This window comes from Echeneis naucrates, chromosome 22 (genome assembly GCF_900963305.1).
Source record: "Echeneis naucrates chromosome 22, fEcheNa1.1, whole genome shotgun sequence".
NCBI lineage: Eukaryota > Metazoa > Chordata > Actinopteri > Carangiformes > Echeneidae > Echeneis > Echeneis naucrates.
Genome location: NC_042532.1, coordinates 16,798,128 through 16,870,216, shown reverse-complemented (window position 1 = coordinate 16,870,216; position 72,089 = coordinate 16,798,128). Strand labels below are relative to the sequence as shown.

At 41.5% G+C, this 72,089-nt stretch overlaps 2 protein-coding genes across 3 annotated transcripts; both read right to left on the bottom strand.

The window, feature by feature from the left end:
- Window positions 1-21,089: 21,089 nt before the first annotated feature.
- Window positions 21,090-21,686, bottom strand: tmem229b (transmembrane protein 229B). Its single transcript, XM_029494427.1, has one exon. It carries the CDS (start codon window positions 21,684-21,686, stop codon window positions 21,090-21,092), a length of 597 nt encoding a protein of 198 aa, XP_029350287.1.
- Window positions 21,687-31,707: 10,021 nt separating this feature from the next.
- On the bottom strand, window positions 31,708-67,456 carry mta1 (metastasis associated 1). Of its 2 annotated transcripts, none has more exons than XM_029493332.1 (18): window positions 67,138-67,456; window positions 58,595-58,662; window positions 55,649-55,742; window positions 44,667-44,793; window positions 43,765-43,828; window positions 43,338-43,455; window positions 41,589-41,691; window positions 40,759-40,858; window positions 40,137-40,325; window positions 38,587-38,661; window positions 38,094-38,152; window positions 37,610-37,746; window positions 36,159-36,310; window positions 35,392-35,581; window positions 35,165-35,254; window positions 34,475-34,630; window positions 32,513-32,662; window positions 31,708-32,393 (listed from the first exon to the last, which is right to left on the bottom strand). In XM_029493332.1, the coding sequence occupies exons 1-17, from the start codon at window positions 67,163-67,165 to the stop codon at window positions 32,553-32,555; spliced, it is 1,860 nt and encodes a 619-aa protein (XP_029349192.1). In that variant the 5' UTR covers window positions 67,166-67,456; the 3' UTR covers window positions 31,708-32,393; window positions 32,513-32,552. The 2 variants fall into 2 exon arrangements, with proteins under 2 accessions (XP_029349192.1, XP_029349191.1); XM_029493331.1 differs by having other exon boundaries at window positions 31,708-32,396; window positions 67,138-67,455.
- Window positions 67,457-72,089: the final 4,633 nt, after the last annotated feature.

Below are 72,089 nucleotides of genomic sequence, written 5' to 3'. Positions count from 1 at the left end.
CATTTACCATCACACACACACAAAGACCCACTAACACTCACACCCCTCTGTTCACAAATGACCACAGCTGAGCAGAGATAAATTCCTCCCCATCACACTTTTCAGCTTCCCTTAAAACCACAGCAGCTTTCATGGAAGAAAGACAAGCTCTGGCCAGACATTTGTTCTGGCTGCTCACTTCAGCATGTGATCTTGTGTTTCAAAGTCAACACCATATGAAGACCACCGCGACCACCTACACCCCACGCTCACTCCCACCCATGTGCAGCATATCCTTTCTGGTGCATCCTTCGCTCTCGTCTTTCTGGGTTTTCCCTCCCACACACCGGACTGAACTCACTTCTTCCACCCTGCCTCCGAAACACCTCGACCTCTCACCTCTCCCGAGTGGGCCCTCGGCCTGTGCAGTAACTCGGAGGTGTTTGTAATGAAAATAACTCGACTGCGCGAGCTGGCCGTGTGCGCTCGCTTTGAAACTGAAAATCTTGGAAAGCAAGGAGTGGAGGGTGAGTGGGATTAAAGAAAACAAGGTGAGAGGAGGAAAAGCAAAGATAGACAGAAAAATAGGTGGAGGAAGCTGGGGGGGGGGGAGCATAGCTGCATCCTGTCAGTGCTCAGGATGCACTGACAGCTCCCCACTTCCTGTGGGAACTATTCTACTGCCCCCTGGTGGTCTATAATACACTGACCCCCATCTACAGCACACACAAACACACACTCACACACACACAAACACACACACACACATCTTTCCCACAGTACAGTAACACCGTCCTCCCTCCCGCACAGTTCATTCACTCTCTCTGTGATGACTCAAATTATACACCGCACTCATTCTGTAATTACATAGACCCTAATGTGTATACTTCACATTACTCGCCCACGCTCAGGTTGGAGTCGGAAGAACTCCGGTGCTCCTGTGTGACGACGGATTTCCACACCCTGCCACTCTATACTCTTCACATGTCCTCGCCTGCAGTGAGGCAGATTATTTTATAAAAGCACCAAGTGGGCTATGACCTGATTATAGATGCAATGAATGTGAAAGCAAAGAAAAAAAAAAAAAAAAAAAGACACCCAATCTACCTGAGACTGCTCCCCCACCCTGCGGCCTGCCATTGTGGGACAGTGTGTGATGTGTGTGTATTGCATAGTTATTCCAGTGCTTGCGTTGGGTGTAAATATGTGAATAACCTAAAAAATGCTTTCTCTTTTCTAAAACTAATTCGTATTAAGATTTTACATTGTTTCACTTTTGGTACTTTATCTGAAATCTATCAAATCCCACAAACCCGGGCCTGAACCACACTACACTCACTGGTGCAATAGTATTATGCAAATCTCGTAAATTTCTTATCAAACTTTAAGCAATTGTGCAACTGTTCCCAACTGGTGTGGCTCTAGTGAACACAACACAGGCTAGACAGATGGTCAGGTCAAGTCAAGTTTATTTATGCACTCCCAAATAGCACGTCTGGAATTTACAATCAATGAAGAATCCTTAAGAGGAAGAAACATCTAGAAGAGCAAGAGAGAGCACAGAGATCTCTCCTCCAGGGTTTTTGATAGCAACTACTATTTTGGATTCAGCTCTGAGTCAGTAAAATATCTGGATTTGTGAAGCTTGACAGCAACGATCCTGTATTAAATCTTTCATTTATGTTATACGCTAAACCTCTGGCTCCACGTCTCTCAGACATTATAGAAAATGGCAGAAAAAGCGAAAACACAGATTGCATACAAGCATAAATGCACAATGTCTCACAGCTGTTTTTGACAGAAACGTTCCAAAGTCAACACAACAACTATAAAGTGCAATAGCTGTGGGAGAGTGCTTTAGTTGAGGGGGAAATTGAAATATCTGCCCTCAAACTCGAGGTAAGAACATTTTTTTTGGAGGGGTGGGGTAACTTCAGAAGGACAAGTGCTCGGCCTCGGCCCACAGAATTCAGATCCAATAACCAAATCTAGAACTAGATTCAGTTTCAATAGATTGTTATCGAGGCCTCACCTATTCCTAGACAGATTGTAAACGTATATATAAAAACAAATAGGGACTGCAGAGGGGGTGAAAGATGCTCCCAGACTCCACGCAGCTTCCCGAGTCCACCTCGGTCCAGACTAACCAAAGCCGGGGGGCAAAGCATGACCAACCTGGCTTCTCATCTGAGAACCACCACGAGACCCCGCAGTGCATTTGTTGTCATTAAGAGTGTTAAGCATCCAACTTGGAATTGGAAGTTCTCTCACTATCCACCAGCCAATCCAGCGTGTTTTTATGGTCTGTAATAACCACTGTGGTTTTACAGGGCGGCCAGCATGGCTATATACTTTTTAACATAACCACCAAAACCCTGAAACTTTTGTGAGTGTTTCTGTCCCTGCTCATTTGTGCCTCAAAGTCCGACCTATATATATATATATATATATATATCTCATCTACGTGTGTGTGTGTGTCTCGACTGTTTCTCCTATGGGCCCATAAGCACTGTGGGCTCTTTCCCCCAGCCTGCAGTTGAGCAGGTTATGGGCTCTGGCTGCAGTGGGGGGAACATAATGGTCTCATTGACTCAATCATAAGCTCTGAACCGCCAGCCTGCCAGCTTTGTGAGCAAGCTGCGGAGTGGGCATTATTGTAAAAAGCCTTTTAAAACCACTATTAAGCCACATTAGGTGTGTGTGAGAGAGGTGGTGGTGGATTCGTTCGAGAGGGGAGGTTGTTTTTACACCCATATAAAACAAAATTCTCCAATATTGGTTAGTAAGGAGTCACTTAGCAGACAGGCTTCGTGGAAAAAGAAATCACAGTTTTCATACCTCTGTTCCCCGTGAAAAGGTCAGCGGAAAACAAGAAAAGGTCAGCGGAAAAGACCTCCAAAATGCAGATGTTTCAATCCTGTTGTGCACACCAGCGTGCTGGGTGTGTTTTTATAGGTATCCATCTGCATTAAACAATTAAAGCAAATACATCTAATACTTGTTTGTGCTGTTTAATCATCCCATTGATAGGTGTGGTTTAGATAATTAAAGTAGAAAAGCAGATCAATTAAGTGTCCTTAATTATGATTCAGTATCCCCGCCTAAATTACCATGCAGGTGCACCACACCCACCTCGTACACACTGTACACATGAAAGAGAACTGAGTTTTATTAAAGGCTGTGTCCGAAACCTCCCCCTAATCACTATATCGTGAGCTCATGGTTTCGGAGTGGTAGTGCGCTGAATGTATCCCACAATGCACTGTGAAAAGTCGTGAATAGCCGATGGTCACTAACGCGTCGCCAACCAAGCAAGATATCCCATGATGCACTGCGAGGCAAGTCTATTCCATAGTTTATTTTATAGCACATTTCAAAAACAAGAAAAGTAAACGTACTGTTCACGTGAATGTAAAGCGCATTAGCATCGTGCAAAACACAGAATAACCAGATATTCCTGTAACGTTATCGCTATAAAGTCCACTACATTCATCTCCCTATTTAGGGAGTAGGGATTGAGGGGGTGAAGGAAGTCTGGACTTTATGGTCAGCTGCCATAACTCCATCATTTTATCGTTACAGACATTTGCCTTGAAGTAAAAAGCAAATGAATCACCGTGTGAATTGTTAGTTATGGCCTGTAGTGTGTTTGTATACGAGTGTGCGGGCATTTGTGTGTGCACCTGTGAGACTGTTAAGATGACCTGAACCTCTCTGCCAGACAACACACATTATGACTCACACAGTCACAACAAAAGAATAGCGACAGACATAAAGCTCAGAGTGTCACAGAGCCGTCCGTGTAAATAATATCTAACTCATATCTTTACACTCAAACTGAGTGTGTCGAGACGTTCATGTGGGTGTGATGATACAGTCACTGTCTCTTCCTCGAACTTAGACTCATGTGTTTGCAAAGAGGGTTTGTCAAATATTAATCAATGAACAAAGGGCAAAAGCAAAAGAGAATACATCTGGGCTGAAGTCACAAGTTGGATTTTGATTGCACATCACATATGTAATGAAATGAGTATCATGAAGACAAAGACATTTAGATTTCCATGAAGAAAAAAAACCAAAACAAAACGTATGCACACATCAAACTAAGCTTTCAACTTTAGACCTGTGAACATGTTGCAATGACTATTGAGTCACCACCATATTATCACTGCATCATTATATAATTAGTACTAATGGATCAGGCCACACATCTTCAGACTCTCACACACCTACACAAACCTGGATAGTTTCATCAGCATTTTTGTCACAGCAATAGCGTCGCAACTGTCAAGTTGCGACACTATTGCTGTCCATAGACGTGGGCCGCTGCCAAAGTGCTCATCACCTCTGTGACAGTTCGTGCTTCATCAACTATAATAACACTAACACACACATGCACACAAAAACCCAATCTGGCACGGTGAAACCAAAGTCATTCATGCTGCGAGATGCTTCAGATAGTTAAGCTGTGAGAACATGTTCGTATGGCAGTGAAACACAGTGCGACAAGCAGGTCACCCATCACATAGTGCACACAGTTTATGTGATGTAATCTGATGTTATACAAGTCAATCAGTCATTCATTGAATCACAGAGACTAAAGATTATACAACACAACACATCACATCACGATGACTGACTCTGACTTTCAGGTAAAGCGTTGGGATATTTCTCTCAATTTTCCAAAGTTGACCTACAACTTGACCTACACCTGTAAGTATTACTAAATCAGCAACCTTTAAAAAAAATGTAATCAAGTCCAACTGGTAAGTTGTGAGGTGAAATTGGAGATATGGTACACTTCACACTGACAAGATAAACACCTGCAGTGTGTTAATTATTGAGATGTGGCTGCTTCATCTGAGGCCGTCACCTTTGGTTGGGGGGGACTCGCATTTTTTCACAGTGTGCTTCTCAAATTATTTCATTGAGTTGCTACAAAACAAGGTACGGCGCTAACAGCCAACTGAAATAGATACATTCTACCGGGCCTGTCTGTTTTCACACCATTTCCTCTACGATACAATTTAAAACAGCACATTAGTTCATTATGTCCTTGCAGCCTTCCTTTTGATTCTGCATTCACATTTTACGGAGAGATGAACAGATTGCAGCATGAATGGTTTGTAGTTGATCCTCAATGATGCAGACTAAAGCCTTACTTCCTGTCACCAACCTCACATAGCACCCCAGCACAGGAATGTAGCAAACACACATACACACATACACACACACACACACACACTAACAAACACGCTGACACAGACAGGTGCAGCTTAAGTTTCAAGACCCAAACAGTCAGATTAGTTGTATCAAACAACCGTCTTCCCTCCCTCTCTCCTACCTTATCTTCTCCAACAGGCGCTTTGCCTTTTATCTGTGGCTTTAACTGCCCTTAACATTTCACATCTGCTCCAACAGGTCCAATAAACATTAAATCTTTTCCATATCAAAGCTTGCCATTTGCCGTTGGTCTGAATAAACAACAGAGGATGAAGACTTTGGCCTAAATGAGTAATGATGAAGTGGGGTTAAAGTTCTCCAAAGTAAGTACCAGGAAAAGGCAGACGAAAGTGCCTCTGAGGGGAATCTACGGCGGGAGTGTGTGCCAAATGTGAAATGAGAGGAAGAAATCCTTGACCTTATCATTAAAGTGAGCAGGTATCTTAAGTTGCATGAATTCTTTGTCATTCTGGTCAAATGTAAACTGATCCCTGAAGCATTTATCGACATCGTACAGCTCAGCGCAAGTGAGCACATGTGAATTTCTTCAGATGATGATACTGAGACTTTGGAATTAACTTACTGAGGCCCTAAATTGTTCCCAATGTGGAGGCCACACACTCAGAGCGTGCCATGTGCTGAATAGAGATACTGACCGAGGGTTCCCCTGGTTCAGAGGGGTCCAGATGGGCTGGGAGATGCTCAGATGGGCTGCATTCTTGAGAAAAGTTAAATCTGGCGCGGACATTTTTTCAGATATGGGTGGTCTGCCAGCGCAATGTGGGACAGGCGAGAGTAGAGGGACGCACCAACTGTCGGCGAGCCACAATGAGCAGAGATCAAAGGCGTCGGCCGTCCAGGGGAAAGTGACCCGCGGTTCCAGTCTGGCTCAGTCTGTCACAGATCCGCCTCACATCGACGCTCATACACTCACATTCCCACTCACGGTCGGTTTGTGGCACCTGCTGGACGTGACTGGGAGGCCGGAATGATTGTGAACCCCTCACACAGTAGCCCCCTGACCTTGGGAGCTCCAATCTGGCCATTTTGCCCAACAGGTGCAGAGGACCAACCATGCTTTAAAGAAATGACTCACATAAAAGGAAAGGCAGTGAAAGACTCAGATAAGAAGATCTATTGAACTCCCATATGCTGAGATGTCAACATTAAATTCATATTTAAATGCAAGATAAAAGCGCATTGACATTGGAATTTTTTTTATTTTTTTTCTGCGATATGTAAAAATACAGTAAATACATTCATCTTATCTGCACATGAAACAATCCCATACAACTGACAATGCTGGGTTTGGTTTTGTTTTCAATCCTTCCCTCAGTTTCTCTCCTGTCCTTTGCTCATTTTCAGGCTGTGGGCAGCAACTGGCAGGAGCTGCGCCTGCCTTGGCTTTTATGATAAACTCAATCAAGGATCGACGTGCAAACAGGCAACAAGTTATGTCAACCAGGCTGAAATCAGGCCGACGAGGAGTTTACCTTGTGTAAGTTGGAACTTGACATGTCTGACTTCATTTGACTTTCCTGCAGTTATCTATAGTGCATGAACACATCGCAGCGATGATGCTGAAACAATACATTGAGCAGCTCCAGTTGTTGTTACATAAGAAGACGAGACCTAAGTGAGCAACAAAACTTTGTGCAACAAAAAAAAAAAAACAACAAAAAACAAAAAAAACAACCTTATTTAGAGATATTTTTGTCGGTCGATATGGGATCTTAGTCACTGGAAGTCTCTTTTCCACAAATTTTTTTAGGCCTCGGAATTTGTGGTTGATACCAAAGACAGGACTCCCTGCAATCAGCATTCCCGCTGGGCCCTGCTGGTCTCACAGTCATTGTCTAGACCTGGTAATCTTGGCACCGTATAGCCCTGACCAAGTTGTTTTCCAGAAATTAAAGAATGAGGTCAGTGATGAACTCACAGACAATGAGACAGACCTGGTTACTCATCCAGCCCTTGAACACCCATTCAAATAACTCACTGGCCCTGCTGAAAGCCCATATCCTGCAATTCCAGTTTGTGCAACCTATTTTCCATTTTGTCTACATCTATGTGTGTGTGTGTGTGTGTGGGTGGATGTGTGTATTTGCGTGGGTGTGTGCATGCACTGCATGTCTTTGTGTTTGTGCCTTCCCACTTGTGTGATTGATATGTCGGAACAGCCCGAGCAAACATTAAAAGAGCCCTGTGAGCACTAATGAAAGGTTGAAGGGTGTGTGTTTGTGTGTTTACAGACGATATCAATCACTAACGTAAAGCAGGCTGACTCACAGAGGTCAAAAGCAGCTCGAGGGAGACAAAGGGGGGGGGGGCCTCAGGTAGAGTTCCCACTGTTACATCACAATGGCTGTGAACTCGGTGTACTGTCTGGCCACTGGCTCTCAGCCAATCAGCGAGATGAATGGAGGGAAGGGCCTGCTAAGATGATGGATGAGGATTAAAGACTATTAAGGGCCAGCATTCAATGAAAAAAAACTAAACAAAACATCACATGTTCACCTGACAGGTCGTGTCTTGCCTCTGCTATTTCTGTCTCCTGTTAGTTTGAGAGAAAGAGATTTTGTGGCATTTCCTGGCGGTATTTTTCCGCAGTAAGTGAGGATGTGTCAGCTAAATCAGAAGAACCCAAAACTGACCAAATATTACTAAGTAAATCACCACCATCTAAAAATAAACACGTCTGTGTGTGTTGTATGCTCACAGTACCAGGAAAATGCATCGGTGGTGCTTTCCTTGGTAGTGCTAGTATCACGTGTAAAGTACTTTTTGTCAGAGCAGTGTTGTGCAATGTGAGCACCATGAGCATTGATTGTGGTGCTACAGAAGCACCGCAGTGTAGAATCATATATTCTGCAGACAATTTCAGTATCTGCAAATTAGCTTAGCTTTTTTGGAAGGGAGGGGGGGTTTGTTTTGTTGGCCAACTGTCCAAAACTCAGAAATCCAGCTGAGAAATAAAATGTTGTCATGTTGTTTATCCTGGCTCTGGGCTAATCAATGAATTCATCTCTGCAGCGTAGAGTCAAGCATAGAGGGGGGATTCAAAACACTGCTCTGGATTATTCGTGTATATATGTATAAAGAAACCAACTCACCTCTCACCTCTGTATATTCAGACAATCACATCATATTCGGGTACGATTTTGGGGTTTCTTCGAATGAAAGAAAAAGAAATCACAGTTTCTGCCGTGCTTTTTCACACTTACATTACAGCTGCTGCCTGCTGATTCCTACTTAAAATACATTACCGGGAAGATTTTGCGTTAATATAAATAGTCATTCAGGGCTCCTGCGAGGACACCTGAGCAGTGACCTCCACCATTTGTCTTAATTACACCTGACATTGGAAACCTTTCCTGTCACACTCAGACCGGCACCTATCGAGCAACTCACGCTGCAGTCACCTGCAAGCAATCACTCATCTCCCCTTCTCTGATTCCATGAAACACACACACACACACACACACACTTCTGAGCACGCCATTCACAAGCTTGTGTCCACAGAGGGGCTATTCTATCACAGGACGCTGGCGTGCAACGCTGCAGCAGAGCACTATTTTTATAATGACAAGAGAGATTTGCAGGGAGGGGAGGGGGAGGTTTGCTGTGTTGAGCAGACATGATGTAAAATAACTTAACTGCTTCGTAAAGGGTTGCGGCAGGAGGCAGGAGGCCGGGGAGGTCGGGGGTGAGAGGAAGGAGAAGCCCCCCCCCCCCACATGGGGATGGAGGAGCCGAGGGCCACAGCTGGACTACACAAACCACACAGAGCTCTGCGCCAAAGTCAACATGAGTGAACCAAACAGATGCTATTTATGTTGCTGCCAAATTACTCCCTTTTTTTTTTGTTTGTTTTCGGTGACCACTAAACGTGTCTGACCGCACATTTCTCACCCCCAAACTGTTGCTGTTAATATTTTACTTTAACCAATCTGTGCATGCTCCATGTGCTACGTAAAACACTTAGTAATAACCGCTTTGTTAAACAGATATATCATACTGTTAGATTTATGAATAAACACACACTGAAGATAGGAAATAATGACGATATATTATATTACACAGCGTCTGGCCAATAAAAACTGCTGTTATTTTAAGGTGAGAAAGTGGAACCAATGCATTTTATTTATTTGCTGTGTTTATTGATGTGTTTCTCTGTGTTCCCATCTGTTCTTTGTGCATCCACATCTAAAATTCAATGAAATAAAGATGCTGTTCTCCGTGATGGACACTTTGGACGGACAGCTCATAACTGGCCTGGTGCCATGTACATCTCCATCACTGTGAGAGGAAGAAGGCGGCCCATGGCAGGATAACCTGGAATCTCTGAAGTGAACGCTGCACGGCACAAATATCAGCTGTCAGTCCACATGTAAATAAACGCTGAAGGAGCTGCACCAGCCTGAGAGGGTGCTGAGAGTCGGGGAGGTGGGGGTGGGCTACACCGCAGAAATGACCCAGGCCGGAAATCACAATGTTTTCCTTGCTTCTCAAATTGAGGTGTGTGGGTGGGGGTGGGGGGGTTTCCCTTTTTTTTTTTTTTTGGAACAGGGTAAATGGTTGAAAAAGCAAAGAGTATGAATGTCCTGCATGTTTCATAATCGGACGTCATACTGCAGCACACCTGCACAAACAGCAGCCTCCCAAAGAGCGTCTCACATGTGCGCTGCAACAAGCCCCTCGACGGCTCATATACCAGGCCGCCGCTCCGGGGCTGACCTAAGGCAGGTTTACATCTAAAACTGAAGTTTCCACACTGAGCGACGTCGGCCCAGCTGAGAGCAGCAGCGCTCGCCCACCTCCATACAGAAATCAGCTTCAGCAGCGGTTCAAGATGTTGATGTAAAGTCTCAGGATTGAAACACACGTGCACGTTTTGGTAGAAGTACTAAAATAGACAAACCAAAGAAGTATCTAAGTAACTATCAGAAGTGTTATTAGCTCGCACTTTCAATAGAAAAAAAGCTAAAGTACTGATGTAACTCTTATTTTAAAGATCACTGTTACAGCTACAGCTTAGCAAATCTGCCAAAACCTAAAATGAACATGCGACAAATAAATCTTTCTTCTCCTCCTTCATACTTACACTACTCCTTCCACCCTCAGATAAAAAATGCTGCACTTTTCACGCCACTTTTTTCCAAAGTATTTGTAAGCAAGCTGATTATAATTGAAAAACTCTAAGGTTTCCACGACTCACTTACAGTCTTGCCAGTTAAACATCCCATCGCATCTGAAACCAGTTAAAGCTAGTTTCACATTAACTAACTGCAACAAAGGCTGCTGACACATGAATGCGACAGTGATATTAACTGTTTAAAATAACCATTCAGTATAATGGACAGCCTGTGTAGGATTTGTCCATACCACTTGGGAAATGTACTGAAATTAATAGTGTACAGTAATGTGTACAGATGATGTAACACAGCTGTTGGTTTCAACCCCACCAGGTTTTTTCCCAAAAAAAAAAAAAAAAAAAAAGCCATGGCTAATACAGCAGCTGATACACACATGGACACACACACACACAGCCAGTCACTCAACCTAATGGCATCCTGGAGTTCCTCAGGAGGCCTGTGTCAAACTCAGCCACTGCTGCCACTGCCGGCGGCTTGGAAGCTCCTCACGGAAAACACAAACACTTCCCTCTACAGGCAAGTCATTCTCCCAGAGCTGGAAAAGATGACGGGCAGATGATGACCAAGAAGGTTTATGCAACAAGAAGGGGAGTGGGGGGGGGGGGGGGGGGGGGGGGGCTGAGCAACAGTGTTAAGATTCTTATCTTGGTTTATTTGACATATTAAATATTGTGCACACACACACGTTAGTGTGTACACACACGCAGTTGTCGTTTGTCTAAATAGTAAAGAGATGTGACAGTAATACCGTTAAATACGGTTAAGTCGTTAGTCAGATGGCAGTTTGGTTGTACCTGAAGCTTATTTGTTTCCAGTCATCCTGCAGCACCTCGGCTGCACACAGAGAAGCAGGAATATTATGCAAACTGCTCAGCTCTTCTGTATTTCTGGGCTCCTGCTGTGTCTGAAATTCAGAGTAAATATTGATTCTAATCAGCATTTAAAAGCGCCACGTGAAACAGGAAAAATACTGAAAACAGGATGAAGAAACTATTGTGTCACACGTGTCTGCCTTTCGTCAGTTGTGTCAGTCGTTTCTGCTGTATGCCGTTCTCCCATAATGAAGGAGCCGCTCGCAGCTGGATGGAGGGATTTGTCCTTTAAAAGATGTTTGTTGTTCCTGAGACGGACGACAACCGCCTCGCCAACACAATACCCGATGTACAAAACGAAGTTTAAAAATGAATTATACATTTCTTTCTCTGTACAAAAGAGGAATATGACAGGCCGCCATGAATGATGTGCTATTATTGTAAATAAGCATTTAGGAGACAACCTCGCATTCATCTTCTACTGCTTATCGATTTCCTGGTCATGAGGACGCTGGAGCCAATCCCAGCTCACACCAAGTTCCTTTAGTCCAATAATTTTATCTGTACACGAGCTAAAATTGCTAGTTCCACAGCCCCAGACTGGCTGGGCCCTGGACTTTAAACTGTTAAAGGTTTACTTCCTTCCCCAGCCAGCAGAGGATGAAATGGCACGAACTGCTCACTTCATAAATATTTACAGGCACAAAGAAACATTGGTAGGTCGCATCACCCGCCAGCTCCTGCTCCTGCAACCTTGGTGGCCAAAATGAGTGTCTAAGGTCATGTTTATGGGGAGAAACGGTGGGAATGAAATGTGTAGTTCAGAAGGAGCCAACATAACTGAGCCAACCTCTGCGTTTGGATCCCATCAAAACCAAACTATGATGATGTTAGAATGCGCTAAGTGCAAGGATTCCCACTTCAAAGTAGGGAACCAGGACGAGCCCGGACTCCAGTACAGTGTGGCGTCCGTTTGAAGCTTAGCGGACCGTGTTGAGACACAAAGCAGACTGAGGCCCTTGGGCCCTCTGGAGCGAGGGAAGCTGGCATAGGCTACCTTGGACAAATAAGACACTCTGATCGGTGCCCAAAACCTTGCATCTGAAAGGGCCAAATGGAAAGGAAGCTGGATTTGAGATTAAGCAAGGATGACACATGCAAATTAAAGACATATACAGGCTGAAGTCTTCTAAAGCAGAGGAAGGATAGACGGTCAAGCTCCTTCTGCAGCCTTTAGCCACGGACCGCAGGAGGAGTGGCAGCACATTCATTTTAATAACTCCTCTCATTTTCTCTCCCGCCGGCAGCTATTGGTGTCATTCATGCTCTGCCACGTACCTGGACAGCAGAGCTGCTGTTAACGGACCGGACACCTTCATTTCTCATGTCAGATGTTAATGCAGGAGGTTGAGCTGGAGCTATTTCATGTGCAGATTTTTATTTCAGCTGTTATCAGCCGTCCGCTGGTGAAGGAGGTATTAAGATCCCTTACCCACGTATTATCCGTAAACCTGGAGCACAAATAGGAAAAAATTCTCCGCTTACAGAAAGACTCCTTTCAAAGAATGCTGTTATTGAGATATCATGGCAGCAGAGTAATTCGTCCATTTATAGCACAGACCTGATATATTCGTCTGTCTCCAGTTGTGGTGCTGACTTCACACACTTCATGTATTTAAGTTCCTTTTCCGTGATATTGTCGTCATCAAAACAACAAGTTTTAACATCTTATTTAAGCCTAAAACTATTTTTAGCACTCGCCCGCTGTCTGACTGAGACAAGTAGAGAAACTGGACATGTGACAGAAGCTGCAAAGGGAGCAACTGTTTGACCCTTTCAACTGGCCGCATGGTGAATTTTAAAAGTCATTAGATTCAAAAGGCAGTCAGATAAATCTATTTGAATTAAAACTACAACTATTTCCTGCCAGCGGGAAGTAAGGAAAATACTCAGGAATATTTAATCACTGTGGAGGCACAACGAGTCAACGTTTGCTCATTATCTTGCAGAAGACCCGGATGTTTTAAATTGGTTATTGACAGTGCAAACAATGTGAGTTTGAATAAAGAATACAGTAAAAACAAAAAAAACAAAAACAGAAAAAAAAAAGAAAAAAAAAGGGCAGGGCAGTGGAACTTTTCTTCTCCTTGGCAGATTCTACAAAGACCTCAGGCCTGAATACGTCTTGCCTGATTGCTGCCCACTTATGAAAGCACATTTCGCCACCGACAGATTGCGTAAACGGGACAGCTTGCAGGAGGCTTTGTATTGCTGAAGTTATGCTGCACATGCCTGCACTATCCCACACAACTCGCATTAACTCAGAGATTCTCTTCATTTCCAGTAATACTGCAGGGAGGCGGCTCTGGCTTCATCCTCAGGGGTTACATCTGCAGATTTGTGTTACAGCCAAGGTGGCAGTGATAGCTGCTCGTCAACAGACTCGCATTTCAAACAATTACTCCTGAAATGAAATACATGTAAAGCAGCCTGGGAAAGTGCCATTTCCTCCCGTTATGCAAAGCCTCACAGGGCGATAAGACCGTGACCGTTAACAAAACAGCAGGTTTCTCGAGCACTGCAGATGGCCACAGGTTCAAACTGTCAACATCAAATATGCACAAACCCGCCGCCTGCCTGTTGTAGCTTTACACAGAAGTGCTGCCAGATAGAGAGCATCATTTTATTAACTGGCGGGTCGCGAGATGAGATTGAGCTGGATCTGTTTGGGCTGATAGCACATCTCTGGAGCCTCAGAGTGTCCCACGTTTTAAAAGTAATGTCGAGGAATACGCCAAACAAAGGAAAGCTTCAAAAACAACAGCAACAACAACAAAATTTACTGCAGTTCAAGCAAAGCACGAGTTCAAAGAGGCTGCTTATATTTCAGACTTTGACTTTTGGAAAATGAACGAGCTGGATCTGTAGGTACGATATTATTTCTTGCATGTATCAAAGCTGCAATGACAAAACGAAGCGTGTCACTTAGAGGAGTCACAACATGTGACGCACCCGGCAGTAGCGTCGCACTCCCAGTACTGCTGTACCTGTACTTTCACAACATAAAACGACGATCCTAAAATGATATGAAACCACCTCAACGCGTTAGCCCTTGTTGATATATCCACATAAGATAAATAAACAATCATTTATTTGAACTTCTGCCAGCAGCATGTCTCCTATTTGAGTGAAAACGGTTTTCTCAGCGCTCAGTGACAGTGGTCATAATACAGTGAACAAACGATACAGTAGGCCATAATACTGTACTGAAATCACAAAAAGCAACTTCACATACAGCACAGTAGGCTGTAGTTGTATGTATTACAGTGGTTTGGCACTGCTTAGTTTGTGTATATGATCAGGCCGGAGGAACAGACCGAGGCCAATGAACCATTTCAGTTGTTTGGCCTGAGCAGAGGCGTGCAAAGACATTTAGTACAGTAGACTGAAAAGGAAGAAGAGAGCGTTTTCCCTCCTGCTGCTTGTCCAACCCTGACGGCCTGCACGGAGGGAAAAAGTGAGTTTGAGTTTTCCAGCAGGATCTAAGCGAAAGACCAAGCCTGTGTCCGTAGCTGCGGAGGCATGAATGTGTTTCGGTCAAAAAAAAAAAAAAAAGAGAGAGAGAAAGAAAAAAAAAAAAAAAAAAAAAGCTGACGCATTCGCTCATTCACACGTCAAACAAGTTTCCCTTCAATGGGAGGCTCTTTCTTTCGTCGGCACAGATTCAGTGGAAATGCAAATGTTAACTGCTCGCTCTGATTTCATGGGCCTCCAACACAGTGTCACACTCAGCATGAATATCGCGATATAAATGTGCTAATTAACTCCACGTCATCCGGTCTCAGCACCAACTTCAAACCCATTACAATCCGTGTTGTCTGAATGTCGCTTTGCTGTTCAGGACCCCAACCTCCCGATGGATTCACCGCATGAAATCAGCAGCTCAACTGGCTTTTCCATAAAGAAAGCTCCGGAGTTGAGTATAAATTTTGGCCACAAGATGGCCTCCTCAGCGGCGGAGCTTGTTGGGGTCTGCACTGAAACGTCCCTAAATTGCATGTGCTCAAAATGATTGCAGTTCAGTGTGAACATAAATGCGACCGTGTCTGACCACACCTCTGCATTTTGAACAAAATCGCACAAACGAGCACATGAAAGTTTATTGTATCGCCTCCTGATGTTGTTGTGACATTGAATTCTGTTACTTGTCACATGAGAAGTCTTTTGGTGTTTTGGCTTTGAACGCACAACCCTTGTGATTGTTTCAGTAACACGCTCTGATTTTATTTTATAAAGTTCCTGTACACTGGTATAGTATATGTTGTTTTTGTTTGTTGTTTTTTTTTTTTTGGTGAAGTGCCATTAGATGTGCATTTCTAGAATTTATTTCAAGCTTGCTGGTATGATGGTAGCGCTTTTGCTGATACGATTACGCTAACCTTGGTTTTACAACTAGTGAGTGCAGTAACTAAAGCTGCACGGAAAATATAAAAACATTTTCAGCTTCATTCATCAATAACAAAGAGCACAAGTTGCACCAAGAATATTCATAAAGGATTGGCAAATCTGGTGGTGATTTTTGTGAGCAGGTGAGCTGATAATCAGTTAAAGCCTGTTAAACAATGTACCAATAAATAAACGGTGATTATTGTTTTCTTGCTCTTCAGCAAAAATTTGGCCACCGATCTTACACTATTACCTTTTTACAACCTGTCATCAGTCGGCTCTAATGTTCCCGGATTCCTCATGATGCAATTTTGTGTTGGGAATATTAATACTTGCTATCAATCATATTTTCTGTCAAGCATACAGGAAACCCAACACTGAAGAAGTCATGCAAGAAAAGACAAATAAAACTTGAGCTTCACGCCCAAAGACAGTGTGCACACATGTGAATGGAAAACAAACTCACACAACAGGCCCTAAAACTTGGCCCGGGGAAGACACTTGTTATCCACAGCGCACTGATTACAGGCTGTGAGTCTCCATATTTGGAGAACGAGTGACTGATTGGCAGAGACGTGACGAACCAACAAGTTGACAGTCTCAAGTCAGGGACAGCTGCAGAGTTTCTCAAGTGGACACACCCTCGAACGAGACAGGCAGGCATTGCTTTAGCCGAGGGCGCCACCGGCCGCAGGGGGACTCCCAGCCAATTAAAACATTTGCCAAGACACGTTAATGACCCAGATTCTCAATAACTGGCCTAAGGTGTGCCGACAACAGAGGGAGGAGATGAAACATTTGGCCGGAGGCCTCTACAGAAATCAGAAAGAAATCTGTCAGCACAGCAGTTTTAAAACAAAGAAGTAATAGTTTTATTATGCATCCACAGTCCAACATGTCTTAAACCCACGAGGGCTTAAAATGAAAGCGTGAACTCAAAAGAAGAAAACGGAGTGGGGGGGTATGTTGGTGTCTATGAAACCTTACAGAACACCAAGTTATATTTTAAGCCAATCTTTGTCCAGCTCTTTGAAAATTTCTGCCATAAAAACCGTCTCGTACAAAAAAAAAAAACAAAAAACAAAACAAACAAACAAACTAATCTTTCAATGCAGACTGAGGATTCAGAATCAACCTGTGACCTCAACCTGTGTGAACAACAATCTGCTGTGCTCTGTTTTTTGGTGAAAAAGAGCCATCCTGTGGCCAAAGGAGTGACCTGCAGCTTTGGACATGAACACACAAGATATCAGCATCTGATCACAATATCACTAAATGCTTCTATGATACAACTCCAGTTACACGTTCACAGCCTGCAGGTCAACAACACACAATATGAGAAGAATCTGACCCCGAGAAGAAAACTGTTGTGTCTTTATGGATGGATATGCTGCTTAGTCCAAAAGTCTGGTGGAAATATGATGTATATATAATATACAGGATTACATTTGAGCAGATCTTTGAAAGGATCAACTCTCCACTGAGACTTCAACTGGCTTTCCTCCCTCTGCAGTGTTGACTGAATTGTGTTTAGACTGTGTACAAGTATTGAAAATATAAATATTGGGGGCGCCAACACAATGTAAAAGATTCCATTTGCATATGTTAGATTAATAAGACTTGTGTGCGGTTTCATTGTTTGGACGACAACAACAACAGAGAAGCTGTTTTAATTTACTTACCGCTGCTCTAAAGTCACTGTCCATCGTCCATCAGCTCCTCCAACCGTCTGGAGGAAACACATTTAATCCACCGGAAGATAAATAAATAAATAGATGAACATAAATAAATGCGAATTAATCGCTTCCACAAACTGTCGGATCTGAGAGCGTCGGCCATCTTTGTTTTTGACTCGTTAACCTGACTCGGTCACCTGAGGCCTCAAACCAGGTTCAGCAGATCCAGGTTCAGATTTAGTTATCTGGCTTGATAAAGATGGTCCTGATTACCTGCTATCAACAAGTTCAGTTAAGTGTGCTTTACCTTAGCCAGTGGATTGTTTGTTTGTTTTAACATATTATACATCTGAGAACCAGGAATAAAAGATGTGAACCTGATGTGAGAACAAACTGTGACACACAAAAAGAACAAAACCAATGAGAAATCAAACTGGTAAGAACACAGAAATAGATTATTATTATTATTATTATTAAACGTTCACCAGATTCTTGTTGTTTTCGGGTTGTTTTTTGTTGCTGTTGTTGTTCTTCTTCTTCTTTTTATCATAGCGTGTTATTCTGAGCTGCAGTGATGAAGACAGTAAAAGCATCCTCGCAGTCAGGAGTCCAGTCAGATTAGAGAAAGTTACTGTCCAATGAAGCCATAATAGTTATAATTTCAGTGGCCATTTATGAACTGTGATAAACTCTCTTGATCCACCATTAGAGATAAAATAGATTTTAGTTAAACCTGAATTTAGAAGATAAAAATACTGGAACCACTTATTTTAGTCAGTAAAAATCTTCATGCTACATTATCTTGCTCCACAGTAAACAGAGTAAGCTGCTCAAAAATGTATAACCAATAAGGAAGAAATAAAAAACTCCTGTCTCTTGAAGGCTTAATCTAAGAAATATGAGGAAAATCCAACGTGTTCTGTAATTTATACAGTGACTTGTTCCCGTCACTATTCAGCATGTGTTCCTCACATATCGTCTAGTTTTGGTCCCGTCTTTAGTCTGCACTTTATTTGTTTATGGTTATTTCATTATTGTCTGTACACATAACTGAGAAAGATTCCCAAAACACACAAATTTCATGATCAAATAAATACATTTATTCCCAAAGTTCATTAAAACATACATTAACATAATCAAAATGAGTGATATATAGTACAGTCATCTCACTAAAAACCTGTACATTTTTTATTTTTAAAAAAAGAAGCAACCATTACAGTACATGGGAGTAGGAACTACTTGGTTCAAGTCAAGAGTTTGGAGGAGAGATCGAAAAGGTTTCGGACATGCCGGAGAGTCAGTTCAGTTTTAGCATACTGTACATGCACATCATACATAATAGAGACTGCGTCTCCGTTCAATGCACTAAACACACTCCTCACATATGGCAGAGAACAAATGCACTTCATCTTTCCATGTTCTTGTGATTTGTTTCCTCAAAGCAGTAGGATTGGATGAAGATATTAGCTGCGTATCCGTTCTCACAATATAGTTCAGTAGATTTTTCAGAAAAAAGGTGACGGCCTTCAGCTAAATTGTCATTGTTGGGTCAGAAGCTTCTATTGCTCTTCAGCATGTTTGTCCATGTCTGAAAAATGTGTGTTTTTATTTATTTATTTATTTTAAGTGATAAACAACACAAAACAACCATCTTTTTGTTGATCCTGATAAGGAGTCTTGATCTTCACGTGTTTGTGGTGACATCTTTATTCTTTCAAAAGCAAAGCATGTTCGGTTTGCAGGTTCAGTGTGCGTTTTGTCCACTGGGGGGCAGCACATCATCTGCAAAGTCAAACACTGCATGATATTTCAGCACCTCTAATTGTTTGCTAGTTTTTTGCGTTCTTCCTCCTGACAGTTAAAAAGGTGAAAAGCTGACGTCATCTGCTGTCATCATTGGGTGTGTAAGCAAAACTTTTTTTTTTTTTTTTTTATGTCATCTCATGCATGCTGCTAATTGTGCGACACTTGTGACTCTGCAACAAGTTCAACCTGTCTTATAGCAGCGAGATCAGATCCAACAACTGAGGCTAAACACATTACAGCTCCACGATCCTTCTCGGGGTCTGTGTGGAGAGTAAAGACACCAGAGGAGGTTTTATTCTGTGTATTTTCACCTCCTTAAAGTACTGAACATTGTTGTGTTCAGTACTTCAAGTGTGTTATTACATTGTTAAACAATTGCTGTATGAGTTCTGGAATCCAACAACTTTACTTCTGCAGCAGCCAGACTTCAGTTTATACTTTAAAAGGTGCTCATTCACCGAGGAACCAAAATTTATTGCTGCTTCGCAAATCATGCATGTAGGAGGTGATATGTGAGGGCCTCGTTAAATCTTCACTGCATATTTCAGCGCTGTTTCATTTATGTTTATGTTTATGTTTCATTATTGTTAAGAATAATCCGATCCATTTAAATGGAAAAGGGTTGTGATCAAATGTGCCATCAGGATGTGAAACTTGGTGTTGATGTGTATTTCTCAGTTCCCAAACCCAGATCTGACCTTCCACCACACGTCATCCAGGTGTTTCTTAAATGGAACTATTGCTGTCACAAGATGACCGACAGTAAAAAACAGCATTTTGATAAATGCCAATGATTTAAAAAAAAAAAAAAAAAAAAAAGTTCACATGAAAATGTGTGTGAATCGACAGGAATGACTATCGGCTTTCAAGCTAAAATAATCACAGACTGAGTCAAGAAAAAAAAAACTGTTAGAAAAGGAAATCAGCAGGATGTTTCTGCTGATGGTCATGACTCATATTTATGACCATCAACACAAAGTGGTCCTGCTGCTATGCTGAATGCCTGATGTTGGTCTGTGGATACTGAGCCGTGTGTGGCGATGATCTGCTCACCAGGAGCAGTTTTGGGGACGCCGTCTTGCTCAAGGACACTTTGCATCGGCACCAGGAGCCAACCGGCTCCACCTCCTAATCGCCTGTCGCCCCCCCCCCACACACACACACACACACAACGCAAGCAGCAGACTTATTCAAGAGAGACAAACAGTAAGACTGCTGAATGAGCTCCGGAAAGATGTACATTATATTGGAAGACAACTTTTTTTTTTTCCATGCATTATTTTTTTTCAGGCATTGTAGGTATTCACTGACTGCAGAGAACATTCATCGTGACGTAAGCTGACATATTGTTTCAGGACGGCCATGTTGTTCTTCAACAGCCCTCCGCAGCTACATTACTACAGTACTTTGATTAATACTAAAGGACAGTATTTACATTTTAAAAAGAACGTGTTACAAACGCAGCTACCTTTTGTTATGCATTCTATGCAGCAAGCTCTCTGCTCTTCGATGCACTCGTGTGCCCTTCAAACACAAACGTGCAGTTCTTCTTCCGCCTGATGACGCCAACACTAATCTTTGCAACAGTGGATTGTTTATTTGTTTTTGTTTTTTTGTCGTTTTTGTTGGTTTTTGCAGTTCTTTGCAGTCTGTGGGAAAGTAAAGACTCAGGTCATCTACAGTAAGATCCTGATCTCTTTGAGGTCAACGTCACGTGGAAATGGGTGGACGGGTTACGTGATGCAGCAAACACAGCAGCATGGAGATATGGTGCCTCTGCCGACGGCAGAGGACACAGTGAGTGATATAGGCTTTTGTTTTCTGGCTGTACACCTCTGCACACCAACCCAGTCAGTGTGGCTGTCTGCTGGACTGAACCCCCCAGAGTTAACGGGGGGGAGGACAGCTTATGAATGGCTGAGGGAGGCAGAAGAGGTGTAGCAGGGCCATCGGGCTGGTTTCAGACAGTGTCCTTCCTTCTGTAACTTGGTTCATTCGCCTTTGACGTAGCCATTAGCGTTATTCCCCGTCCCTCTGCTCCTCTCTCTCCTCCTCGCACCCCCCGAGGTTCCCCCTGCGCCTCCCCCGCCCCCAGTGTCCGACTGATGCTTTGACCACCCGTCCTCGGGCCCCTCGTGGAAGCGCAGCCGCAGCGTTTTGCGGATGACCAGGCGCTCCACGATGAAGGAGGCGCAGAACCAGGGCACGGCGTACTCGGCCGTGATCAGCCCCATGAAGTTGTAGCGGAACTCGGAGTAGTCCCAGGGGCAGGCGTTGAACTGGCGCAGCAGCAGCCCCGTGCCGAGCTCCCACAGGTACGTCCACAGCGTGTAGATGATGCAGCGCAGCAGCACGGGGCAGCGGCCGCGCAGCTTCAGGTACATCCGCTCCACGATGAGGATGCAGGTGCCGTAGATGAAGAGCGCCCACACGCTGGTCACGCCGGGGAATTTCCAGTTGCAGTTGACCACAAACTCCCAGGCGGCGGTGAACATGACCTCACAGAAGTAGCCGTGTATGGCGTAGAGGTACCAACGTGACAGCGCCGTCAGGGGCACAGGAGCTTCTGGGGTTTCCAAGGTAACCATCTTTCCTCCTCTCTCTCTCAGCCAAAAGTTACGTCTGCGTTAATGAGATGCAGGTCTAAGAGGAAGGAAGAGAAAGAAAGGTGTGAGGAAGTAACGTACAATAAAACACAAACCACAAAATATCAATTCCACGTTCGTGCTGCGATGTCCATCCAACCTATTCAGGTTCACGTAATCCAGCTTTCACACATAAGAGACTCGCTCCAGTGCTGCAGTGACATTACAGCTCCATCTCTTCAGTAACCAACTCCTTACTGTTGTCTGGAGGATGTCGTGGAAGTTCGTACCTAAAAGCACTCTGGACCACAATTTAGTAAACACACAACGATTATATTACGCACAGCAGTCATATACGGTGGGGCTTTTGTTCTGGATCATTTTAGCCACATCCCACCATGGGGGGGGGTCAGAAGGCATCTTCACCAGGCTCAAGTTCAAGTGGTGTTGACCAGCAGGAACCTTTTTCTACATATAGACACAGACGTTTCAGATTACTTACAGCTATATAAGTTACAGCTGGCTTTCACAGTCGCAGTTGTTGTTTTGAATGATGGACCGCCTACTTTTCCTTGTCAAGGACTTAATGTTTGAACTCGGCAAGGTTAGGCCTACTCACGACTGGACTGTAAAACCTCACCTGTTATCTCCGGTAGCTAATCTTTTCCAGGACTGAAATCTTAAAGATTACGACCTCAATGAAGCGCTCTGTCAGTGTCATATGAAATGCAACAGAGCACTCAAACTCTTCCCCCAGCTGATGCTATTTCCTGACCGACTGAGGGGGCTTTTTATGTAAGATATAGCTTTTATCATCTGACTGCCTACATCATGTGCTGTTTTTTTTTTCCTAATCCCGCACTTTGACGCATCAGGTGTCAGGAGGCCCACGCGGGTTTGGATCCTTCCTCTACTCTATTTATCGCAGCGCATGTCCAATAAAAAAAAAAACAAAAAACAAACAAAAAAAAAAAACACAACATTGAAGGCGAAGCGGCATCACACCGAGGAGTTCAACAAGCACAGAGTGTATATCATCCACTGTTCAGTGCCTCCAGAGGAAACTGTGTCAGCCGTTACACAATGGATCATAACCGCTCTGTGAAATACAAGCTCAGAGAGGTTAGGAGCACAAAAGCCTGTGTGAAGAACTAAAGCCTTTTTTTTTTTTTTTTGGGCTCTTTTTTGTCTTCAAAGCCTGGCTGGGACCCCGAGTGGGCCCAGGGGGATTAGCACATTTCCAAACAAGGAAGAAGGGTTTCATGTGAGGAACTGGGCCACGGGGATAGGCCAGCTGACCTCACTAAGCTGCTTCACCATCTCTTTCTCGCCCCCCTGCCTGGCTAACTCTCCCGCTCTCGTCTCATTCATCCAAGCAAGCCGAGCAGGATTTTATCAAACGTCTCCAGCCATATTGTTGTTTTTACCCCGTTCAGGAGAACTACAGGCAACAAGTGAGTTTGAAATAGAAGCTGGCTGACGTTTTCATGTGATATTGATCATGTAAGCATCGAGACAAAATAAATAAATAAAAAATTATTCTGGTAGTCGCAGAACATTTTGGGAAATACAATTATTGACTCTTTTTGGTTCGGAGTTAATGCATTCGGGCAACATATTGACCGCTCAACGTTTCCATCCTGAGCTTGGTCGGCTCATTTCAGAGTCACGCCGATTTTCTGCCCGACTGGCCGTCATCTGACAAGAAGTTTGAGGAGGTCAACAAGTCAGAATGGTTGCCTGAACGATGGTTGAGCTGGTTAATTAGCTGGAGGTTTTAAAAAGATTAGAAATAATCTTAATCTTATAACTGCAGTGATCTCGTTTTAATAAGATTATCACAACGCACATGACACAAACTGTAGTACTGAATTAATCTGCGTAGTGGGGAAAAAAAAAAAAAAAATCTCTCCATTATTTCTTGGGTCGTGCATTGTCGGGTTAAAAAGAAGTGAAGTGAGCTCATCTTTTTCTTTCTTTCACAGACCTCAGTATTATTGTTCTACTGATTTTTCAGCCGTGCCAGTTAAAAACAATGGTTATGGTTATTATGGGGTTAGCATAGCTGCTCACTGCTGGTGACACGATACTGACGATGACAAACACTCACAGCGACAGTTAGCTCTGTTTACGATTGCTCCATCTTCAGCATAGCTGAGAGAAAACACGACAACATCTGTAACCAAGTTTGTAGCGGAGAGGGGTCATTTTAAGAGCCCAAAATGAGCAATTTTCTGACTTTCTGTAGCTTTTTTTCATTTCGCACGCACATTACTGGTTGGAATAATTATCAGAAACATCTTGCCGCTAGTTTCTTCTGTAGTTTGTTTTTTACTGAGTACGTGATCACAAAGAAAAAGCACATTTTAGCACTTGATTGACTAGAAGTCATTATGTTGAGCCTTAAAAATGTTCACTTCAGGTAAATGATTAACTTTTCTGCTGTTTAGCTGCTTTTAAGCTAATTGGGCCTTTCTGTCAACAGTTAAAGCTGGCAGACAATCAGAGGAGTCAGGTTGGGGATGGCATATTTAAAAAAAGGCCCAGATTCAAACTGCAGCTGCTGTGATTATATAGTGAGCGTCTTAAACCCCCCCCAGGCATGTGGGACACCCTCGCTTCCCCTTTCTGTGTGTATTGAGGCCAGTCTATTGACTTGTTGCCTCAGCAGGACACAGTTCAAATACTGGGTGAATTTGATTCCACCGCTGTTGTTGTTGTTGTTGTTGTTGTTGTTGCAGCTGTTGTGGGATATCGGACCCCCCGCCCCCCACCCCCCCTACAGGACATCACAGTGTGATGGTGATCAGAACGGCAGATGTGATGGAGCTGCCTGCTTTGTAAAACCTCATGACAACAGCGGGAGACCACACAGCGCCGGGGGTTTGTCTGAGGACACAGAGGGAAGAGGCCGACTGAGTGTGCGTGCTTTTTAAGTGATACAAAACGGAGGAGAGCAAATTAGACAAAAGGGAGTGTCAGTGAACGAGTTCTCAATAAAATGCACCGGCTAAAAACAAGACTGACAGGTCGTTCAGTAAGACGCTCCTTCGTAAACAGACAAACACAGACACGGGGGTAGTTATCATTGAATATTGAAAAAACAAACAAACAAGCACACAAAACCGGAGGGCACCGTGACAGCTGCGAACTGTGACACTGAAATTTAATCAGAAACCCAGCACATCGCTGACCTCGCATCACAATATAATCCCCGTTCATGTGCTGTAGCTGTCTGGCTTTGCCGGCGGCACAGATCCCCAAGCCTATGCAGACTTAGGCAAGGTCACTTTGGGAGGCTGCAGTGTAGCGTATAGAAACCAGCAGGCTCCAACGCAGTTCAGTGCCAGTGATCGAGGTGACCTCGCCGCCGCCTCCATTGTCATTGATGGAACAAGGCAGCGATGAGAAACGTGCTGATACAATAATAAAATACAGCAGATTTAAAGCGATCAAGAAAATAATGCTAAATATCTGCATAATCCAACGTCATTATACGTTTGAAATTTAAAACTCATATGATACATCATTATCTTGAGTGTTCGGACGTAAAAAGTAAAATTGTAACACCTGTTTTTGTGAGCGTTGGAACGCGGGTTGAATAAAAACTCAAGAGTTGACATTTGGCTGGAACAAAAATATTCAGATCTGTTCCCTGTGGCCACAGTTGAAGGTGGGATTCAGAAACCACAATAAACATGTAAATATGGAGGTAAGGCTTCACTTTTTCAGACAGGACAGAAGTGGAGGCGGTTCAGAGCCGTCCTCCTCTCTCACCTCTGCACCTTCTCTCTTCCAGCTGAGCTTGTTGAACTTGCATGTCAATCGCTGATAAACTGTCATTCACATTCTCATTTTAATGTAGCTACAGTATTTCCTCACTTCTAATGGCCCAGAATGACATCACTGTTATTAGCACTGTGCATTTATAAGCATTTATGGAGCAACACAACCTCATGTTTCCTTCTTGGGAGTCGCTGGTCTCAGTCTGTGCTCTGCCAAGCAGTCCACTCTACATGTCATAAGGGTAATAAATAAAAATAAAATTAAAAAGACTGAAGAGACATACATTATACATCATTGATTTTCCTTTAGAAAAGTGCTTCAACTGTGCTGCTCACTCTCATGGATCTGTTTTGTGCAATCATAAAAATATTTAATACATTATGACATGAAACTAATCTTTAAAATACTGAAATGTTGTTTTTCCCCTTCTTATTCTTCTTTTCCCTAACCCTTCTTTTTTGGCCTACTTGTTTTTGATGTATTTCAGAAGATGCTCACAGGTCAACTGGTCTGATGAGGATATTCAGACGCGTCTTTTGGTTGCCGACATCCAAGACTCAACCAGAAAAATCTCAAAGGGGTTGTCAATAGATCGAGAGCCATTAAAAATAGCACTTATGGAAAAAACAAACAAACAAAAAACTTAAACCTGAGGACGTGAGACGACACAAGACTTCATAGCTGTACCTAATTTTCCGGAGGGTATTCCTGGCCAAGCCTGTGCAGGGCTGTGCAGCCTCTGCCCTTCCACATGTCAGAGATTCCTCCGGAGACATGTAAAGTATCTGAGTATCACAAACAAGACCGGCTTCTAACAGAGCAGGAGAGACGCCATGCAGGCTGAGACTAAAAGCCGAGACACAGCACAGCCAGTGCAGGCTCAAATAACTTTATAGCAGGAATCCTTCCTGCATCTGCAAGGTGAAAGCCTGGTGGTGGGGGTGGGGGGTGATGGGTACAGTAGGTGCTGCACTCGAGGCTCTAACAGCCAGGAAGAAATGAAATAACTCTCATAACTCTTCATAACTCTCTGTCCCTGATCGTGGAGAAGACGGCATCAAATCCAAAGATTGGATCAACATGGGGACACTGACTTTACTAAACAAATCAGGTGTCACCTTCACACTTAGCACTCAGTCACTGATATTAGAAAAATCAATCAATGTCATGTTGATGGGCTGATCAGGAAAAACTATAAACTTAAATATACCATGATAGAAGATTTTGGATGGGACCTTTGACAACAAGGTTTCATTGTCATTTAAAACAGAAGAATATTGCTGGATTTTAATTTTTTTTTTTTCTGCTGATACCAAGTTTTAAAAACCAGCAAACACAAAAGAAACTGGAGACAAAAGAGTTCCACGCTTTGTGCACCATTAAAAGCGGCATTTGGCCAAACAGAATGGAGATGGAAAAGTGGAATTTGTGCATCTTAAACTCTTTTGTACAAGGAAGTTACTTTCTGCTGGTCACTTCAGGCGTCACAGCGCAGTCTGACGGGACCAATTTCAACCTCCTCTAACTCTGGTTTATTTTTTTCACGTTCTCAGAGTTGTGCGTCCCAACAAATAGCTGCAAATTTCTATTCAAACACGCTCGCTGTCTGCGGCCTGTCGCCCCTTCAACACCACATACTCATTACAGCACTTGAGCTCTTTGCAGTTTAATGCGAGACCCGAAGACACGGCAGCTAAGCCCTCTGTCCTGAATAGCATGTGGGTCATTCTCAGTAGATTAGAAATCTTGGAGCAGCTACAGAGAAAGCCGGAGATTTATTGGCCATCGTGTGTGCTGAGGAGAGCAATGCCTCTAATGGAGGGACGCATGTTAATCTATCCAGGAAAAGAAGCCTCAGAATCAATCACTGACGATGCACAACTGATTCCGAGCGAAGAGCTGTGGGCCGAAGGTCTCTGCTTTTAAAAAACACTTCTCATGTCACTTAGTTTTTCTGAGCAGAACCCGAAGTTAGATGGGTTCATGTGGGCTTAAGGGACTAAAATACTGTTAGACACTCCCGTTTATAATGATAATAATCATAATCAAACGCATTCAGCAGCACTGACACATTATATCTATCAGCTTATATTGTCCGAGCTTCACTGCTTTCTGCCTTCTTCAACATTTCCGCATCTTGTAGTTTTCCCAGTGAATGTTTTTGTGTGTTGTTGTTGGATTAATTGTGTAGCATTTTACACATACAGAGGAACATCGCTGCACAGAAGCTCTTACTGGGAACTGCATGTGCAAACAATAAAAGTAAGTTTTGGCTGAGGAAGGACGTGCCTCAACCTTTTCCAAACGTCCAGGAGAATACAACCTTACAACTGTCATTTTGTCAATCAGGTGTCCCCCCCCCCCCAAAAAAAAAGGTGATATTTCACACTTTAAGTGCTGCAGGAGTGAAAGTTGAGGAGGTTTATGTCCCACAATGATCAGTCCGAACAGCAGAAGTGTCCTGAAATGTATTTATTTATTTATTTTTTTACCAGAGTTTCTGTGATGGCTGGTGTGTGTGTGTGATAAATAGGGCCAGTTTGTCAATACAGTCAGTGTAGGGCTGATTGGGGGGGGGGGGGGGTCCCTGTATGGAATAAATCAGTCATTTATTTCTTTATTTATTCTTTTGGAAACCTCCCCAGCATTCCCCAGTCTGTCTGCAGAAAGTGAAATCATGATTTGTTTCCCTTGCTCCTTTCTATGGGATGTAATTCCACTCCACGGCCAAAGTCATCGTGCAGGCCCGGCTGCAGCATCACGCCTCCCTCACGCTGAGCAGTGCGGTACGTTCAATAAAATAAACCCTGTATTTAACCTGGGGGGGGGTTAGAAATTCCCCATAAAGCATCAGTGAAATCCACACAGCCCACTGGGACACTCGGGATACTGTGCCCTGCCAACTTGCAGGAAAACAGAAAACATTCACCGCTTCTGAAGACACAAATGAAATAAATGAGCTCCAAATTCAGATATGATGGGCTTCTGCAGCCGAACATGTTGAATGCATGTCTCTGTGGTGTCCTGCAGGCGGACATAAATCAGCCTCAGTGCGGTGTTTGGGTTTGTGTTTGTTTCTGTATTTACCTCCAGACCTCCGGGGCTCCGCCGGCTCGGCTTCGTCCAGGATCGGTCGGGTGTTCCTCCCGCTCGGTGTCTCTGCCGTCGGATGGAGATTTGACCATTTTACTTCACTGCAGCAGCGGCAGCAGCAGCAGCAGCAGCACATGCTCAGACCGAGCACAGCAGATCACAGGCTGTTAACTCCTTCATCCCCGGAGCTCAGAGTCCTGGGACCGGGACCAGGGTCAGAATCAGGACTGGGACCTGGGTCAGAATCAGGACCGGGACCAGGGTCAGAATCAGGACTATGACCAGTACCAGGGTCAGAATCAGGACCGTGAACTGGGACCGAGACCAGGATCAGGATCAGGACCGGGACTGGGACCGGGACCTGGGTCAGAATCAGGACCGGGACTGGGACCGGGACCGGGACCAGGGTCAGAATCAGGACCGGGACCAGGGTCAGAATCAGGACCGGGACTGGGACCGGGACCGGGACCAGGGTCAGAATCAGGACTGGGACCAGGGTCAGAAACAGGACCGGGAGCAGGGTCAGAATCAGGACCGTGAACTGGGTCAGAATCAGGACCGGGAGCAGGGTCAGAATCAGGACCGGGAGCAGGGTCAGAATCAGGACCAGGACCAGGGTCAGAATCAGGACTGGGACCTGGCTCAGAATCAGGACTGGGAGCAGGGTCAGAATCAGGACCGGGACCAGGGTCAGAATCAGGACCGTGAACTGGGTCAGAATCAGGACCAGGACTGGGACTGGGACCTGGGTCAGAATCAGGACCGGGACCAGGGTCAGAATCAGGACCAGGACCAGGGTCAGAATCAGGACTGGGACCTGGGTCAGAATCAGGACCAGGAGCAGGGTCAGAATCAGGACCGGGACCAGGGTCAGAATCAGGACCGTGAACTGGGTCAGAATCAGGACCAGGAGCAGGGTCAGAATCAGGACCGGGACCAGGGTCAGAATCAGAACCGGGAGCAGGGTCAGAAACAGGACCAGGAGCAGGGTCAGAATCAGGACCGGGACCTGGGTCAGAAACAGGACCAGGACTGGGACCGGGACTGGGACCGGTACCAGGATCAGAAACAGGACCGGGACCAGGGTCAGAATCAGGACCGGGACCTGGGTCAGAATCAGGACCAGGACTGGGACTGGGACTGGGACCGGTACCAGGGTCAGAAACAGGACCGGGACTGGGACCGGGACCTGGGTCAGAATCAGGACCAGGACCGGGACCGAGACCAGGATCAGGACCAGGGTCAGAATCAGGACTGGGTGGAGGACCAGGACCAGGACCAAGACCAGGAACCAGGATCAGGACCAGGCTGAACACAAAGTGGCCTCAACCAGCTGCAGGATGCAAGACAGAGTCGTTAGCAGCCATTTATTTTAAATGAGTTCATCCCAAAACATAAATAAACCGGAGAGAGGCACACCGTGTCACATGACTCTGACCTCACGCTTCAGTTTTGGCATTTTTGGCAAAATACCACAGTATGTCTTTCAGTTTTTGTCCAATCCACTTTTCAAACATTTCTTAGACGTGATTCTTGTTTTGTTTCCATTTCTGAAAAGTCCTCATTTAACTGATTATCATGCTGATGAGTATACTATAAGGAAAAAAAAAACTACTTTCTCATTCAACTTTTTGTGCCACATAATTTCTACTTTTCATCAAATCTAAACTAAAAATCTTCATCCACTTCCAACGTTCGCCTGAAAAAAAAAAAAAAACCAAACACTGTCCGGTTAGCTGGACGTGATTTCACCAAAACAACGAAAATCACCACACTGAAGTTTGATAAGAGCAGAAAGAGACACCCGACTGCTGCAGAGTTAGTAGCTTCATGGTGCATTTCCAGTAACAGCAGCTCTGCCCTTTCTAATGACGGGTGCAGTAAAAGCTCTGTTGTTGAAAAATCATTAAACAGAGTGATCCATGATAATGTAAGAGTGGGTGTTGCTAAAATAGACTCTAATAACTGCATCCACTCTTAATGGTCCTGTAAAGGGAAAAGTCCACAGCATGAAAGGTCACTCATTGATTTGCAGAGCACTATAATAATGTTATCTGTCGGCTCGGGCCATACCACAAGCCAGATATGAGCTCAATTGGCCTTGATGTCAGATACTACAAAAAAAAATACAAGCCAACAGACAGCAGCGAGGAGGACGCTCACTCAAGAAGTTGAAGGTACAGATTTCCTTCCACAATAAACAGGGGTGGATACTGCAGATCAATACTGAGATTTTTCCGCTGCACAAAAATAACCACAGACAGGAGTGAAGAGCAGAGCGACCCCTGAGCTCCCTGGAAGGAAACACCAGCGGCTCCAAAAAGGATGCAGCTGTAATTGAAGCCTGGACGGAGCCATTCAGGTACAACCTTCACGTTTACGGGTTCGTAGGATGAACATTCATTTAGTCCAACTAGCTCATTTCTCTTTTGTCCCTTTTCCATGCATTTCTTCTCCACAGTGTATCAATATGTGTGGACTCAAATACAATTATAAATAATTTTTTTTTATCTTAATGTCTCAGAAAATCTCAGTGGTGTTTCACTATCTTCATATAGTTTCTAAATGTTTTTTTTTTTTGTTGTCTCTTTTGTATGTGACTTTTTTTTTGTATATAAAGTGTATTGAATTTATTGTGAATTGATTCACCCTGATTTCCTCCAACTGTACAAGTGTATAATACCATATATATAATAATGATTATTATTATTAAAAAAAAAAAAAGCCAAACTCAACTTTTAATAAATTGATACAACACGAATAACTGTCGGCAGCAAATGTGTTGGATTTGTATATTTTTTCTTATAAAAACTGACTTTGATGACAGTTAACTGAAAATTTGTTGGAGCTTAAAAAACAAACAAACAAAAAAAACCACATTGAAAAAATAACCAGACATGAAAGCAGAGTACATTCCTGCTTTTCAGCTGCGTCTGTAGACGATCTGTACAAAACATCTTTCTCTTTCAGCTGCAGATATTTTCCAGGCACAAATGATAGAAAATAAAGTCTCCAATTGTTTTGCATATGCCTCGTTTTTATGCCTGTCTGACTCAGAAAAATGTATCAATACCAGCTTGAAAAGAGACACGGAGTGCAAGTTTTGACGCCGCTGAGATCTGTACACAGACACCGAAAGAAGAGGGAAAATCAATTGTCTTTTTTAATTACATTATCGAAGTATAGATGCATTACTTGTGAAAAAGGTAGAAAAAACAGCAAGTCTTTCGCAATAAGTTAAACCTCTCTGGCCAAAGAGCAGGGCCGGCTCACAAAACAGAAGATTTCCCATAAAGCATTCAAATTCATTGAAACAAAAGACAAGGACTTAACCTGTGTTGCTGAAATAAAAGTGCGTCTCCTCATTAAATTTAACTTGTTAAAAAAAAAAACAAACAAACAAACAAAAACAAAAAAAAAAAAACAGAAACAAAACAAAATGTAGAAGATGCAAGTGGCTTATGTTATAGTCCTTCCACCCTTTCCCACAGGGTTTTGCAAGCATTTTTTATGAAACTTCACAAGTTCCATCGTTTGATCGACAAACAATAAGCTGAGTTATAGTTGGTAAAAAAAAAATTATAATAACAATAACAATAATTACAATGACAGTAATAACAAGAAATGTAAGTAATAAACACAGTCCTGTACAGTCAGTCAGTCTTCTGATTGACCACAGCCAAACTGATCGATTATCGATTGGTCTTCAGCAGTTTGACAGTCCCCGCGCTGACTGAAGAAAGGTGGCCAATCGTGGCCAATGTTGTCGTCTCCTTTCAGCTGCCCTTGGCTGTGGTTTGTTGGAAAACGCCTTTCCCATTTCATCCCCCTCTGCTGTGAACGAGACACAAAGGACGTTGACTGCGAGCAGGGTGAACAGAAAACACTAAGTGTTGCCAAGTGAATCTAAAGATGTTGTTCACGCAGCCCAGCGGTGGTACGCGTCTCACCTCACTGAGGTTTGCAGTAGAGGTTGTTCCCACAGAGCGCTCAGTCCAGTTCATGTACCTCGTCCTGCAGCGAGGCCGAGGGCCGCCCCACCTCACTCATCCGCTTGGCCATGATATCCCACTGTGGAGCCAGGGCTTTGGATTTAGAGCCTAAAGGAGAGGAAGAGCACAAGATATGCTTGTTTGAAAAAAATAAAAACAGTCTCAGTTCACTGCGTCTACCAAATACATTAAGGTTAAAATATTCTGCCCTCTAGTGGTTCCATAACCTGCCTCGTTATACTCTCAAGTCTTACACTATTTTATTTGAGACAAATGGACCAAAAAACAAAACAAAACAAAGCACACATTAACTACTCTCACACTTACACTTCCACACAGTACAACAGCCACCTGGTTTCCCCATTTAGGTTGTGTTGAAGTAAATTTGAGTGAGAAATTAGTTCTCTGCTCAGCGGCACATTATCACATTGCAGATACCACTTTTCCAAAAAAAAAAAATCAATGCATTTTATTCATCATCATGATGAATAGAGAATTTGACTGAGACAAGGTCTGAATTCTTATGATTTGTTGATGCGGCAAGACGTCTGTTTGATAAAGTCTAATTCATTTACCATAATATTTGTTCTGTAAACAAGACATCAGACCTCTGGTTTACAGAACAGAAAAAAATCTTCAATAAAAAAAAAAAAAAAAAAAAAAAAAAAATCAACACAAAATTCAACTGAAAACAAAAAACGGGATTACTACAAAATCTCTTCTCTAATCTCTAATTACTTTAGAAATGATAACTTTTGACCAGCACAGATGGTGTCACTAGATCAATTTAACTCACAGCAACCTTTTCATTCACTTAAATTACCATATTATGATTGAATGAGTCTATAAATTTGAGATAAAAAAAAAAAAAAGGACTTAATCCCTAATCCTGGGGGCTGACTCATTTCCAAACCAAATCTCCTCCTGGTGCGTTATCCAAGCCTGGGCCTGAGGTGGGCTCACAGACCAGTGGAGATGCTCCCCCTCAGGATACACTTACCAAGCCCTCCTCATCCTCCTCACTGTTACCATGACAACATTGACTGTAGCCTCCAGCTAAAGCAGCGAGGCCGATCCGCTCTCTCTCCTTCTCTGGCTTTCTCTGGCATACTCTCGCTGTCTTGATCTCTCGGTCTGTCTCTTCCCCACATTCACAGGGGAGAGGGTAAGTGGGACATAACCCGAAACGCAAAATAAGAGTGCCACACAAACTCTTAACCCCTCTGCAGAGGCTCTAACTTTGTTAAAGCCACGGAGCAGAGGCGTACCTTTACAGTCTCCTTAAATGTTCAAATTGTCAGGGTTTAGCAGAGCAGCATTTACATGTGATCTTATTTTGAATCTACCAAGTAATTGGTAAATTTGATGAGGATATAATTGTTGATTGTTGGATTTCAGCAGAAAACAAAATTATGTTTTGTCACCTTAATTTTCAACTACAGAACATATTTAATCATGTTTAATGTTTGAAAGTGTGCTAGTATCTGCACTGATTTAACTTATAAGTGACGGCATTTTAAAAAGATGTCTTCACGGTTTCGATAAAGATTGGTGAGTCCTGGGGTTGATCAATAGGTCAAAACACTGCCTCCTCTATTTCCAATACACCTTTCAGAAACCTTTTCTCTCAAACACTCACTTCTTTCCAGCCACGGACATCCAAGTTTTTCATAAATTTTCTATTCCCAAGGTTAGTCCGAAGGCAACAAAAACCACAAAAGGCAGCTTTGGAAAGCTTCCTACAAAGCCTCAGAGGGCATTCTTTGACTGGTTTTACAGACTGTGTAGTTCTTCTCATGAACTGTACACCATGTGTATATCTGGTGGAGGGGCCCTTACATACAAGGAGTTTGACTTGGAAGCTGAAAAAGCAATTTTAAATGCTGACAAAGTTGGATGCTGTTCTGTTTGTGCACTCACCGTCCAGTCCGTTGTGCTGTTCATAGGTGCGTTTTCCCAGGATGGTGGGGGAGCCGTTGTTCAGGATTGGAGAGGCTTTTATGGGCGTCAGGCTGCCTGTAGAGATGGACCCTCCACGAGCTGGGGGGTCGGGCTTGACTGGACAGGGATGTGCTTCTGTAATATGAACAGAAATGGAAGGAAGAGAAGGCGTGAGAACCAAGCAGGTTATTAAGAAGACAGGACTAAAGGAGGGGATACATTATTTTCAAATACTGGGAGAGGTAAGACTCGTGTTTCTGTTGAATGAGGCCTGTTTCAGCAAATTTGTAACATGTGAGATATTTATGACATGAAATCATTTCCTCTGATGTGTTTTAATTATTATTTGCAGACACGCACGAACATCTTAAAGCCCTGCAAAATTTGCAAATCCTTCTGCAATGCAGGAGTGACAGATATTTAGAAAACACATTTGCGATTACTGTAAATTGTTTCTTTTCGTCCTCAGATCGTGGCGAAACATGTTCAAGATACAGAAAATGATCTAACCTATAGATGCTAACAAGATTTAAACATTTGAATGCATGTTTCTAAAAGTGAAAGTAACCACAGATGAATTTTAATTTCCCAGTGTCACAAAATAGAAGCAACCGTAATGATCTATTTATTGAAATGTGACCTCAGTTCCAGATGCAGGCTTCTTCTTACCTAAATACCGAACCACCGACTCAAGGGGTTTACGCTCCACAGGTTTCAGTGGTAACGGCTTTTTTGGCCTTTCTGGCAACCGCAGGGCACCTGTAGAAATTCAGCGAAAGAAAAGAAAGCTTAATGGATGACACAGTCCAGCTGTCAGGCTAAAGGACAAACAATAACACAATACAAGGTGACTGGTATTTGTGACATTGTTGCTTAAAATGGGGTCAGCCCTTTACATTCTGCTTTGATGGCTGCTGTGTTGACAGGGAGGTAGGGGTGCCGGGCCAGATATCGTGGCCTGATGATGTCCTGGCAGAGGCGGCGAGTCATCCGTGTCAGGGCGGTGGTCTGCAGATAAAAAGCTTGTCGCGTCTTCACTGCAAACTTAGGGCTGCCACTGTGCCGAAGGGGCAGGCCATGGGGGCTCTGGAGAAGCAAGCAGAACCACGACAGATGCCTTAAACATAAAGCAACTTCATTTAACACACTCACCCCAGCCAATGCAGACAATCTGTCATTTAACAGCTAATAATTAATACACCCTTTATTTTCCTGTATATGTGATATAAAATTCAATTCACTGATAAAACATAGACATACACAGTATGTGTGTGCGCATTGTCTTTGTGTCTGCATTTCCTGATTTCCTGTGTTTTTGTATTAAGGCATAAAACTGTCAAAAAAAAAAAAAAAAAAAAACTTTTGAGAAATTGTTATTGACATTTTTTCTGACAATTCAGAACCAATTCCATTCAGAATGGCAGATCAACGGATGATGAAAATAACCACGAGATGCTGCCATAATAAACAATGGCTGAATGAAATGGTAGTTGCATGACGAGAGTGATTAGATGGGGATTTTCAGTGCTGATGAGCTATTCCTTTAAATGCAGGACACAGCTTTAAGGAAAACAATAAGGCTGCTGTTTGTGATTTGCAGAGTAACTAAACTCATTGTCCAGTGACGCATTCAGTGTGTGTGCTTTTGTGCCTTAATGTGTACCATATTGTTGCGGTTAGGTCCAGGCCTCTCTCCATCCAGTCTCGTGGGCATTTTCAGTCCCCCGTACTTCTTCCAGTATGTCCAGCATGAGGCGCACAGGCGACACTGCATGTTGGGAGGTCCCCATGAGTACCACTGGTAGGAGCTGCTGGCTACACACACACACACACACACACACACACACAAAGTGAGTGCAAACACACACTATTGATGATTCATAATCCACATATAATCATGAATATTCTCATGTGCACTCAAGCGAGAGAAAAATCTTTAATCATTCATTAGTGAATTAACCACAACCACTAAAATAACTTGAACAATACACTTCTGCAGGGCATGTAGTGCTACTCTCCCCCCTCCATTTTGTAAATCCAATATCAAATGTGTGCCTCCTTCACACAGCACAGAGTTAATGTTAGTTTTTAAATAAGTTAGTGGTCTTTCACAGAGATATGTAAGATTTACTGAGGGACCTTAGTTGGATGTACGGGGTAGTGTTTAATCTATTGCTGCTAGCTGAGCTCTTAAAATCTCAGCACAAAAGGATTCTCTAATATGGTCTACTTAATCACAAATACACACCAACGGTTTTCATTTACTTGTTTTTCCAATTAAAGACGGAAATTAGCCTTTAACAGCAGCAGATCTTCACATTAGTCATTGACAATTTGAGTACATTCATAGCTCTCTCCGTTTCAGCCCTTCATATGGAATAAACTGGTGATATTCTCATCCAGATACCACCATTTCCCAAAGGTATTGAATGTATTCAAAAGGTCTTCCCTTACTGTGTATTCAAACAAAGAGGCTGAACAACTGTGTACGAAGTCAAGAGGAAGATGCATTTCAAAGTGAATTCATCTGGTGTGTTGCAAAGTGATGCAGCTCCACTTAAGGTGAAAGTGTTTCAACATTATCAAATACATTCACAGCGATCTTTGGGTTTCATCAATACATTTCATAAGCATAAAGAGGCCAGAGGGAAAAAAGAGAGACTTGAAGGAAATAATACAATAAGACATAGTCTTACAGCTGTACAGATCCCGGATGTGTGGGGCAAATAAACACAAACTGCAGAATATGCACAAATGACGTGGGACTAAAATTCCCCTTTTCTGAATTTCACACAGTTGACAGTCTTTGGAAGATCCCCTGCCTGGGAGGTCAACTGCAGACATAGTAGTTATCTAATGCATCAAAAGTTCCTCTGTTTTGTCTCAGAGTCAAGAAGTGGCTTGAATGAATAAACTCAGAAATAAGCTTTTAACAAGTACAATTTTGATTTGGTCTTTCACTCAAGCCAAAAGAAAGCTGAAATAGTTATTCTATGTTCATCACTTGCAGCATAACAACACTTACTGGACTAAATCAGACCCTTACTAGACAACTCCTAGTTTCAAGAAGCAAAGGAGCTGCAGCTATTGTTGTTACATGTGCGAATGACTTACTGTAGCAGCTTTCACAGGCTCTACCCAAGATGGGTGTCTGCCCTGAGCCTGGAGGTCCTGGGACCCCTGCACCCGCTGCTCCATTCATCAGAGCTGGCTTTACATTGTTACTCAGCTGGTTGGGGTTTGGCTTGTTACTGTTGGTGCAGAGAAAAGAGACACAGGGTCAGAGCAGCAAAGGTCAGGAAAGACTACTCAGTGTACAGTCGCAAAGAGAATTGATAACATTCATCAGGCTGCGGCCACAGACACTGATACTTTAGTGAGAGCTGTGATACTTGAATACTAATAGAAAGAAAGAAGGGTCTGTGCACTGACAATAGCAGAACATGTCCATTGTTAAAAACACCAGAAACATGGCTACTAAGGTCAGTGGTTCTTTGTATCGAAGTGTAGTCAGATGAAGGGGTCCTGTATAAATGGTGACCTCTGAAATCTAATTTAATCCAATATTCAACACAGAAATTTGCATCAAAGTACTCACTAGTTAGGGATGTAGACCTGCTTCAGCTTACTTTCTGCCTCAGCTGCTTTTAACCGTTTCTGGAGCACAGAAAGAACAGGGGAGAAGGGAGAAATTATCAAACTGGGAATTTGGACGCCATTAAACTACTTAATTTGAAAAATGTTCATGGAACCAAACTGATATATTGATACTTGACCCACTTTTAATATGAATAAAGATGATTATTTTTATTCAGATTTTTTTATTCCTAAACAAGTCGTATTTTCAAAAAAAGTTTTGAAGCTAAATTTATGTTAAAAGATATAAATATACTTTAAACCAAATAGATGACCCATCCTCAATAATATTTTTTCTTATATTTTTCTTTGAACTCACTAAAATAAAGTAAATCAGATCCAGCTTTCATAAAAACAGCTATTTGTAACTTATTTGGCAATGAGTAATAATCATAATAATCCAGAAAAAATACAGCCAGTTAGTTTTTCCCAAATCCCTGGTGTATAATTTTTACCTGCTGTACGTATCTGTCTGTGGTCTTCCACATGTAGTAATACTCAATAATACTGGTCAGGGATTTCCAGGGCAGCTACAGGAGGAGACAAAGGACAAAATAATGAATACGGCAGAGGCAAGACATCACAGTGAGGTGGCTAGATTAAAAAATAAATAAATAATAATCAGGCAAGGAAGTGAGCATGATATATGTTCTACATGGGCTCACCACAAAACAGTGATCATCTTCAAAACTTTCTGTGGTTAAGGAGAAATTATATAAATGTAACATTTGAGTCAACAGCACTGAACCATTTCAGGAAATGATGTGAAAAACTAGAAGACATACATTTGAGATAAATAACTAAATATATCTGCAAAAGTAATGGATATAAGAAAGTTTGGCAAATATTTCACGTCTGGTTTTGCATACAAAAAAAAAAGCAAACTGGCAACTGAATCTCTTGAAACTGAAATGGTTCTGTTAACTTTCCTCTAGGAAGTTTGAAAGAAAAATGAGCTGTCAAGTTGTGGCCCCACCCATAATGGTGGTGTAATCCCTGCTGAGAGGAGGCCTGGGTGGAAACGAGGATGAGCAGCACCAGCAGCAGCCGGCCACCAGGTGGTGGAGTGATGCACACGGTGAGGGCTGAGCACAATGTGGAGTAGAAAGGGCCGCCAAAGGCAGCACCACTCTCCTCAAGCTGAAAGCAGAGGATGGCGCCGGGCAACAGCAAGAAAGGCAGCTCTCTGCTGGCTATAAACGGACACTTGCTAAGAGCTTTTAGAGATGACCCGTCATCGCTCTCATCTTTAGCGTTTCATTCTATAGTACAAACTGGCTGCCGCATTAGCTTCCTACTATTGTGCTTCATCGCTGTCTGCTGCAGAAGTTCGGCTCTAATTCTGTGGTTTCTAATTTTGTGCACTCATAAGCTGCAATTATGGATGCACTGAATACTTACAGTAAAGATTTCTAAATTAGATTTTGGCATCCCAAATTCAAGACAGCTAACGATTAGCTGCATAACTCAAGATTTCAGTATGTCTTCCATGCATATGTGACACAGTATTATTGAAGTATAAATACTTTTAAAGTCTTTAAAAAGACCCCCAACACACAGAGATATGAGACATAAACAATAGCTGCGACACATCTACACAATTATGTATCACTGGACATATTTGAAAATTTCCTCTTTCACTTTGTTCAAATATACACGACTCCTATGTCTGATACCGCTGCTTTTTTTTTTTGCATTTTATTAAAAATAGTAATACACTAAAATAAAACTTGTTTTGAAGCCAAACTTTTACATAATATAAAGCTCACTAATTCACACCAGAGTGTACAAATGACACATTGTGTGTCTCTGTACTCTCATTGTCACCATGAGGTAGCCAGGAGAAGTGTAGGCACTTCAGAAGGGCCAAGTTTTGTGCGTTTCTGTGACTAGTCTTTATACTAACCTAATATGCACACGAGTAGCATCCATTTTCTCATCTAAATCACAATAAAGAAACCAAATACACATATCCCCTTTTATGAAAATAAGGTTTGTTACTCACAAAATCCTGCTGGATATCGGTGAAATCTTTGCCGTATTTCTCCAGTGCCTCCTCGAAAAGGTTGGCCTCCGAGGCACTCCACTCCTCCATTTCATCCCTGCAGAGGACGGGTCCCCCCTGAGGGACCAGCGCTGCGATGGCTCGGGTCATGTCGTAGCCTGTGGCGTGGAGGGTATCCATCGCATGAAACTATAGACAGAATAGAAAAGCACATTGGTCTCAAAACTCAGTCATTATTTTTGGAACATTTATGAAGAGAAATTCTGTAATATTTTTCTGACTTTTTGGCATGATATATTTTTATTTGCTCAATCCACAGTGTTTATGTGCAGCCCCTTGCTCGAGGCTTTGGTCTCTGTGTAGCTACAAGGCCTTTCATCTATGTTTTTTACATGAGGATAAGATCTAAGGCAGAATAGACCAACACCAGGCTTCAGGCCCAAGTGCTTGTTATGGATAACCAGACTCAGGCCTCAGCAATCACGAACAGACACACAAATACACACACACACACACACACACACAAGTATACATGTACAATATAAGGATTTCCTTTGATGAACTGCCCTGTCTTTCTCCTATACTTTTTACCTATGGTGTGAAGATTTTGTGCGTATCTTACCAAGGTGATGTCTCTGGAGGCTGCAGCTGCACTCATGTGAAGGCTGGGTTGCCGAACAGAACTACTGCAGTCCAACGCTCTGGCAAATGTACCTACTGATCTATGGAAGACGAACATGTTGTAAAAGATGAAGACTTGGGAAACATTCTTTGGGTTTCACTTTCACCATCACATCTTTTTCTGAACTAATAATGTGCAAAAATGGTTAAAGAGAAATTGGCAAAAGTTTTAAATCTGCTGATTCCTGATAAAATGATCTTGTTAGTTCTCACACAGAACTGCTAGGGCAACAGAATTTTGTTTAACTTGGGTGACTGTCCATTAAATATGAAGCAAGAGCTCAGGGGCAGTAGGCTTAGAATTAAGACTGGAAACAAGCGGAAAGAGCTAGCCTGGCTCTAAACAAACATGAACAATTTTTTATCCTTATGTATCTTTTGTTTTTTGTTTTTTTAATCTTGTATTCTCTTGGACAAGTTCGTGTTTACTTTAGATTCATGTAGCTCTGGGTACATGAGCAAAACCTCCTGGATACCACTGCTGCTGGACCATATGCATCAAGTCCAAAATGTTTATGTTCAAATTGTTTACTGCTGCTGTTTGGCAGATTTAGTTACCTCTGCAGAGCCAGATCAGATATTTCCCTCCGTTTCTAGCCTTGGCGCGAAACTAAGCTAACAACCTGTAATGGGTGAACTATGTATTTACAAAACAGACATGACAGTGGTTTTGTTTCTCAAGGGCAAACTCTTGACATAAAAGCAAACAATCTAAATGGTCCCCTGATACTATGAAATAATTACTACTAGTTTTTTTCTATCTTGACTTACCGAGCTACTACTAAGAACTGGTCGATCTGTTTCTCTGTCAGTGAACTGTTTGGGTCCCAGACCTTCTCCTCTAGTTTCTCCAGGTCTCTACCATCCTCCTCACCTACATGAACCCAGAAGACAAACAGATACAGAAAGTTAAGACTGTCCAAATTTGGTTTCCAAATTTGTAAACTGCATAATAAAATCTGCCCCCCCACCCCAAAACACACTTTTTTTTTCTCCCATGTTTAAAGCATTAATGAATCCCACAGTTGAAAAAGTGCACTCTGCCCGCCTGCAGCCAACCAGCCTGAGCTTTTAACACATGTAAAAAAATTTCACTAACATGAGTTTAATTAGAGAACTTGGTGTCCCATGGTGGCCTAATTGGAATTTCAGAGGTTTACCCACCTGCTAAGAATAAAATTCTGGCAAAACACTGAACCAGGAGTCTGGCAGAAAAGTAGTCACCATTTTGTACAGAAATTTGGCACAAAATGTCTTGAATTAAATAATTATGGATTTTTACAGTATTGATGAGTCAATAATATTTAAGGTGGCTAAGGTGGTGTTCAAGGACAAGTCTTGTGATATTAAATATACCAAAACCAATAATCACTTGATTTGTTAAGCATAATATAAAATAATACTCACGCCAAAGGCTCCAGTGATGTCCAAAAACAATTAAGCAAGTTAATGAGCCACCTGGTTTTATTGAGTGGCTTGTTCTTTGTAAATGCATAACTGAAAAATATTCCCAACTATTTTCCCTTACTTTAGGGAAGTTGTACAACTATAGAGCCCAGCTGTATTAAGAAATTATTGCTTAAAAAAGGAAACTGTATATTTGTGACCCATTTTTTAAAATTCATCTCCTCACTGGGAAAAAGCTGGCTCTGTGCTGAGTGCCATCGACACAGTAGGGAAGTCTGATTGAGGTTTGCGGAAAGAAGCAAAAAATTTAAATGACAGTACTGGATTTGGTTGTTATTGGATTTGAAGAATGACAAAAAATAAAACAGTGACGCCTTATCCTTCACAGTAAGGTCTCCACAGTATACATGTAGTATTTTCCACTTCAGGCGGTGAATGACTATCTGGAACACGTGTTATGTTCCAGATAGTCATTCACACACATGCTAACAATGCATAGGTTTCATCACATCCAGCTGCACAAAATCACTGACTGTGTCTGTTTACAATTTGAGATTTGTTTTCATCTTTAAAAGTAGGTTTTGTTGCCATCACATTTTGTTGGCATGGTTGTTGCAGTTGTGCAGTAGTTAAACCATTTCTTTTTGAAGTAACATGGACGCCATCCTTTTAAATTCTGTGACGGTAGAATTATCACTTGTACAGGACAAAGACAGCGATTTGTTAATTTAAATGGTTTGATTATGTATAATTACGCTGCCACACTGTGACTGCCGTGGAAACTTAAGTTAGTCATTTTTAGTTTGCTGGGATTTTTTTCCCCCCTGCTACAACTTTACCTATGAGAAAACAAAGTAATTACTGGTTTGGGTCGGCTTAAAGTTCACAAAGTGTTCTTGAGAATTGAGACGATACACAGCCATGAAAAGTTGAATAATTTAGTATGACTGTCTCTACCCTGTTAATGCTGAAAAACAGATTTAAAGAAAAAGTACATCTAAGTACACAGCAGGGTAAAATGTCCCCTGCAGGAAAACTTATAATGGGCAGCTCCGATATCAAACTTTTCCCTGACAACTGCGTCAATTAAAACAAGATTTAAGAACAATTTACCCTCATTCAGGAGGTCGGTGATGTCGGCCTGGTACTTGTTTCCAACGCGAATCTCGCCTTTATCTGCCAGCAGAGTCTTTTGCTGAGGGTCATACACCAGCGAGTAAAAGAAAGCATCCTGGGAAATACAAATGACAGGAAGGCGTGAGGATGCAATGAAAGGAACAGGAAGTGAAACTTGCAAACAGAGAGGGGTAGGGGTGTGTGTGTGTGTGTTTGTGTCTATTTCCTCTCTGTTAGTCTCTTGTCTCCTCATTACTGTATGTGAAAAGAACATTCTGGGTCAACATGCTGAATAATTTATCTGGAAACAAGAATCTCTACACTCTCTTACACATTGTCTTAGAGACGTGTGACGTCTAATGCACCTAATTGCACTTTAGTAGACAACATTATGCTGTTGTAGATCAAGAGCTTGCCCACTTACCTCTCTGTCCAAGTAAGACTTCAGGGCTTCTGTCTCGTTGAGCAGTGTCACACAGCACTTCCCCCTGGAGTTCAGGCAAAAATATATATAAATAAAAAGTGGGGAAAAGGGCAAAGAGTGAAGCGGCAAGAAAGGAGAGAAGGAGAGATGGTTAGTAAGTAGAAGATAGGGAAGGAAAAACAATTTGGAAAAGACTCAGAGGAGGAAAGAGAGATCAATTATTTTACATGAAACACAGACTCAAGTCCATGGGACACTAGTTACATAAGTGCAAAATATAAGCGGTAAGCCTTGACCAAGCTCCCCTCTGCTTCAGTGTAAGAGGATACCTTGATGTGATTGCATCTCAAAATCTGCCACGATGATACTGATTTAGTTCTAGTTGGCCCAGCCTGATATTTGACAAATCAGGGTCCAGCCGTCCTCCGAGCCCCTTAACTTAATTAAAATTATTTATGAGCTAATTACTCACACATCTCTGGTATGAAACAAATGCAGCTTGGCAATGTGAGAAACACCTTGTGTAACCTCACTGCATGCCAGTGTAAAGTTGTAAAACTTCATCCAGTTTGAATTTGCACTCAACAAATGGCTTGTCAATATTTGTATTGGAGCACATGCCAGTTTCTGCTTCCTATGCATCTTCATAATATAATTATTAGGTGGGTTTGCCTGTAGCTTACTAATGACTACTAAATGTAAAAGCACATTTCTGTTGGCATTCACTGTTCAAACTGTACATCAAATAAAGATGGATTATTGTGTTTGTATTTTTAGAAACAGCAAAAGGCTAATGAAGATGGCTTCTTTAAAATACTGGTTTGGCTCATAAATGCTCTCACTGTCATTAATTAATTAAAAAAAAAAAAGTGGTTGAATACCAGTGATGTGTGGCAGTGTACCTGATGTGTGTGGCAGGTAAAGACTCCAGTTGGCGGGACAAAAAGAGCTCTCTGTGCCTCAGCTGGTGTTTCTGTTTCTCGGGGAGATCCGCCATCTCTGGATTCTCCATCTCCTCCTCCAGCTCCCCTGGGAGTAGAAAAAAAAGAGCAAAGGTCAAACCTGTGCACCTCAGATGAGGCGGAACAATTGCGTCCATGGGGTAAACTACCCAACACATTAACTACACACACACACAATTTTTATCAGGTGCACAAAGAGGCCATAAAACACAGGGATTGACACTTGATGAGCTGGAACAATGAAGTCCCTGGGGAAAAGGGTTAGAGTCGTTTGTATAAATACACCAATATTTCAATAAAATCTCCCTAATATTATGTCTCCATAGTGATTTACTTCCAATACTGTGTTTCAACCCTTATTACATAAGTATCCCAACAGGTCACACTGCTCTCTGTCCCCTTTAAGATTCTGCATCAATTCAATGCTACTTGAGTCATCTATTTTTTTTAGGCAGGAAACCTGTTATAAAAGAAGCAGAATGCAATGTAAAAGGACAACAATATAGTTTAGATCTGAAACAATTAGTCAGTAGCCAAAAACCTTGATAGATTAATCATTTTAGTTTTATCTGCTGATTACATTTTCTAAAATGAACAAATGGTATGCTTTTCTTTATTGTTTGACTTGGTGATGATGACTTTTTAGCCAAAGTCCCAAAGTGGCAAATAAGGAAAATCGACAGATACCTATAAGCTTGGTATCTTGTCTTGGATTTGAGGGGAAACATTGGAGAATCCCTTTGCAATAGACACACATCCAGAGAAAAGGAGAATTGAAAACACTATATGAAAAGGGTGGAAAAATGAATGGACAGAGCAACAGTTGAAAGCCTGAGGCTTATTTTAGTAGGTCATGTGCCTGAGTCATTCTATAGGAATAGATTTAGCTGCTGCTGGTAGACAACCTCTCTACTTCATACTCTTCCTCATCTGTGAGGGGGAAAAAAAACTGAGATGGGAAAGAGGGTGAGACTGACAGGAGAACAGATAAACAGAGAGACAGATAAAATAGGCAAAAAGAACGTGGAGACAGGAAAGTGTGACAAAAGTGATAAAGAGCAAGGGAGCATGAGATGAAGACAGAGACTTAAAAACAGCAAAAAGGAGAAAGGGAGAGGAAGAAAGGGGGTGATAGAGAAATCAGCAGGGAGAGCAGGAGAAAGACAGACAAAGAGAGAGAGAGAGAAATTGGTAGAGAGAGTAACGAAGACAATGAGGGAACAGAAGTTAAACGGACAGAGAGAGAGAGCAGTCAGTACGTGCTCCAATTCATTTGGAGTTTCATTAGAGGAAGCGAGACAGAAAGAGGGAGACGGGGAGCAGAACAAAAGCAATCAAGGGATTTTCAGGAGAAGAGATGTGTGGCCAAAATCAATAAGTACTCCTTCACTCCCTCACTCTGCCCAGCACTCAGCACCCAGAAGACACACTATCAGTGCTCAGGCAGTGCACACACATACACACATACACACACACACACACAGAGCATGGGCCTTGCTCCATCATTTGCCATGTAAAAGTAACAATATATAGGCTGAGTTTATTAATAAAAGAAATAAAAAGGGTTTAAGAGAATAAAAAAAACGTGGGATGCTGTAGGAGGGTGAGTGAGGAGACAAAATTTGTGTGTGTGTGAGAGAGAATTGGAGAAGCATCAAGCATGCCATCCACACGTAACATATCAAAAATATTTATTTAATTGATGGTTCATTCTGACTTAATTTGCATGTGCATATGCTTTACATTTACTTTACATGTGAAGGCATTTACTCATGTTCCAGTAGTTAACCAGTCAGGCAGCTCATTAGCTCAAAACTGGTAGTGCTTCTGCCACCAGGAACTGAATTACAATAAAAAGGTTTGATAAAGCAAGACAGAATAAAGTTGAAATTACAGAGTTACTGACAAAACTTGCTTGTGCCAAATACACGAGTCACTGTAAAACAAAAAAAAAACAAAAACCTGTTGTTGTTTCCCCCAAAGCTGCTAAGTTGAAATGAAAGGAAAAAATGTAAATTAAAAAAAGAAAGAAAGACAGTAATATCCAATTCATGCAGAAGACATTTTTAACCTGAAGGAGGCTTGATTTTGGGGATGGACTTTGGCACGTACCCAACTTTAACATTTAAAATATGGTAAATTTGACTTGCAAGTACTCTCTACTGAACAAACTGCAACTCTGACATGGTTTGTAAATGTAACCTAAAACCTACATTGCCATTTTGGTAAGTAAGGACAACTTACAGGCTAACATGTGTCCATATACTGATAAATATGCACTGAGCTAGTCACTTGTCCACACAGGTTAAACATTTCAACAATGTCAGACAATAGCAAAGCCGTTGGGGGTTTCTAACAGCTAGTTAGTGGAGAGTTTAAGTGCACTTGATTGGACCTGATTAGGCCATTCGTTTCTATGTGTCCCTACTTGTACAAATTTAGGCAGTTCTTTACCTCCCATCATTGCAACAAGCTGCTCTGATTAATCAGTAAATGTACAATGTCTCCTCGGTCCTCAGCTAATCAACTGTTATTTTTCTGACTGATTAATCTGACAATTATCTCACTCAAGTTTAGTTTCAGTCTTTTAATCGGTTTAGTCTTTCATTCAGTCTATGAAACGTCAACAAGTAGTCCAACGGCCAAAAGGTGATTGACTCCATCTATTCACCCAAGACTCAAACATATTGCATTGACCATCACAACAAGAGTAGCTGCTGATTTATTTCCTTTCCATCCACTGCAGCATGCAAACTTGATCCACTGCTCATCTGCTGAGCTATATCAGATACTGACACAAACCATCTCATTATTTGTTGTGCATTTGCATATTTAGGAGGCTTTGTTTTGCCTTTATTGGACAGCCAAGAGTAAATATTTGACAGGAAATGACAAAAAAGACCAAATCAAACTTTAAATAAGTGGCTCACTAATTAAATATGCGACCTTTTATGTGTGATGCAGCATCTCATTGTAGCTGGTGTTTATTATTAGCTTTCATAAAAAAAAAAAAAAAAAGTAATAGGGAACTTTTTCAGGAAACACTGGGTGCCTAAACTTTGTAACACTGCAGGAAACCTGCATCGGCAAAAAAGTCTGAGTACATACATATTAGGGGTGCACCCCCCACCCCCCACCAAAAAAAAAAAATTATACAAGAATCGTAATTCTCATTCACTACGATTCAGAATCAATTTAAAATGTCCCAAAATCGCTTATACATACATATGTATATAAAAAACACACACAGACACACACCCCCACAGGCTGTCTGCCTCCATTTTGTATGTGGGATGTCGTGACACCACAGAGCTGGTTCTGGAACTTACGCATGCGCGGTAAGCACCAAAACAAGGAGGAAACTACAATAATGGAGTAAAGAGTGAGTCAGCCAGCCCTGTCCTCGTTGAAGGCAAAGTTTGGACTCACTTTGCTTTTTAACTAGAGCCCTATAAAATCCGTTATTTTTTCCTAAATTCCACTTTAATTTTTCCAATATTCGATTTTTTTTTTTGAGAATTCGATTTTTAGCATTTTACGTAAATGTAACCCTGAGACAGTGTTTTAAGTAATGAAATATAGACAAATTCTTCAGTTATAACTGGAAACTTAGCTGCTTCCACACATTTAAGCAAAAGCATAACAATAAAACAATGAAACATACGTTTCCGCAACTTTGGTTGAAATATCAAATCCACAATAAACTTTTTAATGTCTTCTATTCCCATACTCTGGTTTTCAACCAATCACTGACATCTCCATTGAAGTAAATAATAGTCAACCTCTTTGTGTTGAGCTCAGTGAGTGACTCTCCTTTGACTTAGCACTTAGACGGCTGCCTTTTCTGGTGGGGGGCATGCATTATTAGTGACCACCTCGCAGAATTTTCCTGACAGATACTTCCTTTTTGTTCCAAAAAAAAAAAAAAAAAAAAAAAAACAAGAAACGGTCTCTGGTCTAGTCCTGGTCTAGTCTCTGATCCAATCTAGTCACTCCCCTCACTGGGGTTTCTGGTCTCTGGAGGGGGGGGGTCCGCTGTCTCGTCTAGTCTGGTCAGGTCTGATCTAGTCTCTAGTCTCTGGAGGGGTCCTGTCTTTGGTCTCATCTAGTCTGGTCTAGGACCTGGTGGGGTCACCATTCCTTGCACAGTCTTGTGTCACCAATTAACTTAGACAATTTCAAGTGCCCACACAGAGAATTTAACTTCTTATTTATTTATTCATTCATGTAGGAGGGTAGGAGGGTGTGCGTTATTAGTGAGCCCTGTGTAACATTTTCCCGACAGATGCATTCCTTTGTATTCCAGGGGGGTGGGGGGGGGGGAACTTCTATGTAAAATGTCGGCCAGTTCTGTGTTCATAATGAATTCAGTTTTTATTGTCTAATTCCGTGATCGCAGATTTTATAGGGCCCTATTTACCGAATGCCCGGAAAGACTGAGCGTGACATGAGCTTCACAGTGTGGTGAAGGTTTGCTAAATGAGGAACCCATGTTTAACTGCACTATTTTTGTATAAAGAGAGACTTATTTTTGTTACTTAAGCTATATGTGACATTGCTTTTATGCAACAATTCCATCTAATTGTGAGATAGTAAAAGATTCCCACCCCTAGTACATACATGAGCTTCTTAATTACCATACAGGTGAGTGACTTAGACACAATAGTCAACATGACCTAGCATCTCTCCTCGAAGAAAGTTAGATACCAACCTGAAAAAATGCTACTGAAGGCATGTGTTCTGTTGGAGGCAAAAAAAAAAAAAAAAAATATATATATACACAATTTCTCTACATTCTCTACATTTATGATCCATACTACATTAGTATTCATCCTGGAGACGACAGGTGTATATAGTGGCCCATCAGCAGCTGGAGCTGCCAACCAGCCCCTGGCTGTGTGTCCTTGAGTAGCAACTAAAGTCCCAAACCTCAGTCCTTCCTTTTTCCGAGCCAATCTCCTGGCAGTGCACCGGCACCATACTCTCTACAAATTGCCTCTCCATCTCACCTGTCCCAACCAATTATCAATTATTGATGAATGGGTCACCTAAATGGGCAGAGAGACAGTGGGGGGGGGAGAGCAATGGGAAGAGCAGGCCTGAGGGTGACAAGAGGAGTGGTGGAGAGCTCACCAGACCATTATTGCAGTGACAAACGGACTGCACCTCTATGATATAGTGTGTGGTCAAGGGGCTGGAGGCAAGAAGCTGCAAACTTGCCTTCTCCTTGAAAATCTCTGCTCAAAACAGTTTTTACTTACTATAGAGGGAAGAGCAATCAATACAAAATCAATACTAAGATGTGGCCTTGGTTTTGGTAATATTGTGACATGACTTAATCGGCTTCACCCCATCTAGAGTGAAGTGAGAGAAATTGTCTAAGCTCATCTCACTGTCCTGCTCGTTATTGACCATTTTCCTCTCCGTGACTAAATTACCCACATCTACAAATAAATAAATAAATGAAATTACCAATACCCCTACCCAAAACATCACCACATAACCTATACTGAGATAACACCTTTGTCAATACTGCTGAGCTCCAGCTCCCATATTAAATGGGCTGATTGTGTCTTCAGATCTGCCGGCTAGACTACATGTTTGCCCAGTCAAGGACACGTTTGGAAGAGAGGAAAAGGATTAAATTTTAATGCCATTTCACCTCACCCAAGTGCATCATGAGCATTTTTCTTAATTCTCAGAACATTCCAGACAAAGAAGGAACAACAACGGTCCATCAGGACAAAGTCGTGCTCTGGTCTGTTCGAATACAGCTACAATGGGACTTCAAGTTGAGCCTGAGATGTGTGTCATGGTTTAGTCCTGGAGGTGAAACTCCTGAATTTCTCCAAAGGGATGAATACAGTATTTCTCTGTCGAGCCACCATGTTGAGTTTTAATAAGAGGTAAAATGTTGAAAAGTTAACACTTTAAGGATATAAGAAGTTGCACAATCAGGGGCTTAATGTGCAAAATCATAAGAGGAGCATATTGTTTGGAATAATGTGGTCTGATTAATTATTTTTGGTTCTTCAGGTTGATTTGAATAAGCGGTGAAGGGCCTCTATGGTCACAAAATAAATGCCAGAGATAGACTAGGTACTGATCACAAATGTAGACTAAAGATATGGCCAACTATGTATAACCTTCTCTGGAAACCTCAGTTATAAATTTTATGAGCAAGCCACACAACTTGTTTTAACTAGGTACATGGCATTTGTCAGGGAATGAGCTTTCCTCCACACAGATGGATTATTACACTCACATATGCAGAAGTGCACAAAAATTTTAGTTGTTTAGATTCTCATCCATCATCAGTAACAGCAGGGTAGAGTCTGAATGGTCCAAAATTTGCTCTGCAGCAGGACAATAAGTCCAAATATATAAGACTCAACTATCTACAGAGACCCTGCAACATATGGTCTGACCCCCACAGAGATTTAATCTCATCATCATCAGTCTTAAATCAGGGAGAGGCTAAAGACTGAGAAATCCCAAGTCCAGAGAAGAATGCCTTGGAACAGCCAATATACCAAGGAGCCGAGCGGTCATAACAAACAGTGATTTAATTTTAGTTTTCCAATGTTACTTTGTAAGAAGTTAAATAGAACCTATTTATCATGTTATTTTTGAAAAATTGCCCACTTTACACTTAATATGTAAAAGCTTTGCACAGTGTAGTTCAATTTACACGTGTTTACAAGAGTACTACAGTTTTGTACCACACTTGTGGTACCAAAAAATAAATAAATAAAACCAACAACTTTGTATTCTTTCAAATCATGAGTCAAGCTGCAAAAACCCTAGATCACATGTATTGTGACCCTAACCCTTTCTTGCTCCCAAGTTGTTCAAACCATAAGAAACATAGCTTGCCTTTAAAAGCAGCAGCAATTTAGTTTACAAGCAGAAAGGTCAAACATGCCAAAACTTCTTCATTGCTTAACACACACTACCAACTCAGAGGTCTCTTTCTCTGTCTAATTTTGTCTTTGCTTGTAAATAACAAATGCGGTATTTTTTTTGGAATATTTCTCTCTTCTTCTTCTTTGACAAGCAGCACAGAGGATTACATGTTCTTAAAGGTAAAAGTAATCAGTTAGCTGTGAGTGGTGGATGAGGCCCTGACATCGGGCTGCAGTTCAGAAGGCTCTGCAGCCTGGGATGTAAATCAGAAATTTATTCTCTCACAGTAGGGCCTGATTTCATTATTTAATAATATCGCAACACCTGTTAAATAGAGAGCAGTTGTGTAGCTCAAGTGGTATAACAACTTCTATGAGGGTGAGGGGATGTTTGCTGTGAATGAATGAATTCACTTACTGAACTTTGATCCTAAAAAAGTTATGTGACAAAAAACAGTGGCTGAAGTATACTTCAACCACAATCAGCTTCAGTTCAACTGGTCACACTTATGTGCATCAGTTCACTAACAATTGTTGTTGTCTATTGTTTCTGGGAGCTAGGAGCCACATTTCAAAAATAGAAAAAGACTTGAGTCATGGCAAATTCAAATGCCTGAAGGGAGGGGCCTGGGAGGTAAAATCCCAAGTCCGCCAAAGAAGCTGACCACTCAGGAGGCTGCTCCGCTCACAGGGGAGGGGCTAATGCTTAAGTTTGAGGCCCCATTAAGGGAGCGCTCAGATTCTCTTCAAGCAAAATATTTGATCAATGACTCACAACAGACGCACAGGGTTGTGCACACGCGCACACATACACAAAAACACGACTGCCATTCTCCACTGATCCATGACAAAACTGAATTAAATGTACCCCTCCAGCAGATTCTGTGACAGGGCCCAGAGCTAAAAACTGAAGTCCATCATGCATATAGAAACACAACTACACACGCGAGCCCGCACACACTCATACACACCCAGAGAAAGGCACGTAAAGTGGGGCTGCAGCTCCAGAAATGCAGACAGGATACAGCCCACACCCATGTGGTGTGCAGCCATTCCTGCCATGCATTTTTTACATATTGCAAATGTCTGGAAGCCCCTTACCAAACTGCAGCAGGCAGAGTACAGCCAAAACTAAATGCCTGCATAGGCACACTCGACACAAACATTGCTCCTGGTTCAACAAAAGCCCTGCTTTATACATCAAGTGTCAAGACTTAGGATGCTTCAGAGCTGAGAAACCTGTTTCTTCGAAAAAAAATACAACAAAAGAAAAGGTTTTGGTTTTGCATCTTTCTGTTACAACTGGAGTAGTCATTTTCAATGATCACTTACCAAGTAACAAGAAGAAGGAAACACATATTCAAGGGGTTTCTTTTTAAATTTTGGTTGATAGTCAGGGGCCTTTCAGCAGACACACCAAAGGAGCACACCATTAGCAGAATAATCAAAATTCCTGTTAAAAAAAGCAGAGGGGGGAAAAAAAAAAAAAAAAGTCTTGTCTGGATGCAGCAGCATGTTTATTGACACACAAATGTTGCTCAAAATAATCACAGACTAACTTAGACAGGGACACACACAGACTGAGAAACTGATGCTGTGTGGTCCACCAGAACAAACAATCCCCTCCCTCCATGGATACAACCCCCTAGGCCACCTCTGTGGACTCTGCGGTTAAGACACAGACACAGACACAGACACACACACACACACACACACACACACACACACACACACACACCCCCCCCCCAAAAGCCAACACTTAGCCTGCCGCACCCTGTCAAAGTTTAGAGCCTGCTTTTGCAATTGTGTATACGATGCCAGGTTTGACTTTTTGTTTGACAACCCCCCTTAAATGACTGGCTGTTACATCAGAAGGTGCAAAAAAGAATTTCGTTTTTTTTATTTTACACGGATGTGATTGGTTTTATCTGACTTATAAACTCATGTTTAAGTATCAAGTTGTGTCTACTCCTGGCAGCAATTGCACAGCTAAGATATCCTGCAAAATCACATTTAAAAAGCTTACATGTCCATAAGCTAGGTCTGCCAGTGCCACTGATATTACAAACAGTGTACCACAAAGAGAAACACAGGTAATCTCAGACCCGATGTGGAACACACACAGTCCACTCAGTCATGTCAAATTAGTGCAGGCCTAAACTGTTTTCCCCCTTTGCGTGTGGTCTTTTGACACTCACATAAAAAAGTAACACACAAACACACACACACACACACCCCCACGTGCTCAGTGGCTCAGACAATGCAAAAACACTCCAGAAAATTTGCAACTTTTAACCCATTCAACCAACTTAAGTTGACACTGTTTAATCCCCCCTCCCCATCCTCTCCCTCACAGCCACTTTGTGTGTAATAGCTCAGTTTCAGTGGATGCTGGTTGAAACGAGAAGCATAATTCTCATTTTCACAATTCATTGTATGTTGCTTGCATTTCCAAACCATGGTAAATTGTGGCCATTAGGACAAGCTAAAACACACTTTGGTCTTTAGGCATGGTCCTTCAAATTCTCTTTCGAGGTACGCTCACCTCTATTCTACGCAGAACAATTCACATTATGATACTATTATATAGAGTTTAAAAATGATCACACAATGTTTGATTGACAATCCTTGAGTTTGAAATGACTTATGTTTTTCCTTATCAAGTGGAAAAATCTTTAAGTAATCTGAAAACACTCCATGCAATATGTAAGAGGTCATCTGACACATTTGAACAGCCCTATTATTTTTTCTTTTGAACTTGTGTGTGCATACAAGAGTGAAAATCACGATGCATTATGAAAGGATTCACTCGGGTTGTTATTTTGCTCCTCTTCCTTCGTTGCAGTACAAGATAATAAAAGAATATTAATAAACTGGTAAGGATGGCTAAATTAATCTGCAAGCATGTGCGTAGTGGGTGGTGGTATTTTCCCACCAAGATTACATTACGGATGGGACAACCAAGAGTTAAACCACACGAGCAAATTCTTCCGACACTCAGGTCTTCTTTCAAGTAAAAAAAATAAATTAATAAATAAATTCAGTTTATATAAATCCTCAACTGTAACAAATTCATATCAAAATATATATCAATACCTGGAGCATGTCTCATTGGCAGACAAGGTTTCACAACCAATCTACAAGGTTCAGATGAGAAGAATATACTAGCCTGTGTCAAAACAGTCTATTTTAAAACAGTTAAACAGGCAATTTTTTGCCAGTCCAAGAACAAGTGAATAAACCACAACATCCTTCCCTGTTTCTTTGCTGAATTCAGGCACTCTGGGGCAGTGCCCTGAAGGCATCATATCCAACTGACCAGTGGGGAGGCAATCCGGGCAGACAAGCACAGCTCTGGCCTTTCAGTGACACCATTTGGTTAGCTGAAATCTAAACCTTCGACTAACTCATTCCCTCTAGACCTTTGTCTTTCCATTTCTTTCTTTTCAGTCATCACTTCTTAAAGCACTGTTTCACTGCCTTTCTCTGTGAAAAACATCCTGGTACCCAGAACATTATAAAGGCCACACAGTGCTGCTTGGCCATTCAAAGGCTGCCAGCTGTTCCAGATAGCGCGGGATTTGCTCCAAGCTCTTCAGAACAGCACCACATTCAAGTAGATGCTACACATTACACATCCATGCTTTAACAAGAAGCAAACACGTGCACAGACACATGTAGGTGTCGTCACACGGACATAACCAGCAGATCGAACACTGTCTGAAGTCAGACCTATGAGCGGAGGGGCTGCATTCTGTACTAGTTCTCTCAGCTCAGTAACACCTCACAAACTCAATTAAATTTTCTGTCACCTCTTGATCAAATCTGATGCACAAAAAAGTCTCACGATCAAACCTCATAACAAAGAGTTTCGTTTTACAGTTCAGGGGGAATCATCTTCGATTGAATGTGAAGGCAACTTTGCAGTGGAAAATAACTGTTTCTCCAAACAGAACAGTTTTTTGGTGTGTTCTTCAAGCCTAGCGTTTGCTGGGTGGGTTACGGTCGGTCACTCACTTGCATGTTTGTCTGCCAGGGCGATGAGTGTGCTGGAGATGTCCCTGCGTCGGTAAAAACACACCACTTTGGCCTCCACGTTCCCATTGGCTGTCTGTAAACCAGAGACAATCGGCGTTACCACGGCAACAAGTGGTGCCGCCACACACAGAGCACCCACACACGCACACACACAGACACACACACAAAAACCCATAGATGAAGCTAGTTTTTTAACTTTGGCTGAAAGCACAGTGTGAGACTACCGCAGTTCAACAAAAATCACAATAAGTGTTGCAGTTATCAGGACAGCAAAGGCGTGCTGGGGGTTGTCTGTGCAGCCCAGAGATTTGTCTCTTCCCAGTAATAACACATCGGTATATTGATGCAGCACTGTTTAGAGCTGCATAACAATGTTTTATTGAACACTACCTGAAAAAAGCAAAACGCAATAAGGTTCATTTAGAAATTGATTAGTAGCTTTTACCTCTTTTTTACACCATACACACAAAAGAAAATTAAATAACAGAGTATAAATTACAATATTGATAAACTGGAATTCTTTTAAGTGTTGAATATCTTTGATAATCACATTTGTAACCTATTACAGGCTGAGAATATTGGATTAGGAACTCTGTCATGAATCCTTCCAGTGGTATAATGTGAGAGGAAGATGGATGTAGAGATGATGGACAATAAGCAAACAGACTGAATGCATCATATTCCTTAACATTCTGCAGACGGGCTTTCTTTCAGGCTTGCTGCTGCGCCAATCATCAAATAATTAAAATCCAATTTCCCACAGTTCCACATTTGGGGAAAAAAAAGGAAAAAAGAGAAAAGGTGCTCATTTTAGATTGTTTTAGAGAGGAAACTGAAAACCTCTATCTTTACAAATGAAGCACATTTTTAATGAAATGCAGAGAATTTCTACTGACCTGTATACCCACTTTCTTTTTAGAGTTTGTTTTTTTTCTGCATGATACACAATTTATGACAAGTACAGATCCAGCTTTAGCTGATTTAAATACAGAAAATTAAATAGGAATCTCTTAATTATTTCCTTGTGTGTGAAAGTTGTCAAGTTGTCAAGAATGGAAGTGACAAACAGCAGAATCAAAGTTAATTAAATGTGAGAGAATTCAGAATTTCATAGAAACTTTTTAAGGCACCACCAGATTTCTGCTGTGTTCAGAGTTTAATTTGAAACCTTTCTAAAACCACAACAAATACATGTTAACACCGGTTCCACAGTCATACCAGCCAATACTTCAGGGATATCAGTAAGAACTATCATGAAATAAACGAAACCTAATCAGCAAAAGAACGATGATTGATTAATGATGAGCAAATTAAAAAGGTTCTAAATTTGCATTTCAAAAAAAAAATAAAATAAAATAAAATATATATATATATATATATATTTTATATAATATAAAAATTATACACATACCACTACCATTAGAAAATATTAAAGCAACAGTATTGTTTTCACCTTGTGAGTCTGTCTGCATCTGGACACACCCACTGAGGTGGTTCTTAGTACTTTGACAGGTGATGCATTTTTAAGTCTATTGGGTGTGGCCCAACTCCTGAGTACTAAATATGCATGTATTAACACAGTAATGACTGGTGAGTGAGTGTTCATGGTTCTGTCCTTGAAAAGTCAACCAAATAATTAAAACGTTGCTATCATTGCTCGGCAAAAAAAAATAAATAAAAAAATCTGCTACACTAATTGTGAATACCTTATTAATTCCAATAGATTGCTGAACCTGACATTGTGCAGATGCCTACTGCTAGTTTCAGCCTACATTACAAATACAGAAACACTGATTGAACCAAATTGAAAGCCCAAATAAAAAATCCATATTAGAAGACAATGAGAGAACCTTGAAAACAGGTACGGCCTACTCCATGCTGGTCTATACATTCTAGACGTACATCTCTTATGAAAGAGAAACTCAAAGATCCCTGGGGAGCTGAGGGACTGACAGTGACAGGCAGAATAGAGGGCTCACTCTGAGCTTTGTGTCAATCACATTAAACAGCTTCCATATTATCCAGCGCCTGAGATAGATGACAGACAGCAGGCACCTGTAACTGGTCTACTGGGACAGGACTCCTTTTCTGGTTCTTTGAATGAACACCGTATGAGATGGCAGGCTGGGATTTACCCAATCACCTTCCTCTGTAACATTATCATCACACCTTTGACAAAATAATACAATATTCTTTCTAATGCTTTGGGCCAGTCATTTTAGAACTGTTATCATATCAACTAATATTGTATCTTTCTATTCTAACTTTTTCTTAATTATTATTATTCCTAATATTATACTAACAATTGTCAATACTGGCCTTATGATGAATTTATCAAATAATACTGAATAATCTAGCTTCTTACAAACAATTATTCACTTGAAGTCTCTCAGCTATACATTTTTCTGCTTGAAAATGTTCTTGGACAATTGATCGACTATTAAAAGAACTACAGGCTGAGGTAGTTGCAGTTCACATGTTTAGTGGTGTTTCCCTTTCAATTGCCTGTTTTGTATAAACATTGACAAAGCCCCAAAGATTCTCAGTTGACAATAAACTAAGACAAAGGAAAAGAACATATCCTGACAAAAGTCTGAAATAACCTTGCGGATAAGGAGACATAAAGGGAAATAGTGCACTGCAACTAATGATTTTCATTTATGCAAATTATTTTGATTGTCTTGATAGGTCAAAAAATAAAAAGGAATAATTTTTCACAGCCCAAACTAATATTTGACTGACTCAGTTTACTGCCATATATGACAAAGAAAAGCAACTCATCCTCACATTGAGAAGCTGGAAGTTTGGCCTTTTTACTTGGACATTACCTATGATTCAATGGAAAGAAACATGAAATCAGTTGTAGAGTGGCTGGGCTCTATGCAGCGCACGCACACACACATACACACACACACACACACTCACCTTATTCAACTCCTCTATCCTCCTGATCAGCAGTGGGTTACTGGACGAGTTCTCAAAATAAACATAATCTGCAGAGGAACAGCAAAGAGGATGGGGAGAAAAAGAAAGGAAAATAAATGTCAATCAAACATTGCAAGGTCATCCAAAAATTCAGGGTGATTTCCAGTTGGACCGCACTATGACAACTAAATTAGTCGATAGGAAAAGTGCAACACGGGCAGACACTGAATTTTGAGGTAACCTGATTGGACTTCTTTCATACACAGCAGATCCAACTGTAGTAGGGAGGGCAGACCAATACTCACGCAGTGAAACACACACCAAATCTGGCACACCAGTTCCATTCACACTGCAGCCTTGTATTTCCTCAGCCCATGTGTGTTTTTTGTCTTATTTTAATACTCTTTTCATTACCCCTTCACCCCTCCCACGTGTTGTTGCATGCACGATGTATTTACATCTGTGTGGTTGCGTATGAGAGACTGCACAAGCTTTACCATGCATCTCGGGCTTAACTATGCATTTGTGCGTGTGTGTGTGCGTATGTCTGCAGTGTTGTGTTGTGTGTGGCTCCTGGCACTGCTCCAGACCCATTGGAGGCTTAGCTCTCACCAGGATATCCCCACAGGCCCCAGTCTTGGTAGGGTGCCTGGTCTTAGCCCTGCATGTGTCTTGGCTGAGTGCTGTCAGATTATACCCCACACTTGGTAGGCTGCCTGGTGCCAGTGCTATCCTTCTTTTACCCAAACCAAACCCCCCCCCCCCCCCCTTTCCTACCCAGGCCCCCATCTTCTTGACCGAGTAAGCCAAAGATCGACTGAAATTCCACCAGCATAACTATGATACACAATGACTCATGTTTATTTCCTGAACCTCCCGTATCTTGAACTGGTTTAAGCAAGCACCCATCACGTTAGCACACCCTGGATCAACATTGGCATCCACATATATCTGCATTTCCATTACTGCCAGAGTTAAAGGAAAAATCCACCTACAAACACTTTCACTTTTCCAACACACTTATCAATCGTGTGTTTATTTTTGGCACATATGCTTTCAGAACATGGACACAGATAAAGGGAAAATAATGCAACAGAGCAATTGGAAAACTCACAATGAAAAATTTATGAAACTAGTTTGATATTTACTTCTCTACTTATTACTTGAATGTCTAACTTTTCGGCAAGGTATAGTATTCCTTTGTCAATCAGGGTTGCAACTAAGAATTATTTTAATTATCAAACATGTTGCAGGTTAATGAACAGAATATTTTCTGTGGTTTAAAATCTGAACTTTTTTGACATTTTGGACCAAAAAAATAAATAAATAAATAAATAAAATCAATCTGGAAAAAAAGCTACAGTTTAGACAATTGAAAATTCATAACAGCTAGAAATCAATCTCAGAGACCGACGACAATCCAACCCCTTTGGCCAGTGCAGTTCACAGTTATTAAGTACATGAATTTGATGACATTTTTATATTACTGTCAGCTGTATATTGTAATATTATTAATTCAAGACTAATTATTGCATTACTTCAAATGCACTGTTTGAATGCATCGCAGAATTGCATGAAAAAATATTAACACTTCCTCTTTTGGGTTAACCAGAGCACCATCAGTTCAAAGAGCATGTGGAGAGTAGTTTCTATAGCAGTTTCTTATGGGAACCACAGCAACACATTGACAACAAGACGAGGAGACATCGTCACATCCTGCCTATCCACTCACCCCGTACCAGCTTGTTACTAGACTCCACTGCAACGGTGACATCTTCGTCCTGCTGCTGAATATCAAATAGGCCAACTTGAAATTGAGACGTGCTGAGACAGAAAATGAAGACAAGACATCTGACTTGCTCGTTTTGAAGCAAATGAAATCCGATGGAGGGGGCAGCAGACTAGAGGCCAATAGTCAGAGAAATTAATTTGTGACTAGTGATGGCCAAACTGGCTGCAAAAGTGTGGACCAGGAAAGTGAGTTGGACTCCAGCCTCTTATTGAGCATGGATTAGGCATCCTCGAGCAGGAAACTTGATTAATCGATTACACAATCATTAAATAATCTGCAAATGCTGTCCCTTTGCTTAATCAAGGAATAATACTAAACTTTTGATGCTTCCACTGTATAAAAAAGGATTGGCTACTTTTCTTCATCTTTCGTATTGTTGATCTTAGAGACAAAAGCTATTTATAAATCTCAGATGAACTCGCATCATGATGACATACACTTTATAGTACCATTTTATTTTATGGCTTAAAAAAAAAAAAAAAAAAAAAAGTTCAAATTATTGCCAAAGAATCACCTAAGAATTTTCCTGAAAAGAATCATAAAATGTACCAACTAATAGATAAAAGACAGAAAGAGCCCTGGTGGTAAAACTGGATTCTCAACAACTTTGAGACTGGGGTTGAAATTACATTTTCATCCATTGATATTCATATGAAACCAATAACCAACTTAACAAAAGTAAATAAACGAACAGTCAAAGACAAATTATTAAAAAGATTACTTAAAGGTAAATAAAAGTGTCAACATTCAAAAGAATTATCAAAAAGCTCAAAAACGCGGACAGGTCTCATTACAAACTGCAGAGACATGTTGACGCTTAACTGTGGCCTTCAACAGTTGTTAGGTCTAAAGGGCCCATTAATCTGGAGCCAAACTGCGTCATGAGCATTTCAACCTCAAGCTGAACCACATTCAGGTTTGGTGTGGCGTCAGGTATGAATTGGTGGCACTCGTTAAGAGATTTTTGGCTGCCGGTGACGGCACGTCTCCCGGTACATTCAGAGTCACTGTGAAGGTGGGATATTGGGCACATATCACCGCCTTCCTTTTTCCTGGCATCGGGAACGGAAGTTATTGAGAATGGAATCACTTAAGCATTCGAACCCAAGTCCCCTCCGGCAACAGAAAGTGAGAAGAAAACGGTTAAGTGACAGTCAAGAGTAGGATGTTTGAATGTTGGAGTTTCCACTATGTGAGGAGCTGAAGCTTGGTGGAAAGCAAGTCGGAGAGGAACTCAAAATAAGAGGAACAGAGACAGAGAGAGAGGAGAGGGCCTGTAGGCACTGAACAGCGTCAGTCTCTCCATTTCCCATCAGCCCTCCTGCCGCCGCCTCAACCCGCGTATTACCCCACCCACCTACCCTCATGCTCTCCATCCCCCGCTCTTCCAGAATCAGCCAATCACATGGCTCCGACGTCTATGATGTCACAGTGCAGTCGAATTTAGTTTGAACCAATCAAGGCATGTTACTGAGCCCCAAAAGAGAGAGTCTGCTGGGCTGATTCAAACCAGGCCAGAGAGAGACAGACAGAGAGACGCAGTGATGAGAGAGGGAAAACATGAGTTAACTGATGGAGTCTGGGTTTGGACAGAGAGAGAGAGACAGGAAGCTATCAGACACAGATAAGGGCACAGCCTGAAAGATATTAAAGTAGGCAAATGAGTAAGACACTTCCAACAAAGGCAAAATAAAACAATAAAAAAGGTTCAATGATCTACAATGATGTGGAAGACTGATTATGAAATCAGACCAACCAGAAAATTAATCTGAAACTGCTTTCATTTTTCTTCCATTCTTTTAATAATTTTTCAAGCAACAGTTCCAAACATTTGCTCATCAATTCCTCATGTGAGACAATTTACTGCTTTTCTTTGTCATGATTGTTTGTGAACTGAATATTTTTGGGTTTTAGCACGTTGGTCGACTAAAAGCAGCAATCTGAATGCATCATCTGGGAAACTATACTAGGTGCTTTCCTCCATCTCCTCACATTTTAGACAAAATGATGAATCAAGAAGAAGATACTCTATGAGGTGATCACCTCAGAGAATCAACACTTTCTGCTGCTGGCTTCAGTAATGCAAGTTACTCTGTCCTTACTGCCATGCAATATATAGTGTGCCAGCAGCAAAGCCTGATGGGAATGCACCCACCGCTAAAGTCAAGTAGTATCACTCATAGTCAAACTAAAAAAAAACAAACAAACAAACAAACAAACAAACAAACAACAGTGTGGGTCGCTTTGTTCCCCTACAGTTGCCAATATAATGTGTTGTATAGAAATACATTCAGGGTGAGTTTTGGTGACAAACCCTTCAATCAACTAATCAGGCAAAAACCTCTATTATTTAAATATATCAAAATGGAAACAGGTGAAGAAAAGCCACTGTATTGCACTACTGAACTTTCATTGCCGATTTAAGGGACATAAAGATTTTCAACACACAAAATTAAATTTACGTTCTGGGGCTTATTGCACAACTTCAGTAGGTACAGGTGGTGTCTGTAAACAGTGAACGTCACTAACGAAAAGGGATGGGTTCAACAACAGGGCAAAGAGGCAGGACACAAAGAAAGTGAGCATTGACACACCTGTCCACATCCTCACCAGCGTCCGTCCGTCCGTCCGTCCGTCCCCTCTCTCTCTCTCATCTATCCAAGGTGAGACTTAAACATTCATCCATCCTACCAATTCCCCTTGTTATCCCAGCACAAATAAAATAAACCTCTACTTTTCAGAAACTTAAAACTCTCCCTGACCTGAGGGATAATCCACATTCAACAGTCAGAAGTCAAAACATAAATAAATCTGAGTTTGCACTCTCTAACATTACCTTTAATGACTTTTCAGCAGAGAGGGATTTGATGTATTAGCATTTTAACTCCCATCTGCAAGTTTCACTGCAACAATTACTGCAGCTAGCTCTTGTTTAAATGCAATTAATTGACAAACATGCAGGTTTTATTCAGAAATATTTGAGAGCAGTTTAGATGGCTAGCTCTTGAATCTCAATCAGCTGTGTTTCTACAAAGATGCCACAAGACAGCCAGTCTGTTTCAAATCCTGTTAATCGTGATGGATGGATGTGCACTGTGAAGTTTGCACTCTAATGAAATATGATGATGGGGACACTCTGTTGTATTAATCTGATGGCTGTGGTGTATCTGTTCATCTGACCATCGTTTTTCTGGCAGGTTGGTAGCTACAAGCCTCAGATCTTCACTCTGTGAGTACACCCACCAGATCGGCAAAAGAGGCAACTGCCAGCGTGGGCAATTAACACCAGCCACCAGCCAAGCAATGTGTGGGCACTGTCAAAGTTTGTAAGTTAGTCAGTTTGTAGAGTAGTAAACACAACAACACCTTTAGGCAGGTTCTGAATCATAACTGGCAGTATGGAGAAAATACTCAACAGTCACCAGCCAACAGAAATATGGGTCCTGACACCAAAGTTTGTCACTTTTTAAGTCAGTAAACACTGCAACACATTTAGCACATTCCACACAAGAGTTTTACACTTCCAGCAGCCTCAGTACAAATACTCATCAAAAGAATACTGGCCTTATTTTCAAGTCAGGCTTAAAACCAAGTTAACACATGCACATTCGCACACCTCCATGCAGTCAGTGTGCAAATAGTCTCTACTCTGACTAAAAATTTAATATGTTTTAGTTAAATATTGGTTCTCGTGATATCCCTTCTGGTTGGGGCATACAAAGATTCTTTCTTATCATGCTTTTAAGGTACACGATGGGGCACAAAATCATTGTTGTGTGCAAAACTACATTATTAAGTTTATGTGATACTAATAAGAGGGTTGAACAAGCTCTTCTCAGTAGCGCTTCCACAGCTCAATATATAAACACTGTTGGGAGAAACACAGAGAATTTTGTACCAAAAGCTTCTGACTATGAACGCTATCCATTTGATCTGTTGAACGAAGGGCAATCCTTTGGAATGGCAGCTTATGTGCCAATGCAAGGGGCTCTTGCAAAAAAACAAAACAGGAGTGTCCAGAACGTTGATATTGTGTTGTGTTGCAGCGAATGCTAAGTAAGACTGCTCAAACTGAACTTCTATGAATTGCTGCTACCTGAAGTAACACTCATCCACCATTGCAACCCCCTCCTCAGTCTCAGTATCTGCTAGGCCTGACTTTAGCTTCAGATAAACTTAAGGAATGTTTTTTGTAACAAATTGTGAAGGCAATTTTTGTATTTACATCATGTACAGGTGCACTAAGATGGAAACTTAAAATGACTAGTGTGGATAGGAGGAATGATTGCAAACAAGCAAAACCACCCATTTCAGTGTTCACACGGGACTCGCACAAAAGACACCTATGTCAAAGGAATAAATCTGTAAATATTGGTGGCTCTTTGCATGTTCAGACTTTCCACCTTTGTAGCCTGTTCACATAACACTTTGTGAACAGGCTTCTCTTCTCTTCCAACTATTAAGATGATAAGATGTATTATTTAGCCTTTATTTGGGCATAAACACTTTTCTATGAAATGGGGTAAAGTACAAGCAAGAAGCACTGCAGGCACCGGAAGTGTGGCTTGTGGCCTGCACAGTAAAAACAAAGACATCAAGGCCTGCAAAGCTGGCTTTGTCCAGGGTTCATTCACAAGGGAAGTCATTGCTTTTCTAAGATGATCCTGTATTGTCTTGCATCGTAGCGGCCATCTTTCCAAGGGTTGGTCTCAGGATAAGATTCAGTCAATTATGATGCTTCCTTTTAGCTGATATTGTGCTTGTTTTTAATCTATACAGTTTTTGTGACCGGAAAAACAGCTCAGTTTTATGGTTTCTAATTACTAAGATTTTTCTGCTTTGCGTTTTCATTATAGTTTTAAGTTAATATATGATTGCAATGATTCAGCTTTCCCTTACTAAGGCAGACAACATGTAGCGAGTGACTGTGATCACATTGAACACTGTAATAGTAATAATCTGAATTGTTTTTGTTTTTGTTTTGATGAAGTTGAATTTTAAACTGGAGAATGTGACTGTAGAAAAAAAAACCCATCTTAAAATTGCAAAGAATTAGCTCAAGTGTAGGAGTCTGAGTGAAGAGAGATCAATTCAGCAGCATTTGGCTGATAAAGTGTTAACTTTCTGCCTTGCTCTGGACATAATCCTGTTCTCACTCCAGTAGGCCTTGTGTCATTTGGCCAAATAAGAGGGCTGTGACATCCACTACAAGCTATTTTTGATGCAGGTACCAAGCCAAGGAGGGTGACAGCATTCCTATTCTACTTAACCATTGTCAATCATCACATATACATATTTCCTCTACACGTAATCAGTCACTTTCGCTTTCCCTTGCCTCCTCTTTGACATGCATTTGTAAGGGTACGTTTTAACAGACCTAAATATAAGAAGAAAAAAAAAAAACACATTATACATACAGTAGACTAAAATCATGTGAAAAGAAACATTGATGGAAAATTTAAAGGATTATGGGTATGAAGATGGAAAACCAGAGTGACCAGCTCACTAAGACAAGCCATGAATAGCTAAACCTGTCACGTCACTGAGGGACATGGTGTTTGACATTTTATGTAGTGAACACCTTAGCATTAATCTGAGATGAAGTGAAAAATCTGCAGTACTGATATTTATGTGCACTGAGCATGTGAGTTTCTTTCTTTCATATCCAGTGATTGAGGGCAACAAGACCCCCCGCCTTGCCCACCCATTAAAAAAAAAAGTAACAACCAATTTATTTATGTTACACTTCGCATTAACTTTGATTTGACTATTTTAACACAGTACCTACATGACATGAATCAGTACATCTTCACCACAGAATGAGTGGGAAGGGAAGCAAAAATCTTAATTAGGTATTAAGTGGAACTGCCTGCACAAAAAACAAGAAGAAAAATAAACTATATTATGCTCAAAATGCGTAAAAAAAAAAATCTCTCAAAGCATTTTTACTCAAATTTCTCTTGTTGCTGATTTTAGCTTCTGCAGGTAAGGAGTGTGAACTTTTTCTTTTTTTTTTTTTTTTTTTTTTTTTTAAATCCATGGACTTTCTTTGCAAAAGCATCCGCTCCTTGCTGCCGCTGCTGCTGCCCTGGAAGTCTTCAGGGGCTTGTGCAGGTTAAGAGAAGCACTCGTCCTGTTACTTATTACTGTGAAAAAGACGCTCGGGATACAGTTGCATGGTACGCAAAACTTTTTTTTTCCCTTCTGTTTTTTAAAAACAATATGTTCGCCCTGTTGTCTTATATGTACACAAACACAATGCACGTTACTTTAGATGCAATCGTTGCATTGAAATAGTTCTCGGGGAGGAGGAGAAGGAGGAGGAGGTGGAGTGTGTGTGGGGGGGGGGTATGCTAAGTTACAAAAATAAAATAATAATGATGATAATATAAATAACAACAACAACAACAACAACACATACACAAAAGAAACGAGCGAGGCAGTTCGGTAAGCGAACCACTACTCTTCATCACCATCCTCCTCTTCACTCAGTCACCATCATCATCATCTGCGAAGCACAAGGCTGTTTCAGCTTTAGGGAAATAAAAGAAGGGAAGGAAAGAGACGGACCAGGCGCTGTAAATCCGTAAAAGACCGGCGGCGAATCATGGCGAGTCCGCCATATATATATCTATCTATATATATATAGATAGATATATATATTAAAAAAAAATAATAATAACAACAACAAAAATAAAACGGGAAGCTCCTAAAATGTTGCCCCCTGCCGCCGTCGCCGCCTTCACCTTACCTCCAACCCGGTACATGTTGGCTGCCATGACTGCCCCCGGTCCCTGGCTTCCTCTCCAGGTAGAGGGGAGGCTGTCGTCTCTCTCTCGCCGCCGGAGCTGTGTTAGCGCTGCCGCCGCTGTGTGTTGGAAAATGGTGGCTTGATCAATACGAAACAGACCAGCCGACAGGGCCTTAAAGAGACAGTGTGCACTTTACGGCCACACCGACCAGATATTCGGCGGCAGTGTTGAATTTAAAAAATAATAAATGTAACAGTCGAAATGACACTAGTTAATGTTACAAGTAACGACCAAAACTTGGCTAATGCTGTTACCCTTAGCTGCTAACGGCAGTTTGTACGGGCTGACGACGCCATTTTTAACTTCTAACAGCTGGTTGGGAGCTAACGGTCACCTGGTCAGTTAGCTAGTTAGCTGCTTTTTTTTTTAATTATTATTATTTTCAAATATTAATTAAATAAAAAAAAAATATCTTATAAATCTCCAAGTGACCTGCATCTGAAACTGTTAAAATGTCATGCAAAAAATGTGTTTAAAAAATCATTACTTTTGTTGTTGCTGTTGAGGGTTGTACCTTTAGATTATGTTAAATTAAAATGATTTATTCATTATGATACAAATTGATAAATTGATAAAAAAAAAAGCGTACAAAAATAGTGGGGCCACTCATTTACCTCACCAACAGTCCATAAGTATGGGGTTAAATGGTAAAACGGTAAATATTTAAAATTGGTTGCTCATTAATTGTGCCATTTTCCACACAAATGGTTAATCCAGGATTTGAAAAAATAACAATGAAGAACAATGAACAATGAAAATAAAGTGGACATCAACCACATTAACCACATTTTTGGATAGTCCTACTGTAATTGAGTATTTACATTCAATACCATATCATAGTTCGGCTACCCTTCAATTCAGAGACAGATATTCACTACGTGTAAAAGCTATAGTTACTTTGAATTTACAAAAACAAAAACACATGCTCATCATCTCAAATATGTTTCATTATTGCAGATTATAGGCCCCGTATAGCCCACACAGGTGTTGCCAATTACGCGGCCCATTAGATTTATTGAGGCTGGCGATATGGCATTTATGAGAGTTCACCAACAAGAACTGCAAAGCTCTAACTAGTCCAGCAACCAAACTATTATTGGAGAACTAGTGCTAAAGTCCTGATGCATTTGTGCACACAAAATCTTAACCTGTGCACATAGCAATGAAATAAAATCTTTCAACCCTTTGGTGGCTCTAAGGGGCTTTTTGCCATAATGAATACCTTTACTTTGGAAGCTGTTATTACATCTTGCTGACAGTACTTGTGTACCTTTCCCTCAAGTAGACTTCTGTATGCCCCTACCCTTTCCCCTCATTGTGTTATTGGTAGTTTTACTTCAGAAATGGATGTGAGTACTTCTCCCAGAACTGCCAAAAACTAAAACCATTCAATTAAATTCTCATAACTCGGGTCTCAACAATGAAAATATAATGATATTTTCAGGTGAAAATCCTGTTGTGCACGCAGTAAGAGTTGACTAATGAAACACTTAAGGTAAGAAGGTCACTTGTGTTTAAATCTTGCAGGATCTGTGTGGGACTTATTAAACAGCTGTATCTCCCACAATGACAGAGTATACTCTTGCAAAATGTAGACAGGACCCAAAGTTAATATATTGTATATATAAAGATGGAACCTGGAACTTGAGGCACCTGAAAATGTGGTGTTCCTGTTTCATCTTCTAAAGCCAAAGCTGTGATCTTAAATCCCTTTACTCAGTGGTGTCGGTTAAGGTCTGTGGATTAGCTCTATGTGCAGGTCCCCGTGGGATTTGTTACAAGAGAAATAGGCTCAGTTAAATTTGGTTAACGTATGCGTGAATGGTGGATGGCAGACTGGTTTCCATATAAGCAACGTCATGTTAGGGCTTCCTGTCTAATTGTTAACTTTGTGTTGGTACTGAACTTAAATAGATAAATAAATAAACATTTCTCCACCGTCACAATGCATTTTCCACGCAAAAGATAGTGAGTTATAAGCAGAAATTATGAAAGTTGCTATCTGTGCTTGATCTCACCCCACGACATTAAACACAGCAACATTATCGTAACTGTGTACTGTGATGTACAGAAATGCACGCTGACTGATGATATGATATTGTGAGGATTGACTGTATTCTGGCAGAATGAGAAGAAGGCTTCAAGTCTGTTGCAACATTGCCACAACCTACTTTCAATGTATGAACCTGCACGTATTTGGGCAAATAGAAAGTGGGCAGGATATTGTGGTGTCCAAATTGGATGTTTTGTGCAGCAACAAAGACTGGCAACACAATTTTCTTCTGTAGCACCTGCCACAAATATTGTTATTCTCCTTGGGCTGTATTTCCAGTATCACAAAATGAAAATATGATGGCTTCCAAAAAAAAAAAAGCCAAACAAAAATGTGCAGCTTTTCATCTGAGTAAAAACAAAACCTTTCACAAAAGGTTGGTAATAACTGACATATATAAGTGAAGGCACAAATAATATAGTTTGCTAGTAGTAGTTGTTTTGATTGGGCAAGTTTTCATTGTGGAAACAGGAGAACTGTAGAGGCTCGATGCTGAAGGAATGCTGTGGTGAAGGCTATATCTGATCTATACCATATGGAAGCCTCAATTACTGTGGCCTAACGCAGGGGACTACAGTCTGTGGTCACGTGGCCTGTACAAGCCAATCACCAGTACTTACAGTATGCACTCCTGCTCAAGTGTGCAGTCTCACTGTTGGAACTGTGCTGCAATGGAGAGATTCTGTATTGTCTCAAGGCTCTTTTATGGAAATGAACAAGAGACAGTTTGTGTATGTGCATGCATATTTATGTAAGGGTATACACAGCCATTTATGTCATTAGGCTAAAATGTAGTCGATTTGAGGATGTTTTTCATTGATAATGTGCACAGTGGGAACAAAACTAAGAAGTTTTTTGGCATGGGCTATAATTTTATGTTAAAGTAACGAAAGAGCATTATTACCCAGTGGATATCTTTTTCATATTGTATATTTATTATCCAATATACAGCATGCTGCTATGTGCAACTTAAAGTGCACTTTTGTATAAAATTCAGCCATTACCCAACGAATGAATGCTTCTTTTTGTTCAGAACAGTGCTCACTACAGTGCAATTTATTTCAAATGATTATATTGCTTATCAACTTTACTTTTGTTGCCACATATTTACCATAGTTAATATTTTCTATATTATCACATAACATCCAGCACAATTTGGGTGTCATATATCATCGAGCAGCTGTAACAAGTAATCTGTCTTTTAAGCTGTTGTAATGTTCCTCAAGAAGCTGATAGGAAAACCATGCCAATACATAATGTGGTCTAAATTAAAGGAAAATAGGGGGTTGACAATACAGACTAGTATTTGGGAACTGTGGCTACTTTCATTAGAACAATTTGTTTACTTGGCTGCTTGGAGCTGTGCAGATGTTCTTTGTGAATCCACTTGCTCCTCTGCCAGATGTTGCTGCAGTCAGGAAGACAGGCAGGCGAGCTTGCAGGCAGAGCTCAGCACGGCGCAGCACAATGCAGGTGTTCTCCCCGATGAATCCCAGTCTGTGGAGATGGATCGGATGACGACACAGAGTGTGTGCAGTAACTCCCCACAGTTAGAGCGGCTCCAGTCCTGGAGGATGACCTTTGACGGCCTCTCTTTCTGTCTCCCACTTTCTCTTCCTTCTTTACACTCTTTCCTCCTCCCCTCCATGTAGAAGATAAATGCATGGGAGACACAAAGACACAGAGGAAATCAATTAGCCCTGTTTCTTGGCACAAACCATATCTGTGATAATGGTTCCTCATATGTTCTCTCACTTGGGGCTGAGCTTGGATTGGACACACTATGGGAGATGCAGCAATAAAAGGCTGACTGTTGAAGCACAATGTTGTCTGCGCCTCACAGTCAAACTGTGCATAGGTGTATTTTGGCATCAGCAGCGGAAACACAGGGACTTGGCTCAATTATCCTTAATAAAAAACAACACCTTACTGTTCTCACGTTCATGTTACAACACTGAAAATTGCCAGCAGTTCAGGTTCAACAAGCCATGCACCTCCTTCCCTGAGCTATGTTGCAGGTTTAAAGCATGATTCATATTCCTCACATTCATACCTTTAAGTGTTGAGCTGCAGTCACAGGTAGAGATCCAAAAAGTACCCAGAGATGCAGTGGTTACATACATAAAACCGCTCATCCCTGTCTCCATCTGAAAAAGGCACCACTGTCGGTTTAATGTGACAAAACATCCAAGAATAGTGTCACCCAACTGTAAGTTTTCATTGTCTGACTTGACTGAACACAAATACTAAATGTGACATCTCTCTGTTGCAATACTTACGTAATGACAAGCTCTGAAAGCCTTGGCACAAGGCAGCAGTGACGCTTTTAATTAGGAATTACTGCTGTAGGGGATCTGTCAGGCAGATTTCACAGCTAAAAATATCAGTAACTGAAAAGATATCCTCCCTCCCAGGGAGCCTTTTTGTGAAAATGCTCCTTGTAATTATACGCATCCAACGACAGGGAGAGCTATTGCACTGTGTTTGACAAAATGAGGCGTTCTAATGAAAGGACAGATGCCGACACCATGCGCAGTCGGATAAACTCTTAAACCATAATCTTTAGTTTACATGAAAGACACATTTAAAATCCAAAATCACCGACAAAGCATCAGGATAGGCTAATGCCAATTGAAAACATGATGGTCTAAGATGCAGTTACCTCAGTCAACCAGAGAGGGTCATCACTCACCCAACCTTTTCTTTTGTCCTCAGCTGCTCCCTGAAAAGCATCATGCAGTAGGAGGGGGAAAAAAAGTGCAGCCATCCCAAACAGCGGAAATGTGATTACAGCATTAGGTCTGACTGCAGACATTAAGTATAAAATAAATCTAACTT

Bases quoted from the DNA above. Each gene is read 5' to 3' on its own strand.
- mta1 (XM_029493332.1), bottom strand. From the start codon at position 67,165: ATGGCAGCCAACATGTACCGGGTTGGAG. The intron at 40,326-40,758 runs GTAAGATACGCA...TTCTGTCTATAG, and splicing joins CCTCCAGAGACATCACCTTG to TTTCATGCGATGGATACCCT. The intron at 35,582-36,158 runs GTACACATTAAG...TTGCTTCTCCAG, and splicing joins GACCTAACCGCAACAATATG to AGCCCCCATGGCCTGCCCCT.
- tmem229b (XM_029494427.1), bottom strand. From the start codon at position 21,686: ATGGTTACCTTGGAAACCCCAGAAGCTCCTGTGCCCCTGACGGCGCTG.